Source organism: Anguilla anguilla, chromosome 13, assembly GCF_013347855.1.
Source record: "Anguilla anguilla isolate fAngAng1 chromosome 13, fAngAng1.pri, whole genome shotgun sequence".
NCBI classification, from domain to species: domain Eukaryota; kingdom Metazoa; phylum Chordata; class Actinopteri; order Anguilliformes; family Anguillidae; genus Anguilla; species Anguilla anguilla.
Window position 1 is genome coordinate 14742421 of NC_049213.1, and position 72089 is coordinate 14814509.

The 72089-nt window shown below is 42.5% G+C and overlaps 3 protein-coding genes across 3 annotated transcripts in view; all 3 read right to left on the minus strand.

The window, feature by feature from the left end:
• Positions 1-1081, minus strand: part of LOC118211415 (regulation of nuclear pre-mRNA domain-containing protein 1B-like) — a 7153-nt gene extending 6072 nt beyond the window's left edge. The window contains exon 1 of the mRNA XM_035388609.1: positions 1-1081. This exon is cut by the window's left edge and continues 26 nt beyond it. Coding sequence (XP_035244500.1) covers positions 1-125 — 125 coding nt within the window. The 5' untranslated portion in view covers positions 126-1081.
• Positions 1082-1197: 116 nt separating this feature from the next.
• LOC118211414 (general transcription factor II-I repeat domain-containing protein 2-like) lies at positions 1198-4035 on the minus strand. The gene is made up of 2 exons (XM_035388608.1): positions 1959-4035; positions 1198-1834 (listed from the first exon to the last, which is right to left on the minus strand). Coding segments are annotated over exons 1-2 (1860 nt in total). The 5' UTR covers positions 3818-4035; the 3' UTR covers positions 1198-1833.
• Positions 4036-17115: 13080 nt separating this feature from the next.
• vstm2l (V-set and transmembrane domain containing 2 like) lies at positions 17116-56856 on the minus strand. The gene is made up of 4 exons (XM_035387080.1): positions 56470-56856; positions 25680-25849; positions 24352-24396; positions 17116-18301 (listed from the first exon to the last, which is right to left on the minus strand). Exons 1-4 carry the CDS (start codon positions 56585-56587, stop codon positions 17999-18001), a joined length of 636 nt encoding a protein of 211 aa, XP_035242971.1. The 5' UTR covers positions 56588-56856; the 3' UTR covers positions 17116-17998.
• Positions 56857-72089: the final 15233 nt, after the last annotated feature.

Genomic DNA, 72089 nt, shown 5'->3' on the forward strand with positions numbered 1-72089 from the left:
TGCACAATAGGAGAAGAATGTTTTCGATGATGAATAATCCACAGCGACAGCGTCTGGACGCTTTGCTGAGAGTTGCTAAGTTCAGACAACTTTTTCTCCAGAGCAGATTCAGAAAAAGACGACATTCTGTCTGCTACCTTTCTAACTCAGTTTACGCAACCTCGGCTGACGTTAACTTGGGTCTCTGTAACTGACTCCGCATGAATAAAGTGGTCTACGGATAAATAAGTCAGAGGACGTTCCAGTTCAACAAGCCGACCACATACATGCTTAACTTGACAAACAGATCGCTATCTCTCACTTACATAGTTTTAGCACCGTCAACCTAGCTGCCTTGTTGTTATCGTTAACAAGACTGCCAATGACTAGTTACCCCACACACTTAAATTACAAACTTGCAGATTTAAAATAAATATTAGCTAGCGCTAGCTAGCTTACCTAGCTAGCAAACAAACAAATCCAAGGATCGCCACTCACTGGCCAGTGCCAACGACCATTTCGCTTTGCTAATGCTAACTTGCTTTGGTTTAGGTGGTTAACAAATTGCTGACTGTGGCAGATAACCGTGTGAAAGTTGGCTAGCTAATGCTAGCTAGCTGGTTACTAAGGCAGCAACAGAAAGCGAGCTTATTAAAATAAACCAAAATTGACAACGTTAGTTACCTCCCGTTAACAAGATCGTATTAACTAGATAGCATTAACAAACTAATCACTAGTCACAACAGAGCAATAGTGTACGAATCTACCGAACAAGATCACGAACTAGTTTAGACTAACTATGCAATGCAGGTAACTTAGCTAGCTAGCTAGCTAACGTGACACTACTATGGACCCCACTAATCCAAGTTAGCTAGCTAGCTATATGAGTTCGCTTACCAACTTGATTAATGTTAGCTAACGTTAATACATACAAAGTCGTCATAAGCAAAATTAAGGAAATAATAATTAATAAATTCCTCCCATTCGTTAACAGGTTGTTGATGCCTAAAACTTAAATTAAAGCTGGCTACAACTTCATGGTACTTTCGTGCTGCAGTTAGCAGCTTTTGCTAGCTGGCTAGTGACGAGTACCACCTGAAAAACGTCACGATGTGGTCGTGTGACCTTTTACCCGGAGTTCAACACGAATCAGATGAGAGAACGTTGAATACGCTCAGAGACGACCCAGCAACCGGAGTCGACGTCTGTATCCTCTAGAGCAGGGGTGTCAAACTCATTTTTACCGAGGGCCACATCAGCATAATGGTTGCCCTCAAAGGGCCAGATGTAACTGTAAGACAGTATAAATGTAACTAAATGTCACCAAATATAATGTAAAATAAATGTAACTACTCCGTAATATATTGTTAAATAACTTTCTGTATTTATTACTTAAAGTTACAAATATTACATATGCATTTGCATAGATGTAAAAAAAAGTGTTTGCTTGTTGCTCTGTTACTATAACATAAATCCAATGATCAAACTATTCACAGAAAAATATTAAAACACAAGTTAAGACATTAACTTTCTTCAAAAAATTTTTGTCACAGTCGAGAGGGTCAGAATAACGTACAACCAACTATAGTGAGCTGCTAAGAACATGTGTGACAGATGTAGCATTTTACAAAAACAAATGGCTGCACACAGCCTTGCAGGAGTAAACATTTGTCTGCATAAACCTGTAAACAACAAATACATTACTACACAAAAAGCAGTATATGTAATAAACTCAAAATAATAAAATAGGGTTGTCTCAGTTCACAACTAGGAGTTGAAAATGATGAGGATATGCTCCCTGTCCTTGAACACACCAAGTGGATCCCCTCCACCATCCTCATCCATTGATCATGTTCTGAAAACAACAAACACAAAACAAAATGCAAGAACAATCACTAAATTGCACTCAGTTTAACTATTCTTATTTTTGGTTGAAATACATTTTATCATATTTTAATTAGGTTTTTAAAAATACTTACCAATGTGTTTTCTGGCCAGATGTCTGACACCGTTTTCCTTTGGCCAGTGTGTCAATGTCTGGTTTTAGCTCTTGTGCTGTGGCAATCCGTAAAACAGCGTGGAGGTTGTCATCAGTGATGCGTGATCTGTGCTTGGTTTTGTTCAGATTCATTATTGAAAACATCTGTTCGCACAGATAGGTGCTCCCAAACATAGACAGAACACGGGCAGCATGAAGTCGAAGCTGTGGCATCACACCAGGGGGCAGTAGACGGTAAAAGTCCTCAATTGCAGCATCCTGGAACTTTGCTCTCAGGCCACTGTCGCTTTGAAGCTCGATTAACTCCAGCTGAAGGTGATGGGGTGCACTGCTGACGTCGGTGGTGAAAGGACTGGCAAAGATGGCAAAGCCCGAGTGCTGTGCTTTGAAGTCAGAGAAGCGCCGATCAAACTCATTCATTAACCGGCTCAGTTTGGTAGCCAACCGGGCACATGAAAAAGCATCGGGAACTGAGGCTGAGATGCTCTGACAAACAGAAAAGTGGGCAAGATTGTCCTGTTCCACTTGCCACTTCCATAGGTCAAGTTTACGCTGGAAACATGTGATCATGTCGGACATCTGCGTGATGACTTGTTTGCGTCCCTGCAGCTTCTGATTCAGTTGGGCGAGATGCTCAGTTATGTCACATAACATAGCAAAATCACACAGCCAGTTTGGATCTGACAGTTCGGACAAGGGTTTTCCTTTACTCTGCATGAAAAGAGCAATATCTTCCCTAAGCTCAAAAAATCGTTTGAGGATTTTGCTCCTACTCAGCCACCTCACTTCTGTATGGTACGGCACGTCTCCGTACTCCGAGCCCATCTCCTGCAAGAACAGCTGGAACTGGCGGTGATTCAGGCCACGCGCCCGAATGAAGTTCACTGTTTTCATGACCGTGGTCATTATATCATCCATCCCCAGCACCTTTCCACACAAAGCTTCTTGATGGATAATGCAATGATACGTTATCAGAGGCGTGTGACAGTTACTTTTTTGCATTTTCTCCTTCATTAGTCCAACCAAGCCCGCTTTTCCTCCACACATTGCAGGCGCACCATCTGTAGTTAATCCCACCAACTTTTCCCAGGGCAATCCAGTTTTACTTACGGACTTCTCCACCGCATCATAAATGTCCCGTCCCGTTGTGGTCCCATGCATGGCAGCTACATCCAAGAGCTCCTCGGTGACAGAGAGGTCCGACTTCACGCCTCTAATAAAAATGGATAGCTGTGCCATATCCGTGTTGTCTGTACTTTCATCAACCGCTAATGAAAAAGCGGTGTAACTGCGTGACTCTTCGGCCAGCTGTGTTGACAGGTTTGCTGCTAGCTCCTTGACTCGGTCCGCAATGGTGTTTCTTGACAAACTGACATTTTTAAAAGTCTGTATCTGGTCGGGGCACACCTGCTCACACACCTTCAGCATGCACTGCTTCAAAAACGCACCCTCTGAAAAAGACTTTGAAGCGCGGGCGATTTCTTCAGCCACCATAAAGCTAGCTTTCACTGCTGCATCGTTTTTGGTTGTGGCTTTGGTGAACAAATTCTGCTGCGATCGCAGTTTGCCTTTTAGTTCTTTGACAATTTGTTGTTTTTCATGAAGGCTAACTTTGGCATACTTGGCTCCGTGTTTGGTGTCAAAGTGTCGACGTAGATTGTACTCTTTGACGACCGACACCGCCTCATAACACAAAAGACATACCGGTTTTTCTCCTTGAAGCACAAACATGTATTCGCCTTCCCATCTTTCTTGAAACTGCCTTCCATCTGCATCAATCTTTCTCTTCCTGGACATTTCGGGGTCAATTGCGGATATTCTCAATTTCACTTGTAGCATTAATTGAACACCTGCGATCTAGTGGCGGGATGCCGTCACTTCGCGGGTAACAATCACCATGCATTGTGGGAAATGTAGTTTATGGTCAATGCACGCTTTAAAGCAGCATAGACCTATTTTAAGACAGATTTTAAAACCAATTAAGCACTCGCGGGCCACATAAAATGCCGTGGCGGGCCACATCTGGCCCGCGGGCCTTGAGTTTGACACATGTGCTCTAGAGTTAGACAACTAGATATGGTTTTCTCCCCATCCATTTCATTAAAAAAATTTAACTACAAGTATGTATATTTATGGTCACATTTGGGCTAAGTTTTGCAATCAAAACATCTTTCTAATTTTAAGAAGCAATGACGTTTTTGAATTTTTTAAATTTTATTTTATTTTACGGATTCTTTGAAATCAAGGGAATTCATTTTTAATGTTGATTCGTGATCGTAATTTTTTTTTCTTCTGGAAAGTCACATGCTGCAAATAATTATGTGCAATTCTGTTCACCAAAGTGTCCGAAAATGCAGACTTAAGGGAAGGGTGCACTGGGCGCATCAAGGGCGGTGTCAAGATCACAAACGACGGAAAATTACATATGGGGGACAACACCAAACCCTCCCTCATTCAAGTGAGAATGTGCATTGGCATGTGCGAGGGCTCAAGGGTAGACTTGGGGACAGGGGGCTCTATATTTGGACAGGCTATTACATCATTACCCACACATCACACTGTCTCTACACTGGTATCATCTGAACTGAATGGTTTGCTCCTCAGTCCCTACCAAGTGCTAAATGACAAGAGTTAACTTGCAATTCATAAATGTTATAGAATTACATGACCTAGGGCAGCTGGATGGCGCATTCGGTTAAAGGCACCATGGATGGATGAGTCTCACGGCCTGGGATCAAATCCGGACAGTGTCAATGCTGGCTGTGGACATGCATCTAGCGATTGCATCAGGGTATGGGAGGGTTCAGTTGGTCTGCGTTCATTTCTATTGAGCAACCCCTCCTGGTCCATCGGGTGCTTGTGGACTAAGTGCTAAAGCCTCATATGAAAGGTCTTTCTCCGACTCCGCTCTGTGCAAGCTTAGCTGTACTCTGCGGTGTGAAAATGAGCAGCTGGTGATACCACCTGTTTCAGGGGAGAACCATGGGTGTTTATATTCTCCAAAACCTAAGGTTGCAGATGTCTTGGCCATTCCAAATTGGGGAAGGAATTGGACATGCTCAGTCCCACGTTGGGTACGAAGTCTCTATATAAAAAAGATGACCTGATAGCTAGCCTGTTTTACCAACATAAAATCAAGAGAAATCATAAGGATACACAATTTCAAGGGAAGTGCTACGCATTAAGGGAAGCATTTCCTGCTTTTTGACTACTGACAGCTTAAAAGGTATATCAACGGGAGTGCACTGCAGAAAGTGTGTTCTCTCTTCAATGATCTGTGTTCTTAAGACCCCTGGCTATTGCCTGGTTGAATGGGAGAATGGAAAACAAGTGACTCTGGTTAGGCTACAACATAAAAAAATAAATCCTTCATTTGAGTTTAAAAAAAAATACTTCCAGATATTTTCCCCACAGGACTAAATTAATATCAAGCAGCAGTTAAAATGTCTACAGCGAGGTAAATATTGATTGAGAAACCCATCCTTATCGCCCCCCGAGAGCAGTGGTTGTTATTTAGCTCTATCGATCGCTGTTTGTGTCAGCAAGAAGCCATGAGCAATCAGCCGCTGATTAGAAACCTGTAGTAGTCAAGGTTTTTGTTCTTCCAGCCAGCCAGTTCATTGCCAGATGCTGGAGGGTGCTCACAATGGGGGCGTGGGATAGGACCTCCTGGAGGATTCAGGGGAGACTGGGACATTGTGTCTTTGTCACTCTCCACTTGGGCCACTCTCGCAGTCCAGTCTTTGAGTATAAAGGCATACTAAGACATATCAAGGTGCAGAATTTCTTACACTTACCTTCATGTCATTTCAGGCACATTTTATTTTATTTACCGTTACTTACTGTAACCAGGAGTGTCAACCAATTTGACACAGTGACATTTGTGGTGACAACCCAGGGACGTTTGTTGAGAATATGAGGAGTCATGTCTCCGATCAGATGCAGAGGGGTGGTTGGGTAACCAGATGTTGACAGTAGTGCAAAATTCCCATAAAGCAGTCTGGGAAGTTCAAGGAGAATCTTAACAATCACACTGAGCCAGGACCTCAGTTTATTATCTCATCTGAACAATGGTAGCTTCTACACCAAAGTGCTCCATCAGTGCAGTCGAGTTTTTAATTTGTCCCAGAGAGAGGAGTTTTCCCAGGAGGTCTTCCATCCAAATACTAACAAAGCCCAGCCTTGCTTAGCTTGGGCAGTTTGATATAAGAAGGCTACGAGGTGGTTTGGTAGCTGGCAAATGAAAAACGGAAGTTTTTAGAAAGAGGCCAAGGGGGATTTGGGGGTAACTAAGATTCTGCCCAAGTAACTGCTGCTCTGCATGTCGAAGGGACTGAGGGCTCTTTTTAAGCATTTTCTCTGTGAGGTTAGTTGCTGGCACAAAGTGAGTATAGAGCCTTCTGGGACCTGTAGTTCTGCGCTTTGCTTCTTTGCTATCTTTTCTTTCCCATTTTCACACCATGAGGTGGAATTCAGCAAAGATAAAAGCCAAGCAATAAGGGCTATTATCTGTATATGTGCAGACATGCCTTACACTGCAGCATACTAGTGCTTTTTTCTATTTTCAGTTTTAGATTGTCAGCATGGGTGGTTTTGCAAACATGAATGGCCAGCATAAGATTTAATATATATTAGCTGTTTCCATTAATTTGCTGTATTTCTTTAGGCAAAGCGTAGTGAATTGACTTTTTGAGCTGCATTTTTCCTGTAGAGCCATTTTCTTCAGTGAGGAGAACTACAAGGTATGTATCATGGTATAAATGCAATGGCTCCCCAAAGGAGGACACTTGAAACTGTGGAATTGCTGGTAGTTGGTCTGGGTGGTTATAAAATGGAGGAGAATGGGAATGTATAATATGTGAGTGAAAATGTAATTAGTTTCAGTTTACTGCTGGCATTTTTGCACCAAGTATTTATATTGATAAGGCATAATTTCTTAGGCTGCTTCAAGTTGCATACCTTGTTCAAGTGACTGGTCCATCCCTAACTGAAGTATTTTGCATGTTGAAAATGCTAAGCTTGCACAGTACTAATGCCGAAATGAACCAGAGATGCCAATGCATTGCAGAGATGTATGATGTCTGGATTTGATAGTTACTGTGAGCTAGTATAATGGACTCACCAGATTCCATCCTGAAATATCAAAAAGAATTTAAGTATTTGGGACTTAACGTTACTGGAAAATATGGACATTGGCATGAAAGAGATCATATTTCATTAGTGGTGCTAATGATCTTGTTTCCAATCAAAGTTCCAATGCTTAATGATTGCAAACAGGGAAGACGGTCTGATTAGACCAAAATTTAACTTTTTGACCACTCACACCACCAGTAGGTTTGCCAGAAGAAGGGCACTTATGTTGAATAGTACGTCAAACCCAGGGTGAAATATGGTAGTGGATATTAAATTAGTTATTTATGGTTGAAGGTTAGGTTTATACACAGAAAGGTATTTGCCATGTTCCCATTTGGAGAGTGAGATTACATTATATTATAATCATTTAGCAGATGCTCTTATCCAGAGTGATTTACACAACTTTTACAAAGCATTTACACTGCATCCATTTATAGAGCTGGATATATACTGAAGCAATACTTATGCCAGGATGTTGTTCTCAAGCAGGATGTACCATTATTTTATTCCCACAGAGGATATGTACCATGATCTATCTATCTTTATAAATCATTGTTGGTGTTGTTGTTGTTGTTGTTGTTTATAAACCTGATTTAACATGATTATGTTACCACAAAATGTGTTATGTTACCTACAAAAATGGCATGTTTGTAATACTGTCACTGACAGCATTATCCATTGCAATTCTTCACAAACTGGATATTTCCCATGATCCTCTTAAGACACAGAATATTTACCACGATTAACCATGATTCTATTTCCAGGAAGGTAATTTTCCCACATTAGCATCCCATATTGTATCCCAACGGATATGTAAGATAATGCTACTCTCAGAGAAGACATTTACCATGGTCATCATGATTTACTATGATTCCGTTTTCTGGATGGATCTTAATTAGGATATTTACGAGTCTCATTTCCAAACAATATATTTATCACGTTTCTATTCCTGAGCAGCAATGCAGGCTGGAAGGACAGGGGTTGGGGGCTGGATTAGGATGGGAGAAATGGGGTTTGGGTTAGGATTAGCATTGAGGCAGCATAGTCTAGGGATTGAGGGCTGGATCAGAATGTACAAACATAATATGCACAACCAGAATAGCAGGGAAATAGAGCTTTTCAATTCATTCACAAACCACCTCTCAAATGATATCACACACATACAATATTCAAAGTAATGCGCAGTGAATTCACCTCCTGAGTAGTTACTATGTACTGGGGAAAGAAGTGTGATGGTTGCTTCTCTGTCGTGTATTAAAGGGAATATACAGTGTTCAGTTAGTCAGCAGAAGCATGATACTGAAACAGCATTGATCATTAATGATAACTTTTGTTCAGTGCTTGTATTTATTAGAGCCACAGTTTGACTTCATAACTTGAAAAAGGGATGAAATCAGATCTGTTGGCACCTTCCAGTTTGGGTTGTTGGATTACAATAGTTCAGAGAAGCAAGGAAGTGGGTGGTGCCAGCAGAACAACTTGATCACTCCCTGATTGCCTTTATATCTCAATAGATGTAGATGTATTAGACCTCAAGGATCTTCATTATGATAGGTGGGAAAATCCACCAATCCAGTGTAAACACTCTCCAGATAGTTTAGAATAGGTGAACTGGCAGGTGCATAGATCTTTCTGTTCTGTAAAATACCAAACAAAGTCAGAAGTGTACAACGTCACCGAAGAAGCATTTGGACAAAAGAAGAAAAGAAAAGAAGCTATTTCACAAATTCAATTAATTGTTGTCACAAAACTTAATTTCATATTAACAAAACATACCTATACATACCTATGTACAGCAGTAGTTCATAGCCATGGTATTGTTTCTCTACGTTTTCCCTAAGCAGCCAGCAACTTCTCCAAAAACCTATCTTATGGACTTTGTTTCTTTTCTTGTCATATTTTAAATATCCTACAACTATTGAATGCTTTGAACGTGCACAAAATATGTTTCTGTATAGATGTGTATTGCCTCGCTATTCCACAGTGGCATAATAGCAAAAGATAGAAATGATAATCAGTCACTAATGGACGTCTCTGGCCAGCTCACTCTTTTAACAGTGCAGAGGTCTGGGTGTTTCCCGCTTAGCTAGAGTGGGGTCTGAGGTTATCACAGGTAGTGTGATGTTTATGGGGTTTTAAACTCCTCTCACAAGGGCACACACTTTTGTTATTTTGTGCGAGTGTTTGGAACACTATGACATAACACACAGGTACTTTTCTTCCTTAACTACAGGATCATAAAGGTGTCTCTACAGAATAAGATTTGTGGAGAGTGGGAATTGGAAAGAGAAAGAGGATATTTAGTGACAAGCATACAGGGAACAAACGGTGAATTCAATTGGATAAACGTCTTGGGGAGGGTTGATTTTTTTAGTTTGCATGGTACCTTGTTTTTGGTGAAATCTGCCTCACGGGTATTAATGTGATGAAAAAGGAGAGATACTTTGCTATCCACTCGGCAGACATCGTTTCAACAAATCCCTTTTTGTTGAAGTAGGAGTTTCAAAGACATCAAACTTCACTTAACCTTCTGTTTTGTTAGAAAGATCGTTCACAGTGCCTACAATTGCCCATATCTTTTGTGTGTATACTTTAGTTATGTTAAATAAAGAAACAATTAAAAAAATTTTAAATTTATTTTTATATCAAAAGAGGGAAATGCTAGGACCTGAGTCATAGGGCAGCCTCCAACAACTAGTGTGAGTCTGCCTGCTTCCCTGTTTTGACTATTAAAGTTATTTAACTCTAATTTTCATTTTTATTATGTTACATACTTGCATACCTGATGATGCTTATAATACACCTGACTTCATGACCTTACCGTCGCATGTCTGTGATGAGAAAAGCTCTGTTCGTATAAACATAATTGAGAAGCCTTGCACCTTTCACTCACTCAAAGAGAAAATGGTGAAGCTCAGAAAAAATGTAAAAGGTACATAATAGCCAACACCCAGACCAAACTGACTTTAATCTGAATGTGCTCAGTTCCAAAAAAAATGAGCATGTGGGAAGTCAGAGCTACAGTTGACACACACACACACACACCACACACACTGGCTGTTGTAAAATACTTTACAGAAAACACCATCCAGTTCCTAAAAATTTAATTAACATCAACGTTTTGACAATAAATACCTCATTCAGTCAAATGATGCCTTCGGGTAGTACAATATTTACAAATTGCTTAATAAAGATATTGACCTGATTTTCCCCAAAATAAACGCGCTTCTTTAATATGTAAATTCTTTACTCACTAATCCACAATTAGTTATGGATGATTCAATAAGCAGCAAAGCTCCTCTGAATATTTATAAGCGAATGCTGTAACTGCCTTCATTTGCTATATGCTATACTAAGAATAGCCACTAGGTGGCAAAAAAGGATCCTTCTAAAAAAATTCCCTGTCTGCATCGGGCAGTGTTTGCGCATTTAAATCTTCTTGCCTTCCCCCGAATAGACACATCACTGCTGTGTTTGTCAGGGGTGATCAAGTTGCCAGGCAGAAGCTATTATTAAAGCCATTTTTCACATGTAGATGCCTTGCGGGACCTCTAGTGTATTTGGCTGTTTTTAGCACCAGACAGAGAAATGAGCAGCTTCTGCAGTGGAAGAGACACCAATATATTGTAATTGAATTGGCTGATATTATACAAAAAATAGTCTAATGCAATGGGCGATAACTACTGGATCTAGCACTGGAATGCAATTACTGTACCATCAACACCGCAAACCTCAGAACGCAATAAGTACTTGATAGTCTTTAGTCACAGAGCTACAGAGAATTTCTCCCTTGATGTTTTCCTGGGCTCGAATTAAGAAGCAGTCTCGGGACAGTTTTTTTTTTTTGTTTTGTTTTGTTGTTGTTGCTATTGTTTTTTGTCATTATTTTTTCCACCACCCACAAAAGTCTCCCAAAGGATGTTGCAGCGAGAACATGTGCGGCGGCTAGATTATGAGTTTTGAAAAAACGCAAGAGGGAAATGCACATGGTCATTTTGCCACAAGCAAATTTAAAATTGAATTCAGCTGTGGTGTTAGTCGGCACGGCATTAGTCTGTTGTTTGCTTAGCCAATATCAAAGCTGCTTCAGAGTCTGTTGTAATGTTTTCTGGGTATTACATTACTTTACATTCATTTAGCAGATGTTCCTATGCAGAACAACTTACAATGCTGGAGGACATACATGCATTCGGATGTATATGAACAGTAGTGCCAGAGTACAGCAAGTATGGATGCAACATCACTAAAGCAATAATGAGAGTTAACTATGCTTAAACAAGAATCTAAAATGCACATTATAAATACTTTAAATTATTTTACATCCAAGGCAAGCCCTGAGAAGAAAATCATCCATTCATACATCCATCCATTATCTATACCTGCTTATCTCGGGCAGGGTCGTGGGGGGTGCTGAAGCCTATCCCAGCGTGCATTGGGTGAGAGACAGAAATACACCCTGGAGAAGCCGCCAATCTACCGCAGGGCACACACACCATTCACTCACACACTCATACCCATGGGCAACTTAGTCTAAACTAAATAAATAACTTACAACCAGTCTGACTCCGAATATGGCCAATGATTCTGCTGTCCTGATCATACTGGGAAGTTTTTTCCACCACTGGGGGGCCAGCACAGTCAGGAATCATGACTGGGAGAAGCGTTTTGCCTGAAAGGTTTAGCCAGCCACCTTGAGTTTGCGGAAGGGATTTGATTGACTGGAGGTACGGTGGAGCTGTGCCATGCCCTTTAGGCTAGCGCTAAGGTTTTACACTCTGCGCGAGCTGTAACGAGTAACCAGCGAGGAGAGATGAGGAAGGCTACGGCATGGGCACGCTCGTGTTCCGTACTAGCCGCAGGGGTGTAGGGGTGAAGGCAGGGGGACCGGCGATAAGGGAATTGAAATAGCCCAGGCGTGAGAATACCCGGGCCTGGACCGGGGGCTGTGCAGAGAAGGTTGTGAGGAACTGTGTATGATTTACACTGCTAATTTATCTTGAGGATTTACTGGTTGAATCGTGTTCCTTGGTTTTCACTATTATCTATCGCTCTTCAAACATTCTCAGTCCTGCACTTGGAAAAAGCACCCTGCTGTGGACATGTAATGGATAAAGTAGACCAGTCTGAATGAGAAATTGGCTTTCCCCCTTTACTTCTTTTTTTGGAGCCATTTCAAATGGGAATCAAATATCATTTAGAGCATATTTCAATTGAGCTCTCATGGGATGGGCCGCTCAGTTATATAGATTGCTGGTTAACAACCCAATATATTTGTCTTCGAGAGAAAAAACACCTCATTAGCTAGGTGGAAAGCTCGATTTCTTTTGGTGTTTATATTCAGTACACAGAACAGTATTACCCAAGCAGCATCCCCTAATAGTGCCCTTTTGATATAATGAATGTCTTAAAGTTTCAAAACTTTAAGTTATACAGTAACAAGTATTACTGCATTTATCAGATACCTGAGAAAACAGATGAGGCATTGAAATAAACTGACAAAATGATGCCATTACACTGAAAATGGACTCCTAGCCCAGGGCTAGGATAAGAAAATTCAGAATACATCTGTGAGAACAGAGCTAACATTTCTGCTTATTCATTCATTGTTTAAAAATTGTTTTGCCACACATTCTTATTTAAAAAAAGCATACAATACAATGATGTATGTATTGATAGATTTGGTATATATATTGTGCCAAACAATAGCATGGTTAACACAAGTCCACATACACTTGTCCAGAATTACTACAGACACAAAGCACAGATTATTCTCATAGAGAATTGTCACCAGGCAGCCTATGTTTCTCTATGATTTTCTGTTACTTGGCAGGTATCAAATGTTTACACTAAAAGTGAACATTTTAGTGGCCAGAACTTTTAATGTTGAACTCTGAATGTGAACTCATATGACTTTTTGGATGTTTCCAAAAAAATACAAATAAAAAATAACAAATGATAAGAGTAAGAAATTGCGATGCTGTGCCCCGGGGGGTTACTGAGAGCTGTGCTTAAGATCAAAGATGAGGCACAGTGTAGATGGTTTGCAGATGCATGCATACATATGAGCCTCTATGTGTGTGCGTATGAAGGTGAACTGAATATTTCACATCAGGTGGAACAGCAATGGCCAGCAGCACCAATATCCCTCCATGTATATACCATCTCCCATTAAACCATCGCCTCTTTCTGGTCATACTCTCATGTAATTATGTCCTCATAACCTTTTCTGCAGTGCTGTTGTCTTCAAACTCCTGGAACAGGCTGGCTGTTTGAAGAGAAACCAGGAACAAGGTAGGTTCAAACAGGCCCGTTATGCTGCCCGCTTAGAAGAGCAACAGCGTACATTTACCGCTGAGGAAAACAAGTTGCAGGTTCCAATCCCAGTTTGGGTATAGCTTCTGGACCGTTCTGCCCTAGATATGGTTAGCTATTCAAATAAAAAATATTAATGTATTAACTACCTGTAATGTATCAAGAGCATTTTAAGTGCACCCGTGTCAGAACTGATGTCAGTGGCACTGTTACAGGGATTCAGCTGTTGAGCTGGATGCATACCTGTTAGGGAACTGGTCTTTCATCTGAAAAGGTCTTGCGTTTAAATTAAGTGGGTTCTTGCCATTGCCCCCTGGAGCAAACTGTACTTAACAATGATTGCTTGGATAGCTGAATACCTGGGTCATGCTTTATACATAAATGGATAGTGTATAAAGAGTAAACCCTGAAGGTTGATCTGTCCTGTAAGCACATAAGTAATGTAATGTGGTAGGAGAAGTGAACTGGACAGGCATTGCTGCTCATAAAGGACATGATGTCGCAGCTGCCTGCCAGGGTGAAGGGGATGATGGACAAAGCGTACTGAAGTAAAACAGCCCTCATTTTCTAAAGCCGCGTCCAGAACCGGAGACGTGTCTCAATTAGGTATTCTGAGGTACCCAGAGCGGCATGAAACAACAATTTTTTTTTTTTTTTTTGAATATGTAAAATAATTATCTCGTTGACCGGCGCTGCAGTGTTTGAAGATAATGCTCCAGGAGAGCGGCTATGCGCAGCGTTGCAATTAAAAGCGTTTCACTTGAAGTCCTCACCTGGAGGCGAAACAGAAACGATGTGAAGTGACGGTCCCCACTGGGTGGTGAAGACACATTTTGTCCCTCTCCACTCCATTGTCTGTCGGCCATTTTGACTTATAAGTACTCTACAGATTGATATGAAAACAATGTGATTGCAACAACAACGGACAAAATGGCTCCATATCTCATTGGGTCCCGAAACGTTTTTTAAATGGAAATGGGTGTCGGTCATACGCAAATACTGTGAAACCTGCCTTGGTGGTTACCTGCACATGACAGTCATTTTTATTCCTCCCATAAGCGACTGCCTTCACTGTAATTCTTCACAGACGGGTTTGACTGAAATGCAGTCCAGCATGCACCACAGCATTTCCTCCTATGACTTAAGATTGACCTCGGTTCATACTGTGATATAATTTGCAATACACTGAATGTCTGATTCAGTCTTGCATCCAGTTCAACTTGAATATTTGAGTTCATTCTCTGTAATCAGGGGTGAGTGCTTTCTGAAGAAACAGGTAATCACTGGAAAGATTTGTTGTCTATTTTTTCTCAAATTGCACATAGAGTATTAATCTCATGGGGGGAAATGGATGTGTGTGTGTGTGTGTGTGTGTGTGTGTGTGAGTGTGAGGGAGTGAGTGTCATTGTGCTTTCAGGGGAGTTGCATAATTTCAGTCATGGTCACCCTACTCACCTCTAATTTCACTTTTTAGATTGGGGATGTGAAACCTGTTCCGAGCTGCCTCAATGTCCAGGTCCTCAGGCCCATTGAATTGAAATGGCAAAGCCAATTTCAAAACCTTATTTCTGTCTTTCAAGCTATATTCAGTACTTTCTTACAGTATTTCTCTGTGGATCACATTGTGACAGGCTATTTGAAGCCATCCGCATATCAACCTTGTGTCCTCTGGGATAGCCAGGGCAGGTGGATCTTGGGGACTAATTATAGTAGTGCTCATACTTGGCCTACAGTCTGTTCCTGAATCTGCTTCATCTTTGGGAAAGGAACTACAATAAGATAAACCCCTTAAATGGGAGCTTTGTTCTGTCATCTTCCCTATCCAGGGTATAAAAAAAAAAACTATATACAGTATGTACACGCACACACACACACACCGATTTTGGAGGGGTTCACATTTGCCTCCTTTCATGATTGTACAGTGAATGCTGCAAGGCTTTTGACTTGACACAGAAGCACAGATGAGTTGCATTACCCTGCTCTCTGACTGACTGCATGACTCTCTCGCGATCATGGCCAACTGGCGTCGTACACCGAGCAGATTTTCCGAAGCAACTTTCTGATCCCTTGTCGTCTGCTCAATCTGTGGCGGCTTTTAATTCAGATAAATAAAGCAACCTGAAATTCATTAATAAACATACACTCAGTGCACTGATGTTATCAGCTGTTTTTAAATCAAACTAGTTAAAAGCAAGACATATGTCAAACTAACATACACTATGTGACCAAAAGTATCTGTATGCCCTTGGTCAGGGGCTGTTTTTCATGGTTTGGGCTAGGCCCCTTAGTTCCATTGAAGGCAAATCATAATGCTACAGCATACAATCACATTCTAGATGATTCTGTGCTTTCCCAATAGTTTGGGGAAGCCCCTTTACTTTCAGCATGACAATGCCCCTGGGCACACAGTGAGGTCCATACAGAAATGGTTTTGTCAAGAACGGTATGTTAGAACTTGACTAGCCAGAACAGTGCCCTCACCTCTACCCTATTCATATTCACTTCTCTTATGTTGCAATTGATATTTACTCCCTCATCATGTCATAATTCTAAACCTTTGTTAAATAAATATGTTTATTCTCTTTTTTTGTGATAGCTCTGAGTATGCTGCTAGACCATTGCTTGATCGCAATAGATAGGTAACCATTCATAAACAGCATTTACCGAGGGCAGCTAGCCCCAAAACAGAGCTATAAGCCTTATAGTTACCTAACAAATCGTATTACTAGCCAGCTAGTTAGCTAATAAATTAATAATATATGGAGCTGCACTAACAGTAAAAAAAACTGGCTAGCTTTATACGTCAGTACATGAACTAATTTGCAAAAAACATTTAAGTTCATGTTAGCTGTCATAGTTTGCTGACTTTAGTTAGACAATTTAGGGAATGGATGAGAGAATCACTAATCTCTTTACCTGAGCACTAATAATGAGGCAACAGTGCAAGAATAACATGATGGCAGCAATGTGGAATTTTATTTACATTTGGGATAGTCAGTAATTGATTAGCTTGTCAAGCACTCTGTATTGAAGTAGCACGTTAGCCAAGTTGTACAGGTGTTGCCTGCATCAGAAAACACAATTATACTCCCCTGCCACTCCAGCTTACAAATGATTTGTGCATATGTTCTGATTACATGATCACAGTCAACACCAGAAAGCACGGTTAGAGACAAGAGAGCCTATTTGGTGCGTTTCACATTTACGGTAATTTATTCAAGCCACATCAAGCTATCGGTTTAAGCAGCTGCATATTACAATGATGCACATAGTCACTGCCGTTGATGTAAATGTGCTTTCCATCAACAGCTTAGTGCACCGCCATAAAAATCTATTTTGCATATCTTTTAGCGGCTAGATTTTATGCGACAGAATTATGATTGATGTTGTGTTCACCTATGACAACGGCTGTTCAACTTTATATTCAGTGCATGTACTCATGAATCCTCATCAGTAACCCCCCCCCTCTCCTTTTTGGGTTGTTTTAAGGGCAAGTGCAAAATCTAAAATATGAAGCTCTAAAATGCTTTATGAACCTTATAAATGATTCTTTCACATATCCCAAGGTTTACCCAAGTGGTGGGTGCTAAAATTGGTGGAGATTCACAGGAGTGTCCCCCTTCATTATAAAAAAAAAATTAAATAAAAAAAACCTGAGATACTGATTCCACAGAAACAAGTCAAGTGACAGGTTTGGGTTCATATACAATTAATTTAATGTGATGAGACATGTGTATAGGGTGAGACCAACATTCTAGAAGTTATTTAAAAAGGTACAATATTTTTTTACATTGATCTCTTACAAAACATCAAAGCAAAATATAGATAACATAAAAAGAACCGTTCAAACATACCTGTCACAAAGCTTAATAAATGTTGTCCATAAGAAAGCATAAAACATTAAAATACTGTAGCTTTTTTTGTTTAAAGTTTTATATGTTTTTTTTTTAGTCAAAGACCAATGAAATATGTGGCACTTGAAAGCACATCTCACTCAGCAGACACTGAACAACCCTTTTTTATCCAACGCGCTGTACAAAATATTGTCCCGTTAAGTGTCGCCCTGGCGACAGAGCCATAAAAACATGGACAAAGCGGAAAACGACTCGCTCAGCAGCAATGAGAAATACACGGGAGTCAGAAATCACCATGACGATTCCCGCCTGACTTCTCACAAGCAAAATGATTCATTAAATCAAAACAACCGAAATCCAAGGGGAAAAAATCAACTAATTCAATCACCATTTGGATTCATTACAGGATTCAATCAACACTGTCCTCACCGAGTCACAAATAAATACAAGTGTTCACTTTTTTACTTCACCAGGAGTTTGGAGAGTTCATCGATCGCCGAAATCAGCATGATGAACACTTGCATTTGTTTGTTAAGTCAATGGTCAAAGTTAAGGACAGATGTTGTATAAAACCAGGCCTTAATGTGTCCTGCCTTGCCATGGATATGTGAATAACATTCAGAGAAACATAACATGCACTCCTCGTTTTCTTATGATTTTAGACAATGTACAGAGAGGGAGGGGGGCGTGTCCCCCGGCTGCCTAGTGACTGGGGGCGGAGTTACAGCACGCAGCTGTCAGCGCAGTCATTGCCACTGTCAACAGAGCGCTTCTTCAGTTCCCTGCCTCCTTTGTGGTGGGCGTGTCCCGGAGGGTGTTTTGGGTGCTCTGATTGGGCGTCCTGGGGGTGGCGCAGGGCGGCGTCCTGCTCCGGCTCCACCTGCAGGTAGGCGCGGACCCTGTGGTGACGGGCCTTGCTGTCGCTGAAGTCGATGACCCGGCACTCGTACGTGCCCTCGTCCGACGGCTTCACGCTGGACAGCCGCAGCTTGTGAGAGATGTTACTCCCCGCCACTTTCACCACCTGCGGACATACGCGGCACGAACAGCAATCAAATTGCACAGTCATTTTAACATGGGATCAAATGGCACTGCAAGAATGATTGCCTCAAGATAAAATCAGCCATTGTGCTCTAGTGGTAAATAAAAAAATGGAGCTTATACTAGGGTAATAGCGTATACCTAGGCATGGAAGGGTGTTAGGGCAGAAATCGTATTTTCTAGTTAGTGGAAATTACATTTTTACATCAAAAACATTCTTTTTTTCTTGTTTTGTCCTCAAGCATTAGCTCCTGTGGGAATACTCTGGGGACAGCCTGCATGCATTTTGAGAGCGTGTTCACGCAGTGCAGTCTACGACCTGGGAAAAACATTGAAAATGTCGACTTAGAATGAGCCTGGAGTGCCATATTATTTATGCTGCCTTGCTGAGAGAACACTAGCGTTACGGTATCCCTAGCTCTGTGAATCCCACAATGCTTTGCAGCACGCTCTGTGGTAAAAATAGGACACCCCTCAGACTTCCTGGAGCCTAAAGCCTGCCGCGGACTCAGTCTAGCCTGTCAGTACCGCTGGCGGAAGCAACCCACCACTGAGACTCAGAGAAACGCTCGCGCATCGAGAGCCTTCTCAAGGTTGCCACGGCATCCACGCAATGCCACCGCGTCGTTGGGAAGGCTTTCTGCCAGAGAGGCGGATTGAGGTAAAGGAGGGGAGGTTTGGGGGGGTGGGGGGGAGCAGAGGAACATGCAGCAAACGAAGCATCGCCTCAGAGACGCTGTCCTCTCTAACGGTGCAGAACCATACGGCTGTGGGCTTCCTACAGGGGCACCGAAACCAGACAGAATCTTGTTTCGCTTGTACCTCGCTCATCTTTCATTCTAGCAAAATCTCCACCCGTATCGCAATGTCGCTTTGTGTGTTCAACATCTCAATACCTGGGATTCCTTTCAGCTAAGATACAATAAATGTTTGGCCCATGACTATTTCTGACTAGTTCGATGTGTTCCCAACACCAGACAACAGTGACACAATGTTTGCCAAAAGGGCACAAGATTATGGAAAGCTCCTCATCAACAAATCATACACCTCTCTTCTCTTCAGTTTAAATCTGTTTAAAAACATACTTTCATTATTTTGCTTTTCATTCTTTGTAATTTAGTTAACATTTCAGTTTCATGTTCATTTTATTATAGCTCATTATTGAATATCCATTTATATATATTTTTAATCTGTTAACCTCTTCTCTACTTTTAATTATTGTTACACCTCTGTCTCATTCCACATTTGATGTTTGTACATTTTGTTAGGTGTACGTCTTGTTGGGCAACTTTGTGTTTCATGTCAGGTCCCCCTTGCAAAGGAGATTTCAATCTCAATGGGGTTTTCCTGGTTAAATAATGGTTAAATAAAAAAATAAAAATATATATTTTTAAATGTCCTTGTAATTTTATTGTAGCTTTTCATATTTTGAAGCTTCTGCTATCATGCCTACAAATGTTATTGAAATAAATTATTTTAAGCAGACCAAGTCAACCAGCTCCTCATTATTAATTATTATTATTATTATTATTATTATTATCATCATCTACTTCCATTTCAGAACTGAAGTGCTACTGCAGCTACAATACACTGGTGCATCATCATTAGCTTGCTAAGCCAATATTGTCCTGATCCAAAATAGCTTAAATGCGCTAACCACACAGGGGGCTTTCATTCCTGTGATGTGCCAGCATCTGAATTCTGTTCTCTTAATCACTCTCCTCCTACACAGGTGTGCTTGGATCTCCTGTTGTTCTGTAACTCCTTACTGACTGTCGGCAAATGACCAAATGCTGCAGCCTCTGAGTGAATAATAAAACTGAATGCATAAACATTTCGCTCGATGTACTTCAAAACCACCATTTCGGACGGACCTTTATAGGAAGTGCTACTGAATCAGTGCAGTACTTTCAACCTGGCAAATACCCGAGTCAGTTATTTATCCACGGTAAGTGAAAAAGGGCACGGTTCTCAAATCCGATGAACGGAAGGCTGATCTTTATGAAACTTACGGCAGCAGCAGAGCGTCAGCACGAAATAAATCACATACTCAACCCTGAATACGGTGGAGTCCGTCTGAACCCTGATGTGAGAACTGAGTGGCTTTAAGCACCCCCCCTTCTCTGTCTTTATCTTCTGAGGGGGCAAACAGAAATCCATATTCACAATAATGTGTCCGATTAAATGAAGCCAGGGTTTCCCCAAATCAGTCAGTCAGCCAATCAGTAGGGGATCTGACGTCCCAGCTTCCGGAGGCCAAGCCAGGGAACAGTCCATTGCATTGCTAATCAAGTCTCTCTGCTGGAATAGCTTTCCATCGCTCACTCCCAGTCGCTATTCTATAATTAATGGCATCAGCAGTGACTCTTTCTTGTAGTTATCGTACGCTGCCTGAAATCATCCAGGCAGCAGGCATGGCTGAAAGACCAATGTTTGAGACTTGAGTATTATTAGGACAACCCTAAAATCTTGCACCATGCTACATTGTATGTCTGCTTATAAAATTCTCAGTAAAGCATTGCAAACATTCAAATACTGGATGAGTTAAAACACTTGATATGTTTACATTGTGTTACAAGGCTCACACGGTTAAACAATGGACATGTTTATTTAACCAATTCAATTTAAATAACTTTGCTGAAGAGTGCTGCGGTCATGTCCAAGTCAGAATCTGAAAATGTTGTTTTGTATTTCAATTTTGCCGTTGCAAAGATTACAAAAGTACTACATAATGTGGGTGGTATATAAAGCTACATGTAAACGTAGCATACATTTTCACGTACGCTTTATGGTGTACAGTTCCAGTAAAGTGTTTTTCCATTATGACCACCATAAGGAAGATTTCAGGCTACCCGCTCCTCCCTCATCTCTGCATCTCTCCAGCGGAATCAGATGGCAACGAAGCCGTTCAGCCGTTCAAACCAGACACGGAAACGACGCGGGTGACCAGAGACGGAGCAGACAGCCGCCAAGTCTCCCGGTTCGAACGGAAAACATCGATGCGGCGGGTCCGCGCCAAGGTTAATCTCAGCAAACTGCGGCCGGGTGCTCGGAGCTGTAAAACATGAAAAACTTGTCTCTCAGAGAATAAAAGTCCTTGCGCGGTCCGTGTGGACGCGCACTTTGACCCATTCTGCTGTTTGAGTGCTCATCTGTTTTCACACGGTGCCAGAGCGTACTCAAGCACAACTAGCCCGTGCCCTGTCAGTCGAGTGGCATTCTCCGGAGATGCCTTTCTTCTCGACTGCACGCGCATCTTATTTACCGTTTTCTATATGGAATCTCGCGGGAAAGCCAACGTGCGTTGTGAGGCGATTCGGGCTTTACCGGTGACATCTCTCTCACTAGAACTCAAGTCGGTCCTGGTTGGAGACAATGACCTTACACGAGATTACCATTTGAGCGTAAGCACAGCATTAATTGGATGATGAGAGACGTGATTTCAATGTGGCGTCATTAGCTACATCAGTAGCATGGATCCGGTTTACTGTCCCTCGTACGAATGTACGGTACCATGCACTCCTCTAGTCTTTCGCCAACACCGTTTGTTGACTTCCACAGAAGCACACTTCTGAAGTTTATGCATACATCTGCATCTCCCTCTCTGTAAATGCAGCTATTTATTAAAGCGCTCTCGCACCGCCCTGATAGCACCATTCATTACAGTGCTACTTCAGAATCAAAATGGCTGTCAAACCAATATTCATACCCACCCACCCCTTTCCTTTTTGAAATGGATCTCCAAGTGAGGTACTGAAACCCTGAAACCAAATGCGCTTCCTTTGCACTATTTATGAGAGTTATTTATGTACCTGGGAGTGAAGAAAAACATCAAGCATGAGAAGAAGGGCTAGACGTGCCAGTTTAACCTGACTGCTATGTATAATTTAAGGGTTCATTATTCATGTCAAACACTCTTTCAGGGTGACCTAAAATATGAATACAACATGAGACTGACTAAGGGGTAGAAAGGCTGACTATATATAGGAGTATAACCTAGTTAGCTAGCTGCATTAAAGGTATTCAACCTCCAGCCATGTACAAGAGATTATAACTTGAACACCAAATTGCACATAAATATATTGCCATTTACTACCTGCAAATTGAGATACACGTTTCCCATGCAGTTACGTGCCTACATCTTTGCAAAGAGCATGCTGATATGATGAGCACACGTGAACAGTTAAGTACAGGCAATTTAGACAATGTCAGCTAGCCTGCTAGGTAATAAATTCATTTTCCCCTGAATTCATGTGTTGAACCAAAGCAATGATAAATCTGCAATAATGGAAATAAAAGTTTATCAATCATTGACAGTCAACCGTTCATCTGAAAGTGTATTTTTTTTAGCTTTTTATCGTGCTCAGGTGTGATGTAGGCCTAACTGGGTTAAGCAGAAACATGTCAGCTTCCCAGTAAGCCAATGCTTGCTTTTTTTGTTGTTTTTTTTAATGCACACACTTTCATGCACACATTACACTTCACACAGAAATGCCAAGATGTCCTACCTACGCAATATGTAGTTTTTGAGATAAACAAGGACAGGACTCAGCAATATAAAGCCAGATTATGGGGGCATTTCTGGGTAAAATGTAACATATACGAGAATGTGTGTACACAAAAAAACCAAAGCGCGTTGTGAAACTGGGACAGTTTCTGTTTAGCCCAAAGGGGATTATGTGACACTTGAACATTATACTGGGTAGTTTTTTTCCCCTCTAAGTTTGCACATGCCGCCCCCTCCCCCCCCTCCTCTCTGCCCCCGCCCCTCCCCTCCCCAGAGGGGAGGCTGCAAGAGAGACTAGAGAGAAAGTGAAAACATTCGGTAAAAGTAGTGAGTAGACCTAGGCAGTTCACACTGGAAGTAGGAGGCAGCAGTAGAAATATTAGTAGGCCATTCCAACAGTTCCTACAAATTTCCACCGGAAAGAAGAAAACCGACAAAATTGGAACGGTTCGAAAGTTCTCGCATGCGTTTCCTATATAATTGTATTTACAGCAAATGTGATTTCTTTAGTGCAGGAGTCTCATTTTTCTCATTTCCTTTCAATCAGTAGCCAATTTAGACCCTGGAAACAAGAGGTGTGCAGACTCTTTAACCAATCAATTACTTCAATTAAGCGCTTAAGAGCAGGCCGACACAGCGGCCCTCCGGGACTCAAGTTCACAGTCGCCACTTGAGTGCATTATTTCCTTGTCATTCAGTGTTTTTCAAAGTTTTCCTCATGAAACTGGAAATAATCAGAAATGGAAAGTGTACATTCAGCCTTGACCTTTTGGACAGTGGGAGCTGGGAGCATGGTACTAACAGAGAAGGAGCTATACAGCACTACCGCAGATATGCCTCAGCACCTGGCAGGCAGACAGCATAATTCTGTGAAGAAGATGCCTTGGCCGGCTATTGGTTTTTGCATTTCATTAAGAGGAAGGGCATCGCTGTCACCCCGTGTCAGATTTGGGCTAGAAAAACAAGGAAGCTTTTTAACTACGCCCTTCCACTCGGATTCTAGTTGTCAGGCACAATGCACGGTCCTGGGCTTTTACCCCTGGGGTGATATTTATAAGACGGCTGAGGGCGAGAAAAATCTATCTTGCGTAAACGGTCATGACAATAAAGGCAGTAAGAAAAAAGGTTTTAGTTCTTAAGAAAACTCCTAACTTATTTGTAGGCATTGAAGGGTTTACCCGCACTATCACAACACAAGACAGAGACCCAGGAGATAAGATAGATAGAAAGACTGCAGGCCCGGGCCACTGGAAAACGAAGAACGATTTAGAGCTGAACAAAGCTGTCAAGGTTCTTTAAAAGGCTCCATTTTGATTGGGTAGGAATTGTGTTTTTATTTCCTTTAGTGGTTGCTGGATAATGGTCAAATGTTAAATATTTTATGAAGGGGGAAGGTGTTTTCACACATGGGTAGTTATTCAAGGGGACCTCCATTTGAAAAGGTCTGATAACCCTGATACTTGAACATGCTTTGAAATCTACAGTTTACAACTGTCATTTTGAAAGAACAATTTAAGCTAACTCACACTTATTTTGGTAGCATCCTTTGACATCTCTTCCTGGGGCAACACCTGTATTGAGAAAGAAAGTCAAAATGGGATGAAAATAAAGGCAAGTCATAAAATAAGAACATTCAACAGCTTCCAGAAGTTAACTATGATGTCATGGTTCTGCTTGATACCGACTGTATCCTTTGGCATTTTCATTAGAGAACTCAAATCTGGATAGAACGTGATATTTACTCACAGTTACGACATTTACTTTGCTTGAGTGACTGGAATGGAGAGAAGAGTGTACTGGGGAGGTCAACGAATAGAAACGATTCTGTTTAACAGTGACAGCAATTATTTTAAACAAGTTCATTTAAGCAGATGGAAGCCAGACCGGATCTTTTTGGGTCATAACACAGTAGTTACATTTAAAGCTATTTTAAGGAGGTAGTGTGAGCCATCTGGGAAGACTATTCTGTTGGATAGTAGCATGAATTATGCAGGAAGAGGATTTTTTTTTTTATTGAAGTTGCTTTAATGAATCCCTCCCCCCTTCCAATTAACGTGACTGACAGAACAGCAGGAAATCAGAAATCTTCCTTTGGAGAAACTCCTCGGGTTTATTTAGCAGCAAATCTTTCATTCTTTCTACTGTGCATGCCTTCCATTGACAAGAACCGGTAGCATTTCAACTTTTGACAGCGGCTGAACAGACAGCTAGCTACCTGCTGTGCTTCACCATTTAGCTTAAAGCAGACTGTTCCCCAGTCTTCTCGAAAGCAAAAACAAGATCCTTAATTACTCTGGTTTCACATTCCAATAATCCACCCATCCATTATCTATACCCGCTTATCCTGAGCAGGGTCGCAGGGGGTGCTGGAGCCTATCCCAGTGTGCATTGGGGGAGAGGCAGGAATACACCCTGGACAGGCCGCCAATCCATTGCAGGGCACAAACACATTGCAATAATGACTGTTTCATAATATTCTTGAATGATAAGGCAGTTATCTTGTATTTGCAGAAGAAAACATGCCATTAAAACACACGCAAGCATTTTTAATGAAGGACCAAGTGTATATTCTATCAATAATTTACTGTTATTCCTGAGGAGTAGGATTATGAAACAGGCTGTATAGAGAGAGCTGCTGCTGTAGTCTGTGCTGCACCATTAAATGCGTCTCTTTCTTTCAGACACAAAGTGTGCCCGCACACTTACGCACACATATGGCCGCATACAAACACACACAAGAATGCATAATACATATGCATGTACTGCTGAGATTCTCTTGGGCTCGCTCCAGGTGCGTGATCTTTTTTTCTCCCCCTGACCCATAGCCCTACCCCTCACTCTTGCTGTCGGTCACCTGATTGGTCATCCAGCCCTGCTTGTCTGTCCATTCTTTGTGGTTCCTGATGTACCACCACTGGATCTCCAGAGAGTAGGAGGGAGAGCCCGCCCCACGGAACGAGCAGGCCATCTCCACGTCCCGCCCACTCTGCGTTGTGATGTCATGGGGGACTTCTGTAAAGAGTGCTGTCGGGGAAAAGGATAAAGGCGATAATGCAGTGAGACGTGCTGTATCGTGAGCTCACACACAAAAAGTCATGTAGTCAGTTTTCATTATGTCGCTAGCTTGGAATCATTTTATTCTTCTGTGAAACTGAATGCTCCAAACAAGTACAGTAAGAGATAGATTAGCACATGAACTTAATCTTTTGAGTTCTCAAAACAGCATCATGTTCTTAAATTTCGTGAGACTCAGGGAAACTGTCAATGGGCATTTTATTATAGCAGACATTATGTGCACTCCAAAGAAAATAATGGACGAGGCTTGAATAATTTAAAAGAAATAAATGAATAAATGTAACTGCTTATCTCTCCCATTGACTTATTTAAACAAATCAACTTATGTACAACTTTCTTTGAGAATATACTGTACAGTATATGCCAAAAGTATTAGACCACCTGTAGTTAAAAAAAAAAAAAAAAACTTGAGGTAGAAAAGAATTCAGTTAATATATGCACATTTATTGAATAACAAACCAAAGCACAAACACTTTTTTCAGTTTCTACCTAAAATAACACCAAAAGATTACTTTTACTTAAAAATCATCTTAGACATGACTTTCCTTGACATAGCCTCCTTTGGCTTTAATTGCAAAGGGTGGGAGGGAGGTGGAGTGGTAGGTAAATTAACTGAAATCTTGTCAACAACAACAACAATAATAATAATAATGATGATGATGATGATGAATCTACTCCTAGTTTAATTCAGAATTTTGGCATTGATTTTCCACCATACCCTTCTCATAATCAAATAATTCATAGTCATCCAAACCAGATGTGTCTGGCTCAAAAGCAAAGTACGCATCACTGTTCACAATTATTTCCAAGCCAGGACAAATACATTTTTGTTTCCGCTTCAACAGCCCATGTTCTCCCTCACCATGATCCGGCTTTCAGAAAGACCCACTGTGAATATCCAGTTTAAGAGCTGAATTCAATTTAAATTGTATTTGTCTCGCGCTTTTTGCAAAGGGCACTGTCACAAAGCAGCTTTACAAAATATCCAGACCTGAACCTGAATTTAATCGACATTTGTTTTCAACTTTTATTCCACAAACACAGTTTGGAGAGCAAGTTTTTGATAAATTCACAAGCTGACATTGTGTTTGGGAAGTAAAAAAAAAAAAAACAGCAATGGCATTAAACTGATTTAGGGTCAAATGTAAAGATGCATATTGATTAAATCCAGGCCTATATATCTGGATTTCTGTACTTAAATGCACTATACTATTCTCACAGGAGGCCTTTTCCTGTGGAACCAGAGGAACACATCCTGTGTTAGCAGATCCGGTGAAAGAAGGTAACTGCTCGGCTGGCCCATCTCCATGCATAACACGGGCTGCAATCCCACACGGTTCTAAACTACCTCTGCAGAAGAAGACATCAGCTTCTCTGATCCCAGCACATCCGACCATTAACCGCATCCAAATCCTCTTAACTGCTCCTTTAAACAGATTTTAATTTGCAGCTAATCCCCTTTATGAACACGCAACCACAGAGGGAGGCTCTAAATAATAATAATTAAAAAACAAAACAAAAAAAAAAAAACTTTAATGACATTTAAAATGGCCGGGGAACTGACTGCCATCTACAAAGCACAGAAATGTGTGGATATTAGTATGGTGAGTATTTGTTTGATTGTCAATATAAAGCATTTGTCATTGCGCATCACATTTCAATGACATCGCAATGACTTGTGGCTTGGAGCAATAAAATAAATTTCAGGTAATTTCAAAACAGCTTTTATAGCAACATTAGACCCCTAGGGATTGCCCATTATTATTTAAGAATTAATGTCATACTGCCAAAACTATGAAACAAGTATCAGAAAGTCATTGTAGGTTTAATTAAGCCAATTCCTATGGTAAAAAAGTTACCTTATTTTGAAATCTATGACAAATGATTCACTGACAGAATACTCTCATTTCACTTAATGTTTTCTTTTTGTCTAGCCTACATTTCAGTCTTTCAGGCCACGTTTCTGTGAACTTCACAGCATGACTCTATATTTCAGAAGTTTCTGTTCAGTGCTAAAGGGTACATTTTTTTTTCTAGACACCCACCAACAGCTTTGTTCAGGCATCCATTTTACATTTCCGTGACATGGCAGACAGACAGCTATTCCATGGGGGTGGGGGTGGAGTACAGCTCGCAGACACAGAGCCTGGGAAACTGAGAGGCATCTGACTGCAGCCTGCCGGTGAGTGGGGCTCGATGTCAAGCCCCGCCCTTTCACATCCTGCCCCCTATTGTCCAACCCGGAGCTCAGAAAGACAAAATTTCTCATCGCCAGGTGCACGCGGCAAGGGGCGGTGTCGGATGTCAAACCCCACCCATCAACATCCAACCCCGCCCTCCCACATCCTGCAGTGAGATGTTATTGGGAAAACTCGCCATCCGCACTAGCCAGAGCTCAGCAAGTCTTCCAACCACTCCTGTAATTTCAACAGCCTGACAACCTCCCAAAAGCAGTTTTCAATTGCTCCATCCTGGGGGAATAGATTTTTCACAGAACTATTTACAGAACAGCTTGTGAATAAGGTGATTCACCTTATTGTGTACGAGTGTGTAAACAAAGCTTATGCCTTATTAAAATATACACGGTAATCTGTAATATTCTCAGTATACAGTATGCCGATGGTATGCAGTCACAGGCCTGTGCATAGTAATACATTTTTATGCATCTGAATAATACCGTTTATATGCCAAATAGTCAGATCACTGAGAGCATGTACACACAGCACCACAGTTAGCCCTTAGGCCACAAATTAGTCACCCCATTTTATGTGACAGGGACACTGTGTACATGAAAAGGAAAAAAATTATTTGTTTTCTTTCTCTCAGGAATGATTAGCTCAGCTGTATTGTCATGCTAAATCCATGTGTTGTTATCACCGTTCCCTGTAGTAAATTAACAAGAATAGCACCATTGGCATGCAAAATTGGTTTATAAATGGAACTATACAAAAATAAAGGTTAACTGATTGGATTGATTAGCAGCTGATTATTCATGCAGCTAGCCTTCTCTAAATTATCTAGATAATCATGTACATTCATCAACTGCTTTTTATTGTCCTTGCTGTAATGTAAGTAGAGGCACAACAGAGTTGCAGCGGTGAGGGGTCAAGGTGATAATGTGATGGCGTGTGGAATGGGTGCATACATAAGCCATTCATATAAGGCAAGGTTGATGTCAGTCTTAACGGTTCCGAACAATCATTTTCGCCCCCCGTGAAAGTGTTTCTTTCTTGCAAGGAGGGCCGTCTTTCAACACGACTTTGCCCCTGTCCACAGAGCACAGCCAGGCGCCTGGTTGTTTGAGGAGCGCGGCTCTAATATTAGCCATATTTCACATCTCCCCGTCACTGCAGCCGAACCAAATCGTGCATTTATGGGATATTCTGGAGGACACGCGAGACAGTCTCCCTCTTCCAGCAGCAAAGCGCGAGTCAATTAACGTTATCATGGAAGAGTGTCATTGCAGCATCCGTCCTGCAGAATTTGAAATGCTGGTAAACCCTATACCAGGGAGCATGAAACCCAATGGCCATAGACAACTGGTGTGTAATGCCCTATTTAGTGACTTTACTTTGGTGTTTTATTAGGCTAATAATAATACTTTATCTGCAACACCTACAATACCTGGATAAATGACAGACAGCAAGTATCTTCAAAGCAGAAGTTACCACACAGGTGAGGCTAACTCGTTAACTAAGCGAACTATAAGATTCGCTGCCTATATTTATAACCATTTTGTCTGCAAGGAGACCTCAGTGACTTTGAAAGAGAGGTGACAGCTGGTGCGTGTTTACAGGAAGGTTCTGTCACCAAGACAACGCAAGTTACTGATGTTTCACGAGCAGAGCCATATAAGGGGGTGTCAACACAGAGCGCATCATCAGGAAAGGGCAGCTGTGGGTGGAAGGTCAGGATGGCAAAGCCTGCGCATGAATTCAAAATGCAAGGCAAAGCAGGGCAGGCTACATTTTACCCAGCGCCAAGAGCAGTTTCATCATAATGGCACATTAATGGCATCCGTTTGCATTTTACACACATATACAGTGGCCTTAAATTATTCACATCTTTAAAAGAAGGGGGGGGGACCTGTATATAATTATACAAACTAAGCTTTATTTCAATGCTCAGAACTGGGGAAACAGTCTACTTTTAGGATTCAATGGAATCAACCAAAGACAAATTTTTCACTCGAAGTGTCAAATACTGACAACACTGTTTTCAATATACTGCATTTTCCCTACGCAAGGATAACTACTGGACTTCCACACTGAATCTTTCAGGTGCTTTAGCTGTGTTGGTGGACTGCACTCAAATTTTTGATCTGATTTCATCTGATTTACCACCACACTGTTTGGAATGAACTGGGATGTTCGCTCAGGGTCAGTTAGCCTTGCACTAAAAAGGATAAATTGGATGTGAGCTGCCCACAAAAGGTTTTGGAAGGTTTATCATTCCAGAATATACAAATACAAGCAAGCCTATGTACAAACAGCAATAAGGAGACCTGTAAGTAGCAACAGCAGTTGGTGAGCTAAAACTGTTGGAGCAGAAAACTTGTCCTTAAAACTGATTTGACTCGACCTGTTTTCACTCATTTTCCTTAATTTGTGAATTAATCGCTGTATTGATAATCACCATCTGATGTAGCCAGCTCTCCTCAATTAGGTCATTTATCGAGTAAAACAAATATGATTGTATTGCAAAACGTGCATATTTTGTATCAACATTTCTGGAGACATGCAGACCTCTTCCTTCTCCGCATTCACACTCAGATTTTTTTTGAATTTATCATTGAGTCACCCTAACACAATGTGAAAATGCTGTGTTACCTGCCAGTTAGTCAGATTGTTGGCAAGCTTCTTAATCAAGGAAAGTGAATGAAAACAGGCTGAGACCAATGACCAGTTTAAACAAAAGTTGTCCACCCCACCAATTTTCAGCATACTGCTACTAAGAAGGCCTGCTTAAAAGACTTAACTCCCTGAAAATTAAAAAGAAAAGGTCTTCCATGTTTAATAGCCTCTCTTTCGGTCCTAAAGTTTCAAAGAAATAAACTGTTAAAAAAAAAAAAAGCCTCACCATCAGTATTAGAACAAAATAAACAGAAACCAGGGTGCATGGAGAACCCAGTACACACAACCAAATCAGACCTCTTACAGCCCAGCTTATATGAGGCCAAAGGCAGGTGCAAGCAATCAGACCATCAGCAGCTCATCAAGGGGGCCCAGCAGAGAGGCAGGACAGTGCCACAGAGTCAGCAGAAGGGGGCCGAATATTCACCACCTCGAAACAGATTCAAGATGGCTATTTAAAAACGGAAAATATGGGGCCAGTTCACCATTTTCCGGCAGAAGCATGCTTAGGATACTTAACTCGTTGAAAGATCCATTTTTGGCAATGCTTGAGCTTCCTAGCAGAGGAAAAACATACAAGAAACACTCTGATGAACTGATAGAGAAACACATTATTTGCGTCCTATGCTTTAAATGTCAAAAGGTCTTTTTCTTAGTGTGAGGTTCACAAAATTAAAAAGAACTGTTTATATTTAACATATTTTGACTTGCTGTAACCAGCACCTCATACAACATGCCAGTCATGAAACCATTAACAGCTATGCGAATGCTGTCTAAATGCCCTTGTTTGAAGTATGCAGCTCCTTTTATCAGGTTTACTGAACACCAGAGTCAACTTTAAGTAGACTGAAATGAATAAATATCATACATAACCCACGTCCCTTTTACCGTGCTACGGAACACTGTATTTATTGTACAGTGTGTCATGCTTCACTCCACTGTAACCACAGGCTTCACCCTTCTTTTGATTTGACGGCTTCCCATCTCCAGCTTAATTGGCGTAGTCAATTGTCTAACCGCTTCTGTGCGTGCTGCATACAAAATGTACTCCGTGGAAATGTGGCAAGCCTCGGGTCGGGGCTTGTTGTGAATTGATTGGAACCCATTTTATTTCTCATTTCTGAAATCTAATTTCCATACCCTCTATTGATTTTATATTATCTGGTGGCAAATGGCGAAAGATTCATAATTCACATCTTGAATACACTCATCTGATATTTATTCCCAATCATTACATAAAACAGTTTTTTGTACTGCTGAGTTGTGAAGTTCTGTAACGTGTTTAACTTGATAGAAGTGCGTGGATATTTGTTTGATGGGCATTCCAGCCTTGCAGCCTTCTCAAACAATGCCTGTGTTATTTCCACGGAAAGAAATTTGCACGGCATTTAGAAAAACAGACCAGAAACAAAGGTGTTTTGGCGAGAGAATGAGCACACAGCATTTGCATTTTTTCATATCTTATACCAGGGGTGTCACATTTCAGTCCTGGAGGACCTCGGCGTCTACAGGTATTTGTTTCCTTTCAATCAGCCTCTAATTAAGGCCTTGAGAACAAGGAGTGTGGACTCTTTAGCCAATTGTTCATTTAAATGAATTCGCTTGTGAAACACACCGATAACCAGCAGACGCTGTGGCCCTCCAGGACTGGAGTTTGATAACTCTGCCTTATACGTTTGATAACGAAAACAGCCTTGGAGCTTGCATAAATATCCTAACAAAAAAAAAAAAAACAATCACAGAAAGTGCAATTGTTGAAACTATATGTACATATTGTATTTGGGGACTTTAAGATATTAAGCTGAAAATTCTCCATTCTCTTAAGTTTCTCTGAGCGGCTGGCCAAAGCAGTCTCTGTTACAAGAATATCAGCAATGAAAGGTACAAATTTGATAGAGGTATGTCATAAAAACATACAACTCTACCCTTTCTCATTTTTGAAATACAATCGGGGGGGGGGGGGGGGGGGGGGGGTTATTTGAATTTGGTGAAGCCTCCTCCCAACCTCATATACTAGGTGAAGGGGGGCAGTAACTGGGATCAGGGAGATTTGGAGTAGCCGTTATAAACAGTATTAGCTTGCGAGCTAGCTAGTAAATTGGAACACAGACGGTACCTAGAGTATTCCATGACATCACTCTCAATAAACGACCACCATATTGTATGGATGGAGGATCACATTAGCAGGGTAGACTGGAGTGATTTTGGAGGACAGCAGCATCGATCGCTGAAAAATATCAGCTAAATCCAATAGATACATCAACACTGGCTAACTAAAATATCAACTCTCCTACAGAATGTCAACAGTGTGAACCATACATTTCTCCTAGTCTGGATTAATATCCCCTCATCCCCATTCTTTCTCACCAGCAGTATTCTATAAACACATCGGTTCCTGCTGGATAATTTTATGACAACCAAATATTGCACAAGTCGTGGCCATGTCTGCAATAGCTTGCTTTGGATCAACTGAATAAATTGTAGTTACTCAAATCATAGTAATGTTAAACCCTTGAGGTCTGCCACACTTCAGTGAAGCTACATTTTCCTTAAAATAAAATAAAAGTAAGACTTCGGCATGCAAGTAGACACCTTGATCACGATAAACCTAGGCTAACATTGCCGTTGTCTCCTCAAAAACCACTTTCAGTGAGTGAGCGCCTGGGTCTGCAGGTAACAATCAATCATTAGCCTGCTGCCGTTCTCAGATCCAGTTGAAAAAGAAAGCAGTATAAATTACATGGCTATTGAGGTAAACGGAGGGAAGCTTTGACCAAAGTCTTCTGCTCAATCTAACTAATCCTTTTTGCGAGTGCCAGCCGACGCGAGGCTCTGAACTTCAGAGGGGAGGAGCGGGAGAGGGAAAGACGCTGCTTCTTCCATCTCGTCTCTGCGCCGGCAGCGTTCTCCTTGTGTGGAGCGCAGCGTGCAGCGTTGCTTTTGCTCTGAGCCCCTGGGAGCCGTGGGCTGGTGCTGCTCCTACTCTTCTTCAGCACGCTGGGCTCTGAAGCAGGAGGGCTGGCGGGGGGAAGGGGGGGGGGGGGGTGAGGGGGTGGATTACAGCATAGAGGCAGAGCCTGGTAGACCTGCGTTAGTCGAGGGTGCTACAGGGACCGAGGACGAACATTTCCGAGGCAACCGCTCCAGCTGACATCATTTGAGTGGCGGCGGGAAGGCGGGCCGCGCCTTATCAGGGACGCGCAGCGGTCGAACGCCGTCGGAACGGCGCAATAAATAAAGCTTTTGTCTGCGTCCTTTTCAGCACGCCTTCCTCCTGTTTGCTTTCCCTGCCCCTCCGCAAACTCAGAGCCAGAGCCAGAGCCAGAGCCAGAGCCGGCTACTGGCATAAACACTCCCTGCAGTCTTTTAGGGCCACGGCCATCCCTGGGCCCCACAATTCAACCTAAGTGGCGGGTGTGATTTATTCTGGAGCACTTTGGGGACACAACCGCATTAATTCTTGTTTTAGGCCACTAAAACCCTGGGGCCTGGGGTTCTGCACAGACAGCCTCCATAAACTGCGGTGGGAATTTTCCTGCATTTGATTTTGGTTTGAAAAAGCTGGAATCTGTTTTTTAAAACACCATTCCGGCCAGACGCAGCTCCTGTGTGGATATAAAGCAGTGGGCCATGCAGGCAGTGGACGGAAAACCGGGAACGCCAAAGTCAAGTGACTGAACAGATTGTCGAAGCGCCGCCGTTAGTCGCAAACCCGCACTTGTCCTAGGTCAAAATTTGTATTTTGGTCAGTTTGCAGTTGCTCACCTGTTTTGCCTTGTGCTTCAAATTACTGCACAGACACCATGATTCTGGAGTGTTGCTTTTCTTTATATTTACATGTCGGCATCGCCGCAGACACTCCTACTCATGAAACATTAGCATGTTCATCTGATTTGGTCACTGAAGCTCTCAGTGAACACACCAAAATGACCGCCCCTCTTTCAAAGTCACAGAGATTACCTCTTGCAGGCATGCTAACTACAATAATAGGCAACCTGGCTGGTCTAGCAATTCTATGCATGACCCTGTGAATGCTGTTATTTGCTTAATGAGCCACACCTGCACGGCAGCCTCCCTTGCATATACTTCTTTTCCCTCAATTTCCCCAGTTGTTTCACTATTTTTACTTCTAGGTTTTCCAGTTAAAGTTATTACCTACTTACTGCAATTATGCACTTATTGCACTTAATGCTGGTTAATACACACTGTTTCCCTATCCTAACGACAGCTACGGCTGTATCCCAGATTCCCGCAGTGCTGTCTGAAGAAGACTGAGGTTGAAACGTGCTGTGTGTACCTTCGAGCAGGCATAAGCGCAGCGAACATGTTCTGTGGTTTCTGAGATTCCGCGAGCACACTTTAAGCTTTACCTTCTTAGCTCATACACTCAAATATGAATGCGGTCAGTCTAATCCTGGCTAGAGTTCCTCCATCTTCTTTGCTGTTAATCACAGAAGGCACAGAAAGGCTTTTTTGAGTGGTAGCGGTTTCGGTACAAGCCCTCTCCACTGCCGTAGCGGCTGGCTAGCCTGGCTGGTGCCAGTGAACGGCTTTCACTGCAGCACAGTGACAGGAAGCACCGTCATCTCCAGAATTATGCTCATTCCCACCAACAGCAATTACCTGAGAGACAGTCGTTTATGGCCACAATCATCCCTGGGCAATGCAATTCAAAATTGTGATTTATTTTGGAGCACTTTGGGCCAACGACATCATTCTTGTTTTTGGGGGCTGCTCAGCTGCCCGGGGTTCACGGCGCTTAGAGGGAAGTCCGAGCGCTTTCTTTCCGCCTTCCCCCTCGTTATCTCCCCAATCTTCAAACATCTGCTTCACCGTCACCGAACTCACTGTAGGCGGTTAGCGTTCCTCACTCAGTTACCAACGCTAATGACCGCAGGGCAGGCTCTCCCTTGTGGGTGGGCCGCGGGGGACAGGGTCGAGCAGGACAGGCGAGCGGACGCTGGGCCTCGTTCCCGTTCACCGCGCCCATCTCAAGGCCAGACCAGAAATAAAATAAAGTTCCTGGCTCAGCAAAACCCGACGATTCAGAATGAGAGAGCACTGGGGGAAGGGGCTGAAGATTTAAACACGAGATTCCAGAAGGGGGGGGGGGGGGGGGGCTGGTGCTTCACGCTGCAAAGAAATATTTCCCTCCGCTCTCCTTCTCTCTCTCTTTCCTTTCCTACCCTCTTCCTTTCTGATACAAAATTTAAGAACTTGTTCAGCTCTGCCCCTTTCATCTTTCCCCAGCTCTCTCTCCCCACCCCTCCCTCCCTCCCTCCCTCATCCACAGGAGATGATTGCAGTATCTGCAATATCTCTCTTTCTCTCCGTGGAGCACTGATTGACAGTCCTGACTGCTCTCTCTCTCTCTTTCCGGGAGCAGGATCCCTGTTTTCTTTGCTCTCCGCCCCTCAGTCACACACTCACGATTTCACGGGCTCCCCCACAGGCTCCGGCAGATGTTCAGAGCGCAGGGGAGCTAAACCTCACCCACGGTGGGGGAGTGCGAGTACAAGCTGCCTGATCCGGTCAGACCAGGGGGCTCATGGCACCTCCCGACTGCTCCGCTCTCCCAGGTCCTCCTATGCGCCTCCTATAGCACCTCCTGACTGACTATTCCACCCCCCAAGGTTATATTTTAAACTTTAGCAGACACTCTTATCCAGCTTACATTCTTTGACATACAGTCCATTTGTACAGCTGGATAGTAAATGAAGCACTTTAGGTTACCTTTCTCAAAGGTACTCTGGTAGTAGTGCTTACAACCTCAGACTTACTGTACAAGCCCAGTTCCCTAACCATTGTGCTACTGTGCTGTACCATTCTAATATAATACATCCTGACTACTGCACTCTCTCATGGCTCTAACATTGCACATTGGGGATCTAATCAAGGTAAAAAGAGGTGCTTAACTAAAAATAAAAATAATATAATTGCATATATTATTCAGCTGAGCAGATGCTAAGAGACAGAGTGGCTTATAGAGATGACATTTTTCATACAGCTTCATATCTGTACACTATAACCATACAGCTTCATATCTGTACACTATAACCGTACAGCTTCATATCTGTACACTATAACCGTACAGCTTCATATCTGTATTCTATAACCTTACAGCTTCATAGCTGTACACTGTAACATTATGGCTTCATTATGAGAACATGCAGGGGGGTGGTAAAAGTGACAATAATTAAAGATGACCAAGAAAGCAAAAAAAATAATTTCAAAGAAATATGACATGAGGGGATGATATTAAGAAATAAAACTTTATTGCTACTAGGGCCCCTAGGCCCAGTCTTTCCATCTTGATTCTTCTTGTTCAAAAAAGAAGCCCAAAGTAATGGATTTTGGCACAGCCGTGGTCCCTGAAAACTCAACTCAGAACAAATTAAGGGGTTATTCTAAAAAATAAAGACAAATCATTACATTGCATTTAGCAGCTGATCTTATCCAGAGTGACGTCCACAGCATTTACATTACACCCGTTTATATAGCTGGATATATACTGAAGCAATGCAGGTTAAGTACCTTGCTCAAGGGTACAATGGCAGTGTCCAACTCTGGAATCGAACATGTGACCTTTAGGTTACCATACTAGTTCCTTATCCATTACACTACTCTGCCGCCCCATCACCCAAGCTTAGGACACAAACTTTCCAACATTGCCAGTCAGACAAACTGAACTTGTCCAAACTTGTCATAGAAATAACAGAGGTGAGTGATCCACGATCAGCTCTCCACTGTTCAATTACACAGCGAATGGCTGGGTGCAGGAGGCTAATTAACCCAAGCTACACCCAGTTACTCCTCCAGAGATCAGACCGCCCACCTCCAGAGGAAAAGCCATTCTGCGGCTGATCTGGGATCAGCAGCAGGAGAGCGAATACCCCCTGAAGCGCAGTACAGTAATTCCCTCTCCTAAACTGGGGTGCTTAAAAAAGGAAACAGAGAAAAGAAAATGGAACACTAAATTGAAAACATATTTAACGCAGAGCCTTCAAACAGCCTTCCCGCTTATCATTTTAATTAGCGCTTCTTATATAACAGTTCTTTTTCCTCTGTGTTGTGCTGTTTTTGAAAAGAGTCTATTTCAGATTTGATAGCTTGAGTAGAAAGCATTTCACCGTGTGAGGTGGCTGCAAAATTCAGTTCCAAAAATGGTCTTTATCGGTTTTTCATTGTAAAAGGATGTACCTGAACTAAACATATACTATATAAACTTTAGGAGGTAAAATTCGTTTCCAAAATAAAATAAGCACTTTTTTGTGGGTTACACAAAACCAAGTGAAGAAATTAAGATGATATCAAATCAGTCAGTTTACATCAGGCAGCAATGTAAAGTTATACTCATTTCATGATTGCTCTGAAGGATATCAATATTATGCCCATTGGGTTCTGTACTATTCTGATTTACATTCAGCCTTCAGGCATTTAGAATAAAACACGTTTCAAGTAAATGGCTGAAATTACTAATTAAACATATGGCAGACATGCAGTTAGTGTAGCGCTGAATTAATGTACTGCAACAACTTTAACCTGTGAATATACTGTCAGCATACTTATGATTTCCCTAATTTTACCTTTTGGATGGTCGACTACACGCAAACATGCACAAACACACATGCACACACACGCACGCACGCGCACACACTTTTCTCAGACAGCATTACTCATGAGGAAAGCTGTCCGATACTTACCTATGGGAATTCAACTTTTTTCCAACTTCATTCAAGGGTTGATGACGAAAAATGAATGGACCAATAAATTCTGTACTGAAGGCCATATTGTGCGTTGCAGGCCATCAAGAAAGCAATACAAATATGACCTCAATATCCCAGAAAATGTATGGTGCCCCAAGATGAACCACTTCAATTCAAAATCAAACCTTCGCCATTACAACTGTTATTTTTCATAGCAATCGGTTGTCCTGTGCAAGTTCTACAGTGCAGCAAGCCAAAGAAAATCCTGCATATATGCTCTACATGCCTTTAATCTCTTCTGTAATGTTCAGACAAAGACCTTAAATGACTTAGCACAGTCTTCCATCAAAAAATAATTCTGGGGTAAATACAGGGGAACATATTAATGTCACACAAACATAAGGGTTGACGTCGTAACAACAAAAATCTTCCCCTGTAGGAGCACAAGCAGCAGCAGTACAAGCAGAGAGCATAAGGACTGCCTTAAGTCTGTAACATTTCTCTTAAGGAATAAATGAGAAAGGCTCATATAACAGCAGTAAAGAAGGCCAGGCGGTCAGAATAGAGGCGTGTCTCTTTATCCAGCCACTGTGATTGTCATTTAAATTTCATTGCCTCGGCACAGATTCATTTTAAAGAAAAAGCATTTCACTGGCAAATATATAACAAAGAAAACAGAATGTTGAACACTGCATATTATAAACACCCTGCAGTTTGTTGGCCGAGAAAATATTGGTTATACTTACAATTACCTGGAGTAAATTATCGGCCAGGAGCATTATCAGCCAGGTGTTAATGAGAATAGACAGAAGCTCAGCATAGTCATGCACTTTCATCTGCGGTAAAGTGGGACACGCCCCACTCTGATCCACTGCAACTGCTGTAGACTCTTCAGAGAAATGATAGAAGCAATTTTCCAGTGTTAATCAGACAGCCTGGATCTCTCTTGGGCAGTCTCGCCTTGTGATGTTACATGAGTGATGTAATGTCTGTTCCCACAATGCCTGATCAGTTCTCACGGACTGATTTCTATGCCAAGGCACACAGAATGTTCTCTAGTGTGTAGGAGGAAAGGCCTAATAGGAAAATTCACCAATAAAATCTGAATATATACCTACAGCTGAGACATTCCGCAGCTTAAAAAGTGCACAAAGTGCTAAGTGTCTGAACAGAAGACTGGAAGCTGCTTAAACTGATACAATTAAAGCTGAAATAACTGAATTTACTTTCCTCATGAAATGGAGGTATTGAAATACTGTTGTAGTAATGCTGGCTGCAAGCTAAAAAGCCTTTCCCGCTACACAGTCGCATGTGGCAGATCCAAGAAATCATATAAATAGAAATTCTTTGTTTACCTGCCACCCTCCTTTATAAGTCAGAGGCAGGAAATACATGTGGAATGATTTCCATTAAATCAGTGTTAAATTCTTTTTTTTTTTTAAACCAGCGGTGTGCCAACTTTCTCTGCTCTGCCAGAACGGATCAGCACTAAAGGAGTGTTTTATAGACTGCCCGTACGATCTGTACCAAATGCCCTGCCACACATAATTACCACACAGTTTCTGAAACAAACTTTATTTAAATTGCAAATGGTTGGATCCCATCGCAGTGATGCTTTAAACAAATGCGCTCAAAATATTACTTATTTATTTTTTTTAAAGCGCAGAGCATTAATGTCGTTACAATAAAATCACAGTGCAATGAAGATCCAATCAAAGTTGCTTATTAATGGGCCCATAACTGTTATGCTGCACATTAAAAGTACAGTTCATGGAATGGTTTTAAAGTGATAAAGTTAACAATGCTTTTACAGTGAAAATAAATAAAAAGGGGGTGGGAGGGGGTGATGTATTAAGTTCTGGTAAAACAAAATGAGGTTCAGATACAATGGGGAACGAGACTGAGTGAGTGAGAGAGAGAGACAGACAGACCCACACACACACAGATATTCTGCCCACCAATTACATTTTGGTGGGCTGTAACACACATAAATGGGTTTAACACACCAGTAGATCTCCTTTGATAGTTTAAGCACGCTTGTAAAGATTCTCGGTCCGCGGCTCGCACTCCGTTATAACTGCCGTCATTCTGACTCAAGGAAAAAAAAAAAACCACCTCTTTATTTCGCACTCACGACCACTCTGTAAATCAATACTGTAATAAAGCAGCGTAATGATCTCTTTCGAATTAAAATTAGGTTAAACCTTTCCCTTCGGTTTCAGAGAGCGCTTTTTTTCCTTTCACCAGAAAGCGAGAACTCGAAAAAGGCATTATGTTTCTTGGGTCCCAGCGGGTGTGGAGACGGAGCCGTAAATGTGGCCTATATGAAGCCATCTATCACCTTCCGTTTGCAGCCCCGAGCGCAAAAGCAGACACCGACATTAATTCACAGCCAACCTCCCGCTGTGTCCGTTCCGTTTAAGGGCACATCTCGCGCGTTGATTGTAACCGGGAGATACGCGCTGTTTGTAAGCCAAGTGACAGTGTTATTTAAAGCTGGAGAAATAAGGGATGGGGGTGGGGGGCGGGTTCAGTAAAATGCCACAGCCGGACAAATCTGGAGTAAACGCAAGCATGGGAGTGGGCTGTGTTTGCCGCAGAAACTCCCGAAGGACGAGCAGGCCAAGAACAGTAGCTACGTACGTGACTAACATTGAAAGGATACAGCGCTATTAGGCTCTTTGCTAGCTAAGGTAAATTTCACAGCGGTTTCATTTGTTTATCTTTTCTAATCAAATCACCCTGCGTATATCATAAACACTGGCACTGCAGGTACGTGGACAGAAAAAAAAGCAGAGGCAAAGTTAAAACTGACAGGAGAAATACAGACATCAGATAACTAAAATGGAACTGGTATTCCAGTGCAACAGCAGGGATCTGTGTAATTACATGTAATTGCTTGTCGCTTTTGATCTTCACTTTATTTTAATATATGCTTGGATAATCTCCTAAAAGCCCACCTTTCAACTAGGTAGAGCAGCCAAGTAGCTTAATAAACTATAAGCCATCTGTTAAGCTACTCAGCTGCAAACATGATCATCCAGATGTCCAGTCAGCTTTGTAGAAATCTAAATTTTGACACCAGGGTGTTAATTTGCTTGTTTTATTGATGCACCCCACACAGCATATTCTGAAATATACGTGATATTGAAGCCAGGAAAAAATCCCTTGGAGTGACGAACTGTTGAGGGAGATATCTAATGAACGTAATGCAAGCAGGCAGCATCGACTCAAGCCAACGAAGTTGCCAAACTGCCACTTAAACTTATTATCAGGGCATTTGCATCACTCAGTACAGCAGACACATGTGCACAGGCGTGTATGCAGACACACACACACCTATGAATAAAATAGTCATATGCGTTTAAAATTCAAACACAACTGCTGTTCTGAATTGCCCAATGGGTAAGAAAATTTATTTCATTCAGGTTTTTAAGCAGATTTTGGTCTGACCGATCATGGTCTCATTGTACCCCTTGTGCAGTAGCTACAGAAGTGAGCTAACACAGAGGAGAGGTGTATCTGTAACTGTGTTGTGCCAACACATTTTAGCCATCCATGTATCCATCCATCCATTTTCTTAAACCGCTTATTCCTGGTCAGGGTCATGGGGGCACTGTGGAGCCTATCCCAGGATGCAGGTGTACGCCCTGGACAGATCACCAATCTATCAAAGGGCCCACACAGCATTCACTCACAAATTTGAACCTACGGGCAATTTAGAGTCTCAAGTTAGCCTACTCTTTGTCTTTTGACTGATGGAGGAAAATGTAGTAGGCTACCTGTAAGAAACCCAGATGGGGAGAATATGCAAACTCAACACAGAAAGGCCCTCAGTCGAGATTCAAACGTGGCACCTTCTTGCTGTGAAAGGTAAGTGGCTGAGTTGGTTTGAATCACTGCTTCCAGTTCGAGCCCCACCTACACAGGATCATGATGTCATAAGCAGTAACTGTACATTGGTTAAGTAGCAAATCACATCCCCAGAAGACTGGTGGAACCATTTCAATTCAGTTTGTCAACCTGATTAGGCTCATAGTACCCAGACGATGGGGGATGTGCCTGACAAGGTTATGCAGGATGAATTCCTCCTCCAAAGCTTCAGGGAGGGAGTGCTGATATTTAACTTGCTAATATGCAAACTGTAAAACAGGAAAGAAAGCAAAAAGATGACAGACATTTTAATTTCTAAAATAAACATATATATTCTACAGTAGAGATGGGGTTTTTTTTCCCCTTTAGGACTATTTAAAAAAAAAAAAAAAAACCCTTTCTTGCTACGTGCTTTCTTGCTATCTAATTAACTATTGATTAGCGAGATTTGTGTGACTTCCCACAACTTAGACAATATACCTTGACCGGGGAAGTTATGGAAGTTAATTCTAGTTTATTGATCGCCTCTGTTCAAGGTTCTTGGCTCTAACACTTGTAAGGTCTATAAAATGAGCTGGCATTGCTCCACACTGTAAAAGCGTTCCATATTTTGGTGCTTTAAAACCCATACATCATCCACATCCTGCAGCTTGATTGCTTAGGTTTCTCTGTTGTATCACTGTCATTTCTGAATTTTTGTGTGGCACTGGCAGCTATTAATATCTGCAGATATTAACTTGGTGTTCAGCCATTTCTTAACAGAAAATGGCTGTGCACCAAGCAGTTTAGTTGAGATCTCAACATAAACCACATCAGATTTTTCAGCAAACTTGCACATCCACTGCAAGATTTTAGTTTTGCAGTTACGGACATCTGGAGTTAACCTTTATTTGTAATAACATCAATGATTTTAAAAACAGTATTTAATACACAGGAGCTCTTTGAACAGAAAAAAAACATTTTAAAAAATAATAATTTTAATTAAGATATTTTGCATTTTGTTCACATTTAAGCTACTGTTAAAAGAGAAAGTCTATGTTAACCAGAGTGTATGCAGTAGCCAGTGTCATAGGACGAAATCCCTGCATGTGGTACACTGGAATATGATGATGCCAATCTAACAAGCACCAAGTCTCTTCCGTTGGCCTCGATTGCTTTTTTGCGCTAGTCGGAGTGGTGCATGGACATGGTAAATATTGCATTTTGATTACATCCAGCACCCTGACAGGGCAGTAAAACACATTAGGGACTCTGAGTAATACTGAAGAGGGGAAGGGGGGGGGGGGGGGGGGGTGTAGACAGCTCATTGTGGCAGAGCTTCCTATTAGTTCCAAGGCTTAGGGAGCTCTTCAGGCCCACGGACAGCGACGGCTTCATCTACAGGCACACATAAGTGAGGCTTGTTCAGCCCGGCTTTGTTCATCGCCTTTCTCTTTATTCGCCGGTCTGACTCGCGGGGGCTGAGCAAGATTAAAATGGAGTGACTGAGTGCTAGAACAGGAGCACTCTCTGATGTCTGATCCTCCTATCAGCAGTCAGACTCCAAAACAGACACTTAAATGGGCTGTTGGCATAACCTGGAAGAAGATGAGTTGGAATTTGAAGTTTGCTGCCAATGCAAATCATCCCTGTCTGCATAAAAAGCATTTATAATACCAACCATGGAAAGATCAGCATAGCGATCGACACCCTGGTCATTTTAAATATCAGTTTTTGCATCACATTACAGACATTTAACAGACGCTCTTATCCACAGCGACTTACATAGCATTTACATGGCATTCATTTATACAGCTGGATATATACTGAAGCGAGGCAGGTTAAGTACCTTGCTTCGGGATTCAAACCTGTGACCTTTACGTTACAAGACCAGTTCCATTATACTACACTGCCGTCTAGTTTTGCAGTAAGGCATAGGTTAGCCCCTACTGCAGAGCTCCCTATAGAACATATGATATGTCTAGGGGTCTGCATCCTGACAGGGCCCTTCGATTATGTTGTGATCAGTCCGGGTATCGGGGCTATTTTTAGCTCTGTGACGTAGGGTCAGATCAGGGTTTGGACCACTGTTAACTAGGGGCATGACTTCATTTTATTTTATATTTATCTTTCTTTTGAAAGAATCAGGAAACTCAGCACCTTATTACTGGTGTATCCTCTCAATACATTTGCACTGAGATGCATACAGTTACATAGTTACATACGTCTGCTCTGTACTACCCATGGCGCTAGGCTTTTCCATGTCTTGCTCTCTTATATCGGCCACAGTATTTGCTTTTGCAGTCCGCTCTGTGGCTGCTTTCGCAACTTCATATTTGAAAGCACATCTTGGCTACAGTTTGGATAGGGCGTCGGTTTAAATTGAAATGTCCTTGCTGGCGGAAGCGATGCTCTCCTCTGTTCTCGGATTGCAAACACCACCTACACTAGCAGCTTTCCTGTGGGAAAACACTGTATTATATTGTATGGCGCTGCATTGTCTTGTTATTTCAGCAATCGATCTATCTAGGTCCAGGCTAAAAAAACTGGCGAGAGTTCGTACGGCTTACCCGGGCTTGGGCCTCATTTCTACCCTGATCATTTCTAGCAGACCTATAATAGTGCATGCTTGCTCTATGACCTTGATCTTTATACCTTTGAAGAGTAGGATTTTTGGAATGTTTTTTCAGTGTTCTAGAACTCCAGTGCTTTCAGTTGCCAGTAGTGATTGCTACGTCAGCATTAGATTGTTCAGTTAAGAACATTATAATCACATATTTGTGATCTTACACCTTGAAGGGTTACAGGGTTTCAATTACATTCCCTAGAAATAGTCGCTCGGCAACTCATTCTTGACAGCTTTGATCTTCCTGCGCAACTTCTTCTCAGACCTGTGCATCAGAGCCGTTGAGATGTCCTTTGACAGCATCATGATGAGAGGCAGCATTAATAACCCTTCCATGCTCCATTAAAAAGAATAACAGTTAGAAAAAGTGTCACAATTCATAAGCCGCGATGCTGCAAGATGGTCTCTGTCGACCTTGCAGATTAGCATTTGGGTTGTGAGCTGCTTGGGTTGGCACGCAGCACTAAACTGAAGTCTTACTTCTGAAGAGCTGTAAAACTGCCCTTTCTTTCTTCTGAAACTTCCTGTTTCTACTTCTTCATTCCTTATGACTTTTCCGCATTAATTAGGAAAAACTTTCCCCTAAATTCATATGATGTTCTGGGGAAAGTTTCACTTCTTTAGAAATACTTTTCTCAGTTTCTGCCACATTTCATTTATGCACACACCCTCATTCTGATTTAATTATTGCACACACATTCTGATTTAATTATTTCACACACCCTCATTCTGATTTAATTCTTGCACACACTCATTTGATTTCATTCTTGCACCCATCCTCATTCTGATTTCATTCTTGCATGCACACATTCTGATTTCATTATTGCACATTTGTCGGTGCATGTGCAGGCACGCAGCAAGAAACGGTCGCCAACGCAAAGTGCGGCCAACCGGAAATTCAGGAACTCTCCAGCACAGGACATTATGTATGGTCATCGGGGCATGTTGCACTGCCACCAGGGTCCAGGAAAATCACTCGGAAATCAATTTAGGGGCAAGAAGACTTGGGAGCACGCGCTACCTACAGATACCAGCTCCAGGCAACAGCAGCCGCAGCACCTTTTCCCTGACGATAGACAAAAAGAAGAAAAATCCACGCAGCAGAACATTGTCTGGAATAATAGCTGACCTTGGCTGTGTGAACAGCTGTTCAGCCTGGAGGAGCCATTCCAAAGCAGGCCTCTATTTAGACTATCCGTAACCCTTCCCTGCCTACTACATGTACTGGCATCGCAAAGCCTGATAAAATGTATCAGTTCAACCAATTCTTAGAGGTAGGCACCCTCTACCACAGTGGTTCTCAAACCTGTGTATGCTGGTTTTCCTTCCAGCCAATCGCTTGCTCAGTTCAGATTATTGAACACGTGCTTAAATTATTTCATGTGTCATGTGGCTTAGGAGGGTAAATAATCCTTGAAACACAAAAAGCTTCAGAAAAATTAACATCTTGTTAAACGTCTGATCGCAATTGTGGTTGGAACAAAAAACCATCATACACAGAGGTCCCCCAGGGCTGAGTTTGGGAACCACTGGTCAATACCGCAGCATAGTCATTTTAGAGGGCTTTGACATGCCAAGGTTTTTAAACCCCTGTCATTAGTGAAGCGCAATCACATTGAGACCATGTGTGTACCAAACCAAGGGTGATGGTATGCTATGGTACCTATGGATATACCTTTGTAATGTGCATCACATAACTTGTAACCAGGGAATATATTTCTAGAGTACACTGCTTATTATATTTTTGACCAAGAGCCACATGCTGTAGCAAACAGCAGGACTACCCTGCTGCTCATTTCGAGCAAGTGGGCGGAACCAAGAGGGGGCGAGAGGTGATTTCAGTGGACCGAGGGAATCCAATATCCCATCTGGACCAATAAGACAACAGGTGTTCCAGCGCTGCGATGGGGACCCTGTGCCGCAGGAGACGTCTACCTTTCAGACCAGACATTAAAACCAGTGCACCCCTTGATGATCCAATGAGACTTACTGAAGAATGTATGGATGCTGAACGCAGATGTTTCCTGTGACCTGGTAACCAATCAGCGTCTCGCTGATCATCCCCCGGTTTACAAACTCCCTGCTCTGACAGATGTGGGGTGAGTACTCTTTTGCGGGATAGCAGATGTGCATCTTCTCGGTGGCTGGTCCACTGGTGGGACATGACAAAAATGAACATGTGTGGTAAGGGAAATAAATGAAATTAATTTAATAAAACCAACATTAGAACGAGCGGAGCACAAAAATAGCAAAGCCCTGTGTAAGATAAGCACTTTTTTGGCAGCTCAGTAAGACAACAGTCCCTTCCAGCTGGTTCATAATTAATTTTCTTAACCCCTCAAAAGCAGTGGAACAATATCAATTTTACTGACTAGATTGCTGAATATATGCCAATTATTTTGTCAAAAAATTTGATCTGGTAATGAAGGTACAGACACCAGATTTCTAGAAATAGGCCTACAAAGAACAAAAGAATCCCTCGCAAAGACGATGACACACAATATTCACTGATATCTTTAATGTGCGGAAAGTGCTCAGCAGCTACGCTTAGCCATTTCGCGGGGGTTGGTGAGAGGAAGGAAATGAAAAGACAAGTATTGCGCTGGGAAGGAGCCTCATTAAAAAAGAAAGGAGGCAGGATGAAATACTATAAGGCAGGGGGAAATAAGTCGTCTGGGGAGTGGAGCTCCCAGCCATTCCGGCTCAAAAAATGAGACGAGCGCACTCAGCGGCCTCGTTCCGTCTCCTCGCAGCCGCTCGCTCCGAAGGGAGTTGCGGCTAGGAAGCGCCGCGGCGCCGTAATTAGCACGGGCCGTAGCAGCGTCGTTAGAATGCATGTCACTTTGGCACGGGGGCGTGGGTGGAGCGCACCAATTGTACACCCGGTCGGTTCTCGGCATGGCGGCGAGCTGGTGGTGATAAGCAGTTGCCGAGGAGTGAAAGTTTGCGACAGAACCTCGTCATCTTCTCCCGCCGTCGCGCCGGGCCTAGCTACCAGCCATGGAGGAGGCGGCTTATGATGTGTATTATTGTGTGTGTGTTCTTTCACTTTCACATTATTGCCACTGATTTATAGAGGTCAATGCTGCACAGTGCGATACACAGTTTTACGACATTCGCCGTTCAGAAATCAACAGTCACGCAGGAAAAGGTCGCAGAGCGAAGATGTCATCCAGCAGTAATGAATGTGACTGGTGACACCAGACACCACGGCCTACGCTTTAAAAGTAATTTGATTCATACAATGAACATATATTTAAGTTCATGTAGGAGTTTCCTATGCGCTGCGAATACTGCGTTCGACGATGACGTAGAAAAGAGCGAGCTGGGCAGTTTAAAATAACCGCTCGGCTCCGCCCACGAGACTCGCGGTTTCAGAGATTCACGATTCACCCTCGGGAAACAGGGGCTCGCGGCTGGACCTTCAGGCTTTTCCGAAGGCGGAGGGGAGAGTAATGGAAGAGGAGTCGCTCGATAAGAGGCGGAGCGGGCGTTTCGGCGTCGGGGCGAACGCGGCCTCGGAGAGTGCGTTTTTCGCGGCCCCTGGGACGGGCGGCGCCGAGGCTATTTTCTCTCCCCCTCGCGCGGCGGGAGACGCGTTCCGCGCCGACGGGAGCGTGCGGCCATTTGCACGCCGGGAACCGCGGCGGAGAGCCGGTGAGCCGCGGGCGGCAGCAGTTCTCTCTCTCTCTCTCCCTGACAGGCCGACCCCCGGAGATGGAGCTTAGCGCCACGCTCACCTGGGCCTGATGTATGCCCGTGAGGTGCCTTTCTGTCATTTTGGGCTGCGTGCGGGGGGAGGGGGGAGGGGCCGTGGATGATCAAATGGAACATGGGCCTGGATTCAATCAATATTTGTCTGTAACACTGACTCACAAATAAATTTGAAAGCTTGTCACCCCTCCAAAAAATATATATTCTATAGCATCTGAAAAGGGACATTACACTTGACATACAAGACTGGTGCTTGAAAGGTTTTGCTGGTATCGACCAGCATTGAGCTGACTGGTAATCCACCGCCTTTTCATATTTCGCCTCTCCCCCAGACCTGTTTTCCACCTTTGGTGTTATTGATCTACCCGAACATGGCATTGCCAACATCTGTAGATGAATAAAATGGAGATTTCAGCTTTCAGCGTTTTTTTATAACAATTCTACCATTTCCAGGGCTTATTACAGTGTTTCTTATGTCCCTTCTTTGGCACGGCAATGCTTTTTAAAAACCTTTCTGTTTGTCATCTTTCACACTGAATGATGAAATAGGCAGACTCAAGTGGATGTCCTCTCTCTTTGTACTCTAGATGCATGTGATCACTATTGTTTCAACATTATAGCCTATATACATATAGTTACTGCTTTTAAGTGGACAACAGATACAGTTCCAAAGAACTGTAAATGCACATTGATCAAGAATCCAGCTGTTCATGCTGGATTTGAGCTGTTTAGGATTTCTGCGCAATTTCCCAGGAGCAAAAAAAAACAAATTTCATTCAAACCGCTCCTCAAAGCCGAAGGACGTTTAATCCAAACGACGTCTGCGTGGTATCTTTAGGTGACCCTCCTTTGAAGAATACTGACATGACAACCAAACCCAAGTTTTAGTTGGTTTAGTTTTTTTTTTTTAAAGAGGGTCTTAAAAGAGATGCGGGGTATAAGAACCTTCAGGCACCGCCGCCGTTTGAAGGGCTAAGTCTCCAGTCTTCCTTCGTATCGATGGCGCTTCCCGACCGCGGCTCGCTGCCAGCAGTCACGCGCTCCGATCCGTTCCCAGAGAAGCAGCTGCGGCTGGAATGTGTCTTAGGCGAGATAAGCCTTCCCAGAATAAATAAATAAATAAATAAAAACGAATGAATAAAAAAAATCCCTCTGGCTCACTGCAGGCGTTGCCGAGGATTCTTCAACTGCCTCTCCGGCGACGAAGGACGTGCAATTCCCGCCCGTGCGGAATTCGTTTCCGATGTCCCGGTTTCCTGTCCGCGCGGACGAATCGGCATCGCGGGGACCGTTTCGGGGTCGTCCACCGCCGTTCCGAAGGCTTCTCGGCTGTCTCTTTCGGCAGCCGTCACCGCGGCGGGCCTGAGGCCCGGGCTCACACCGCACAAGGAACGGAGAGACCGGCGAAAACTCGCCCCGAGCGAACTCGTCCTCAGCCGCCAGAAATCCGTTTATAGGCGAACAAAGCGAACCTCTTCGGGAAAGCCGTCCTCACTGACTGCCGGTCAAGCCGTGACTTTGAAAGACGCTTTTGAAAGTCTTAAAGCCTTTTTTTCCCCCATTCTTTTCCAAAGGGCCTGTCCTCTGGCCGCTCAAAGGGCCCAAGACACCTGATCCCTCCGTTAAAGAGCTCCAGTTTTCCTTTCACCCGGAAAATCCACCGGGCAGCCTTGGCCCCGCTACGATCAGCAGCTGAAACAGCTCGAGCTTTTCACCAGACCAGCGCTCATCCAGGAGGACCCCGGATGGAACGCACCTGGCATCGTACTAGAGCACTAGAGCACGCGTGCAGGTATGTTCATCGGTTGGTACCGGGTGGCAGGCATTCACAATTGGTTCCCAGCACAGTTTAATGCTCCCAAGTGAAATTCAGTGTCCGCATCACAAAGAAAAGGTTCAGATCTAGTTGGCCATCGCAAGGCCGTTGAGCAGACATAGTTTAGACCGCTGCAGCTGCCATCTTAGGCCAGGTGTACGGAGCACAGCCCTTTCAGTGCACCGAAGCAGTCCTTTCCTACTGTCGTCATTTTTACATGTTGCATTTAATCAATTCAGCCATAAAACAAATTAGTCATTTAATCAATCTACCTATCATGTATTTACAAATAAAATTGTACTTTGTAGTAAAAAAGCACTATTCAAAGTAGTGTGTGTGTGTGTGTGTGTGTGTATGCATGAGTATGTGTACTGGTGTTGTATATATGAAAAAATATGACTTTTTGTACATAAAGGGAACCTGGAGAACAATTTATGATGTGACCTTTATGTGTCGCCTTTGATAAACGCAGTCTACATCTAGCTTGCTACGATTGCTAGCACAGCCAACGCCTCCCGACTGGGACTGGGCTATGCTTGGAGCAGCATTTGCTAAATTTGTCAGCAGCTATTCCTAGTTAAACTCCCACCCTGGCTTCCTCAATCTGGTCACCAATCCATCCCCAGTTCATTTAGCTTCATACCCCCCTTCAGACTAAGATAATATTCACTGAACATTCTGGTTCAAAATGGCTGCCATGTGTAACTCTTGGATATCTTGGGTCACTCACCTGTTGAAGTGAGCTTCCTTTGCTTCACAGCACTTTCAGATAATTAGAAGGAAGGCCCTATGCAGTCTGTTACCCATTGCTGTCATTTCCGTTCGATGCTCACATGAGCACATACTTTGAAGCTTATTTCTGCGTGGTGCAATCCACCCTATATGTGATCTGTACATGGTACAATACACCCTACATGAGAACTGCACATGGTACAATCTACTCAAAATGTGATCTGTACAACCCACTCTACACGTTATCTGTACAATCCACCCTACACATAATCTGTACAACCCACCCAACATGTAATCTATGCAATCCACACTACATGAAAATCCCAAATCCACGGGGCAAGGGAAAGAGAGTTCCCGCACAGTGCTCTCGCCCAGCGTGTGCTCTAGATGAAGGCGCAGCAAGCTTTCGGCAAACAGGCAGGCCTCTCTGCAATCCAGCTGCGCACACACGAGTCTTCCCCGAGCTCCCCCCCCCCCCAAATCCCCACCCCCCTCCCCTACCCGAGAAAGGGCTGTCACACAACTTACGCCAACACGGTTTCGGTGACCGAGGGGCATAGCCGCTGCCTTGCGAAGCCGAAAGAACCGCTCTCTTTCACAAACAAAAAATTAAATAAACAGAGTTGCACTCCATGCCTAGTAAATGAGCTCCCCGTCATTACACCAACTTCCTTTTCTCCCCCAGGGGTGGGACTCGCACTGGAGAAGGAACTAGCTTTAACTCCTTTTTAATTAAATTCCCCTCCCTTCTTCATAAACGCTAATTCATTTGTTTTTTTTTTCTCAAAATCCAAGCAAATCCATGTCGATCTGGTTTACATTGTGTTAACTCGTTTTTCTACTGAAGTGAGGGCCAATGCTAATGTTTAAGGCAGTGGGAGAGCTGAAAGTGCTTCTGATGCTTTCTGTCCAATGGAGAAAGGGATACTTTATGTTAGTTATCATGCAACTGAGAAAGTGCCTGTCATCCACAGAAAGCTGCTTTTTTTATCATTCTAGAGCTGCTTCCTCAACTCGCCAACTGTTTGTTGTGCTCGCTGTAACAAAATTCATACACTTGTGTTGACAACCTCCCCGTGAAAGAAGTACATTACATGGAGGCAATCATCTGGCAGAGACTTAAGCGCTTTTGATAGCAGCTACGCACCTTCTGTCATTCGGGGGACTTGGTGATCACCGGTTAAGCATCAATATCAGTGAGAAATTGAAGCCAGATCATTGGACAGGGGAAGCATCAGATTGGTTTTAAGAATACGCTTAACTTGCAAATCAATCTAAGCCTTTTTTCCCCCCTCAATGTGAACTTTTCTGACTGACAGGCCTAATAAAAGGCTCATAGAATTGCCAATGGAAATACTGTATAACAATGGATAAGAATACATTTTTGATAAAGGTATCCCAATGAAACTGACATGTTTATTTCTTGTTGCTGCACAGATGTTTGCTGTTAAATGAAGTGCTGTACAAAATACAAATTGGGTTAATGTAAAACAAGGTATCAATTATACAGTATCAGTTATGCAACTCATTACGTGCCAACAATTCTCATACATAGAATACATTTAGCCTATTATGGTCTGCATGTGAAACATGTTCAGTAAATTATTCAGATTTTAGGCTACACAGCATACTTACCGATTAAGTAATTTACGCCTTCTCCACAAATGCAAAGTATAGAAAGTACACTTTGCGTCATAAGGCGTTCTGTCAGGGCCAGCATAAGCAATGGCCTGGGCTCAATCCACACTTGTCTTTAAATGTAGACTTGTGCCCATGCTCTGTGTTTTTCTTCAATAACACAGTTTGGTGACTTGAGTCATCACAAAAATAAATGAGCCGAACGCTTTCAATTAAAAAAAGTAAATCTTGCATTTAATTGCGCAGAGTTAAGGGTGTGAATGTTAACTGTATCCAGCGTGCCCCGCGACAGACGTTCATGGACGTGTGCGTATCAGTCGCAAACGCAGAATGGACGGGGGGGCATGTGGGGGGGGGGGACTAGCATGTGCACTGGCCGTTTCTGTGCATGATAGCCCTGGGACACGTGGAGGGTGTACGTGTGGTTTGGACTGGACAAGCCGAGGATTCTTCAGACAAAGGGGAACAAAGATACAGAGAGTGAGAACTGAATCAAACAACTTTCCGTTCCTGTCTGCTTTAAAATGCCTTTACTGTCTTGTTTGTGGATTTTAACGGATCAAGTGCAGATTAAGGAAGGCAATCAGCATGCGCTGCAACCATTCAAGGTCATAGGTGGGGACCCCGCCCCCCTCCTCACCCACCTCCACCCCGTCCAACAGGTAACTCAGGCTTTCAAGAAGAGGTCAATGGCTCAATGAAAGAGATGCAATTTTAACCCTTTTATAGGTCTATTCATTTGAATTGTTTTGGGACTGGCTATATTTATAATAAGAAAGGGAAATCATAAATATCGCAGCTTCAGCTTCAAGCTTGGCTTGAGCAAGACAATTTATTGTAAAAGAAATGTTGTGGCGCTGGTGCTGGGGAACTTCACTGGTTCACAGAACTCATTATTCAAGTTGTCATTTTCTGAAATGCATTTCTGGACGTGTGCCTCCGCTTATAAAATATAAAAGTAAACATTACTTAAAATTTTGTTTTCATTTATGCCTCATGTGCATTACCAGTACAAGACTCATTCAGGAAAAATAAATCAACTACTAAGCATAATAAAATGAATACGGCTGCTCAAGTGTGTCGAAAGGGCACGTCTTCATGAAAACTGGCAGAATAACCTTTACATTTACCGAAATACAAACACCTTACCGCACATAAATTTACAAGGGGAGATAAAATATGCAAGATTAAAATCAAGCAATGGAAAACATCAATCAATGTTGAATTAATAGCCTGATCAAACCAAATGGATTGAGGTACACAATGGGACGCAAGGGCCAAGATTAGTGATAATGACTAATACTACAATTATTTTGGTTCTGCAAACAAAGACTACACATGTTTTTGCACCATTGCATGAGTCACCCTTTTTAAGCCCAGTTTGCTTTCTAAGCATCTTACTTTACTAATTTAAATAACCTGGCAATATTCTCCAATGCCCAATATTAAACGTTCATCACAGTCTTTTCACAAAGTATTTTGGCAAATTAGGTCTAAATACAAAGCCTGCTGCAAAGCTTATCAGCAAACAAATCATTTTTTAAATGTTACTTTTCCAACAAATTAGATGTTATACCAAAAACACCACAGTTCATCTGAAGCCCACCATCGAAACACTACATTACTAACGTGCTTATAGGAATGTATGCTACACTAGCCTGCTGCTACAGTACCTCTACATCCTCCTGCTGCTTTTATACAGTACATACAGCCACTTACAGGGCCTGATCCCCTCTTATAACACTGAACATTATACCATGCCCTCCCCCGCTCCCCCAATCTATCGCACATAGCTAATCGGTCAGACCCGTTATGGCAATAACAGTCAGCTGCAAAGCATGACTTAAGGAACTCAAAATGGCTAAATTGATGTATACCCTCCCCCACTAATTTACAATGACAGCATTGATTTATCACTCCCGCGGTTGAAGGTTGATTGATTTTTTTTCTCCTTTGCCTTGTGTCGGCAGTTAATTGGCAAAGACCTGGAGAAACTGTTATACAAACAGCGCGAGCGTCTACATCGCCGAATACTGCACATGAACTCTGACAACCGTTGGAATGCGGCACGCGATAAAAATCAACAACCCTACCAAATTAACAACCCCAGTACCTCGAGTTTCAAATTAAAGTTATTAATTAAACAATCATTTCGCAGGATGTTGAAACAACGTTTAGTAGAGTATGTTTGCTTCAGGACCTTCGAGTGAATGTGTGTCTGTTCATTTGATCTTGCTATCTAATAGTTTCATCAACCATGTTTTTAAAAAGCTTCTATTTTTTTAATCTTGTAAGATATATCAGACTTCTGCGTGGAGATAAAGCATTTATATAGCAGATAATAATGAAACTCCATTCTGGTAAAACTTCTATGTAAGTCAATGCCAAGGTGTGGCAAAAAGCTTTTTCAGTTGCCTCTAAAAAAGAGCAGACAGCAGATATTCTCATTGAGTTTATGTAACTCAGAGGCTGCAGGTTCAAATCCCATGCACAGGCATTACCACCATACCCTTGAGATAACCCTAATTATCACTAAATGCCAGTCCACCTGTATAAATGGATTATATGCAAATATATGAACTGTGCGAGTCATTATGGATGGGAAAGGGTCTCTATGTTAAGATGTACATGTAAATTCCCAACTAAGGTTCCCCTTCAAAACGTTAGCAACATTAATTAGCGAGTAACCTTATCCAGATTTTCCACCTGGACCACAGCTTGGGCACAACTGTTTGATTTGCAAGAGAATTTTAAAAGCATCCGGTTTACTTTTCTTAACAACAAACTGCATCACAGAGGAAAACCTGAACCTACTCAGACATGCAGTTCAGTCAACATGTAATTAAACCACACATAATTAGTGTCATAGCGTCTGTTTCAATGATCTCCTATCCAGTGTACAATACTGAAGTTAAGGCGGGCTGTAGGCTACTTTGAGACTTTGAGACGTTATGTGATTCATCCATTAAAACTATTCTGCCTGACTGAATAACGGGAAAAATGCAATAATAATGCAATGCATGTTAATTGCTACCTTCGATAGTCTAAGAAGAACAGAATTTTGATGAGCCCAGTAGCTTCCTCCAAAAACAGTGTGGCAGATAAGGTACAGGACAGAAAACCCACGCACGCCGCGAAAACGACATTCCAGTATGCTCATATCTCGGAGACATTCTATTATGACCGAAGACATTTGACGGGTGCGCAACACTCCAGCAGCGCGCCAGTGGCAGCAATATTGCTAACAACGTTATATTCCAATGAAAGAAACTAAACCACGAGATGTACAGTATGAGATGTAAACCACTTCTCGTTTATTATAATCCTGATTTGCTATTTAAAAACAGGGAAGCGATTAGCGACTAACGAGCTTTAGTAGTTCGGAGAGGATTCAGTTAGATGCTGATGCCCTTTCCGCCCTGACAGCCCACTTTTCCACGGAACAATTTCAAATCAGGGTAAAACATCTCGAAAACATTAGTCATAAAGCAACCCCGCCCTACATCCACATTCACCTCATGCTGTCATTCAAAATGTGGATCTCACCGCTGATTAACCTTTGCGCAATTACTTTTTTTATAATAATTTTTTCCTCATTTTTTCATGCCAGCGTCAGGAAGCATTTTACGTACCGTTTCCAGAGATATGGTTCTCTACCTCAGCGTGTCCACCTTGTCTGGACGAGGCGCTAAGTTGGATGTAGAGTCCTGCGTAATGTAAAATCCCTACTATCACTCCAAAGGTTCCCATCGCTTTTGTGTGTGCTTCCAGTATTTTTTGCCAGTCTCACATTAGGCGGAGGGAATCGGGGGGCGGAAATCCAGTCAGGTCCTGGGGGACTATCCTCCCTTTAAAATAAAATCACCCCAGGCCAGGGAGAAAAGTGCCTTTTGTGGCGCTCAGTGCTGCAGCTCACCACCTTTCAGCAACGACTGCTTCCCCTCACGACAGATTGCTCGATTCTGAGTGCCTCCGAACTGCGGCGGAGGGAGATTGGTTCTGAGAGCGAAAAGGAGAGTGCCCAGTCTTACATCGAGGGTGTCAATTAGGCGGAGGGATCTGTATTGGTGATTTATTCATTAAACTTTTACAAGTCCATAATTCTTAAAGCTATACAGAGAGTATTTGTCATGCAGCGTTAAAATATATCACGTCGATGAAAATGGACATCTTTGTAAGATCAAGGATCGATACCGAGTTATCAGAAGATGATTTAAAATGAACGACATTGTTCTTTCAATTACTAACAAATGAAGATACTATTTGAAGCATATCAGCGGGGAGGGGAGGGGAGGGGGGTTGCTGTTATGGGGCTTTCGTTTATCCCAATAATTACAATAGTTCCGCAAAGTCAAAAAGTGCTGTCTATCGTTGTGATTTACATACAAGATATTGTTGAACCTTCGAGGGAACCTTAAAGTTAAATCCTCATTGAACACCTAAATGTGTTCGCATCAACATAGATCCTTTTTACAATTAGAATATATATCACTGTGTATTAGTTCAAAAACGAAGTGTAAACAAATAAATGAATGAACAAAGGAAAACAGCACAGAACCGAAGGCAGAATTTAGATTGGTAGGTTTAACATTTACGACGTCTATGCAGAAAAATGTTACACAGTGACTTTGACTGGTACTGGCACTAGATGGCTGTAATGGGTTTTAAGAAGAAATTGCGAATGCATGTCTGAAAGTAAAGGGGAAATTGCTTCCTCGCCCTTGCTATATGAAAACAGTAGCCTACTGTACCCACATTGGGAATTGCTTCTGAAACACATCGTATAGATTTTCTCAGTTATTCTGTAGAGCGACACGGGTGCTTCTTTAAAGATTAACCCATCAAAAGTGGGCGACAGTTTAATGGGTGCTTCTGTTGCAGTTAGAGAATTGCAGCACTGTTTGACAGAACAGCTCCCATTTAAAATAACATGGTGTGGAATGCTTTGCTAGTAATATAACAGACTTATCTTACACATTCAGAACAATGCATGTCATTTTACGTCACCGTTAAATAGAATAGAATTAAATACATGATGCCGCCGAGGTTAGCAGAAATTGCACCAGATCGACACTGCATTGTGGAGTTTAAAATTGCGTTTGCTCTGGCCTTGCATTGTAAATGCTGTAAATGTGTGGCTCTGTAAAAGAAAAAGAAAAAAGAAAGAAAAAACGTGACAGAGAGCGCGCTGAGATTACTAAAGCCATCACTTCTAACAGGCTGATGCTGGATCTTTTCCCCCACTGCAATCATTTCCCTGATTAATGCAATTTAGCCAATTACCTTACAGATGTTTATCTGGAAATAATTGTAATATTAGTCGCGTCTTTGAAACTAATGAATATTCATATGGTGATATTGAAAATGTCTCTGTTGCCTGGTGGAGCGAGAAGGCCGGCAGCAAAAAGACATTATATGGGTAATTATCTTAATTATTACCAGAGGCACTCTGATTTGACAAACTAGCAGTGTCATTTACAATGGAAGTTGTCTCAGACCTTGGATTTTAGTATATCTAATCAAATTGATATTCAAACTTGACCATACACATTCTATTTGCAGAAACTGCAGAAAAATATCTTCTAGAAACTGAAGGCACATTTTACTTGTAGCAGAAATATTGGAATGTACAAGCTGATTGGTTTTAGCCTGTTTTAGCTTGCATTATGTTATAGGCAGTTGTGCTGAATAACTGCCTCCAATTGGAGCTTTAGCTGCATGAGATCATGATTTGTAAGAACCAACAGACCATTGTTTTGTGAGGAAAACACCCCAGGAAGTGGGTGGACCCATGTCACATCAGAGCCAATAACAAGTGAGGCAAATTTGGATCTAATGTGGCCACCCACATAATAGGTCAATTCCCCTTATGCCAGGGACCCTCAATTGGTCCTGGAAACCAGGCAGATCTGCATCTCAAAATCAGCAACCACTTCAAATCAAACAAACTAGATTAGGTAAATTAACTGTAATTGCCTGCTTTTTATCAAGAGTAGTTTTACAAAATACTCATAGACAATAGGTAATCTGAGTCAACATAAAACCACAACATTGAAAAAACCAACATCTTTTCAAAACAGTATTTATGACAAGATTTTAAAAAATGTAATTGCCCCAAAGGGATTTTTGTGAATATTCTGGCACAGCTATTCACAAAACACAACTGTATAAGTTCAACAAAATTTCCCATTATCGCTGTTATAATTCTAAAATTACACTGGGACATTAAAGGCCACTATACACTAAAATGTCCAAAATCCCTGTGGTAATCATTACACAATGTTTAATAAATTTAACAGCTAAAGAAGGTACCCAGTCAATCTGAGGTCCAGTACCATAAATCCTTGCAGTAATAATTATAACCTCCACAAATCCCTGTTGTAATAATTCCACAATGTTTGAGAAATAAAAACACATCCATCTGCTGTCAAAGGGTGAAAATACCACACAAACAAATTGCACATGGCAAACGTTGGGGAAGCAAGTCTTCCCATTTTACAAATATGCAGGTCAGTCAGGAGACGAAGATCGATCGAGCTAGATTGATGAGCAGCCAGGTCGGGAAAGGCCTGACTTCTCCCTGTGACGCTCAGTGCATCTCAGAAGAGAATGTTTCAGGTTTGTTTACTCAGGTAAGCTATTTCTGGCCTGTGCCAAACGAACAGAACCGGGCCACAGATTGACACAGCCCCTCTTCAGTTTAATGCGTGTTCTCTCTGTGGGAGCTCAATTGCACATGCCTGCCTAAACTGTAAACTTAAGCATCAAGAACAGGCATTTACACGCAAGTATGGTTTTGTGGCTTGTTAAGAGAGAAGATCTCTGTTGCAAGTTTAAGCTTTTAGGAAGCACCACTTCTAAATGAGGGAGAGGTTTGGGGTGAAGAATATAAGGCTTCCCTGAGCAAAGATTGTCTAAACTAAGCATAATGGTCATTGCTGGCGTTCCTTTTTATATTTTCAGCATTTAGCAGATGCTCTTGTCCAGAAATCCGTTGATACACCTGAATATTTTACAGAAGCAGTTCAGATTATGTGCCTTGCTCAAGGGAGCAATGGTGACACCTCAGGTGAAAATTGAACCCACAACCTTTGAGTTACAAGCCCAGTTCTCTGACTGTTGTACTACACTTCTGTCCAGTCTACTCCTTAATGTATATGTATATTCATTAATAAGCATGACCACAGACTTATGGTTATACTGAACATAACATGCATCAAATATGTTTGTTTCAGCTTTAGTGGTAGAGACAAAACATCCAGTGTGGTAGAGGCAAAAGATCCAGTATGAAATATATAGAGCTGACCATTGCTGATTGTAAAATATGCACATTGAATCAGTCATAATCCAGGTGAGCAATGTAACAAGCTGTAGAAGTTAAAGGCAACATGAATATTGTGGTGCAAGTGGTGATATAGGGGATGGTAATGGGGGGGGGGGGGGGGGGCATCTGCAGACATCTTTTCAAATTGAAGTAATTATTCTAGAATTATAATTCAAACAGAACTGATGGCAGTACAGCATTACACAGATGCAGTATTCATCTAAAATGCTGTAATCTTTCTCACATCAAGAACGCATTATAGCACAAAATTTAGTCATGTAAATCATAGCGAGCTGCAAGTTGTTCACCCTTGAACAAAATGAACATTGGCAGTTTTTTTTTTCCTCTCTCCCCATCAACAATCTTATAATCAGGATAATGCAGAAACCCGGAGGTTGGGTTTGCTTCGTGCTATCAGTTTCCCGCCGTTTGCGGCCCGTGCTCCCGCCGTGATCTTTGTTTATCCTTCTTTATAACCGAGGACTGGCGCTGTGCAAATTTCAGCTTCGTCAATAATTAAATTCACGGCAGCAGACGAGAAAAAAAAAAAAAAAAAAGAAATAAATAAGCAAATAAAATACAATGCTCGCTTGATCTAATCACTAAGAGACAATTATTCCACGTCCTTTCTGCTGTGAAATTGCTCTTCAACTGCTGGAGTCATAATCAGCGATTAGGGGAGCGAGTGACACGCTCCCTAACAAACTGTGCCAAGGAAATTAGCGACCGGGGCCTGCTAGCTGTTATTAGCGGCATTAGAGGAGAGAGCGCAGCCCCCCTCGCAGCAGATGTTAGTCCACACACGGGCTGCCCCCCACGGGAATGCCCCAGTCACCGGTGAGCTGGATTGCCGCACCGATAACTCACCTCCCCCCACCACCACCAGCCCCCCCTCACCGACAGGCATCACGGCAGAAATGACGCCCTTGAATTTCAATATTGGCGCTGGCTGGCAGCTCCTCTCCCATTTGCATTTTGAGTTTGACAGCACGGCTGAGGGCGCACGCGGCGCACCGGCGCCACGGTAACCAGCGGTGCCGTTCATCACCGTCGCGGCTCCAAGCTGTTCACGCGCGGTTTCGCGAGGTGCTTTTCGGGAGGCTAATTCCGGGAAGCGTATTTCACGTGAAAATGAATCGCCCTGACGGTGTTTTTTTTCCCCCTGAAATTATGCCGCTCGTAATATCCGATTGCCTGATGCTCTGAAAAACTGCATCGCTCTGCCGGAGGTATCTCCAACTGCTGGAGGCTGGAGGTACTGAGTCAACTCCAATTCTGAAAGAAAACAGAATCACCCCCTCCGGGAGTCTACTCCTGCAACTGCAAATTGTCTAACTATATTTATTTTAATACAGTGGGTTACTGAAAAGTTATTCAAACAACTTGTGAGACCAGGGTTAGGGGAAGGTTCAGAGAAGACTACTTAACTGGCTGCAGTTGAATACTGTGCCGTGAAAATGTATTTGCCCCTTCCTGATTTCCTCTACCATTGCCTATTTGCCACACTCAGGTCAGATCTTTCAACAAAATGCAACATAAGACAAAGGAAAACTGAGTAAACTTAATTTATTTAATGGGGTGGCATGGTGGTGCAGTGAGTAGCACAGTCGTCTCACAGCAAAAGGCCTGGGCCTTTCTGTGTGGACGTACCCGTGTCCGGTGTGGGCCTCCTCTAGGCACCCCGGTTTCCTCCCATGTTAGGCTAATTAAAGACTCTAAATTGGCATAGGTATGAGTGAATGGTCTGTGTGTGCCCTGCAATGGACTGGCGACCTGTCCTGGGTGTATTCCTGCCTCTCACCCAATGCATGCTGGGATAGGCTCCAGCACCCCCTGCGACCCTGCCCAGGAATAAGCGGGTATAGATGATGGATGGATTTATTAAATGAAAAAAGTAATCAAACACTCATATCACTGATGTGAAAAAGTAATTGCCCCCATTGCACCCTTAGTTACTCTATAAAACAATTTAAATGAATTGATAATTAGATTCAGCTGATTGAACAGAGCCAGGCTTGATTATAGTTAGCGCTGTTAAATCTAAAACTCGCTCATATTGAATCTTATCATCAAAGTGAAGTAGTTACCACAAAGTTTCTGCAAGCACACTGCCGCAATAAAAGTAAATTCCAGAAGAGATTACAAAAAAGTTGTTGAAATATATCAGTCAAGAAAGAGTTACAATGGCAAAGGCTCTGGGACTCCACTGAACCACAGTGGGAGCCATTGTCTCCAAATGGATAACACTCGCTTGAAACAGTGGTGAAACTTCCCAGGAGTGGATGGCCTGCCAGTATTTCTCCAAGGGTAGCTAACTCATTTAGGAAGTCAGACAAGATCCCAGAAGAACATAAAAACAACTGCAGGCCTCCCTGGCCTCAGCTAAGGTCAGTGTTCATGACTCCACAATAAGAAAGACAGAGCAAAAATGGGATTCATGGAAGATTAGTGAGGCAGAAACCTCCGCTAACCATGAGAAATGTGATTTATTGTCTCACATTTGCAAAAGAAAACATCACACCAAGAGTCAAACATGGTGGTGGTACCATGAATTGTACAGGGATTCTTTGCTGCCTCAGGGCTTGGATGACTTGCCATTTTTGAAGGCGCCATGAATTCTGCTCTGTATCACAAAATTCTTAAGGAGAAAGTCCAGTCATCTGTCTGTGCACTGCCGCTGAAGTGAAACTGGGTAATGCAAAAAAACAATGATCCAAAATACAAAAGCAAGTCCACATCTTAACGGCTGGAAAGAAACAAAATGAAAGTTTCGGAGTGGCCTAGTCAAAGTCCTGGCTTGAACCCGATAGGGATGCTGTGGCAGGTCCTAAAACTAGCAGTTAATGCTCAAATACCTACAAACTTTCCTGAATAAAGCAGTTCTGCAAAGAGAGGTGGGATCCAATTCCTCCACAGTGATGTGAGAGACTAATATCAAATTATAGGAAGCATTTTGTTGTGGTTATTGGTGCAAATGGTTGTGCAACCAGTAATCAGGTTTAAGGGGGCAATTACATTTTCCATTAAATAAATGAAATGATGGAAAAAAAGAAAAAAAAAAAACATTTTCGCAGGAATGTACTTTAAAAAAAGCATGCCTCAATCCTTCCTTCCTGATCCCTGTCACTCCTTGTGTCCTGGAAGGGGTTAACCGATGGTCAAGACAGTTAATTGTTTACGAAACAAAGGGAGAACATGCGATCCCTCTTTGTTGCCACCTTTGGTGAAGCATAGAATGATGCATCCTTTTTTGGAAGCAATTTGGGACAGGCGCGACTGAAAGACTCACAACTGTTCGTTTCCAACAAGAAACTGAAAACATAGCAGAAAAAAGTTGCTGTTTAAGTAAAATTATGGAGGAAAGGAATGCTTTCAGAAAATAAAAGCATACATATATATACTACCCTCTGGCCTGACAGCACTCATGTAAGGAAGTGACAATCCGTATATAAATACACAAATATATAGCTTACTAGTACAGAGAACAGACGAATCAGAGCACTGTTGCATCCTGCCATTTATCTCTAAGTGTATGAGGCACATAATGCAAGAACCCTCAGAGGCATTAGTTCCCGCTCCATTTAGTTAGACCTTTCTCACTAGCATAAAAGCTCAAGGGCTGCTTGGCCGCTCGTCCTTGGCATTTGTTCCCGTCTCTCCATTAGTATGCCATGAGAGAGATCACTCAAAACATTGCATTAACGCCACAACAGGAGCTGAGGTCTGACTCAGGACCGAACAGTCAGCGTTCAGGCGTGCATTTATTTCTGTGTGTACGCAGGAAGTACAGAATGTTCCAGAGTACCTGAATTTAAAAAGGGTTATTTGGTCCTCTCTCAGTCTGAGGAACTGTAAAAATCACTGACAGTGACAGAAGGGCGTAGTGTTACTTCATTTGGAACAGTTTTCACCCAAACTTATTAAAGAAGGGAAGAAAAAAAACAGTCACAGCATGCACTCATGAGAGAGTGACGAGACCCAAAAATTAAGAAGCCATCATTATGAAGATGCGGAGGTGAAGACCAACAGGAACGTAACTGAGAAGCTACTAAACCCGGCTATTCGGTTGTAGTTTACACCACCTGTAAACTCAACTTCCTCCTTCCAGTTCCCCCTCCCAAGAGCCCACCCTTCCCCCTCCAAACCCCTCGGCTCCGGACTGCAGAGGTGCAAGTTAATCTGAAGCGGACGCGGGCGGGCGGGCATCTGCATCTGGAGGAGGCCGTGACATCCGTTTTGCTCCCCGACTCTGTGTGCTAAGCGATGGAGACAGCCCGTTGGGCCGGAAACTCCATCACGCTAAGTCTGGCACTCGCGGCTAATGGGGAAAAAGTGGAGAGACGGAGCTTCGGCAAGCGTTTCGTCTAAAAGGGGCGCCGTGACGCCGGAGGGAGACGTGACGGTCGACCCCCAGAGGAAGATTTCGGAGCAAGTCCGAGCTGGCAGGCATGCGTTGCTTCTGCCAAATTTAGAGACCGAAGATAGCCGATATTGATTCTCTCTGCCGTATTGCAGACATTTTGTTCTGCCTGTGTTCCAATGACAAACCAAGGTTGTTCAGTTTAAGTGGTTTTTAATGTTCTCTATTTAGCAGTGAGATAAACACCTTCATGTATGCTTTAAACTACTAATGGAGACCGTTCACTTGTGCCTGTTTTGACCATGTATTTAATGGTGAATCTATCAGAACGTAAATGTACAGCTCTTCAGTAATGTACTAGCCCTGGTCCTTTACTCTCATTTTTCCCCTGGTCATGTTTATTTCATGTGAAAACTGTGGTAAATGCCAATCACATGGTAGATAGTGATGCAGTTAAGCCATTATAAACCAATAACCCATTACGTGTCAAGTCATAATGTGATTGTTTTCCATTCAGAGTATTTTGACATTTTATTATCAAATATTTTGAAAACTGCACAATGAATAAGGTTTCTTCCCTACTCTTTTGATTATGCCATGGCATTATTCAGTATGTATGTAGCAAGGAATGCATTGCGCTTTAGATTAACAGATGAAGACTTAAGGCAGAGGTATCAGTGTACCCAGATTTTAACAGCCTTAAGGAAAAAAAGCCAATCATTGAAATACAAACACAAGCAGAGATGCGGTCGTATTTCTTCGTGATAAACCGTGTTGTCACTCAGCCTTGATGGAATCCCTAATAGGAGCATCATATCTGGAGACTTGTACACAGTTTGGGTGATGAGAATTTGCCTCAAAACGAGTTTCCCCCCGCACGTCCGGCATTCCGGCAGTCAGTTTTTTTTATCCATCTTTTCCGTGACGGCTGTGCAGAATGTCCGCGGCCCCTCCCCTCGCAGAAACCGCACCCGGCGCCTCTCAAGCCCATAAATATTAAAATCGCGGTGCGAGATTTACGGAGAACCCAGCAACACCAGCTCTGTCCCCATGGGGTAAAAGCTCAGCTAGCCACGATGAATTCACACGCGTGTGCAGCCGCACCCATGCTTTGATGGGGTTTTTTTTTTTTACAGTCTAGATCCGTGCCCCGATCCAAAGGGATTTAATTCCAGCCGTTCCCCTTTGCTCTGATGGCAGAAGGACTTAAACATGTAAACCGCAGGGGTATTACTTCTAAAGGCAGGGGCCATTTGTGAGTCAAATGTGGGGAGAGAGCACTAGAGCTTTGCACAGGTGCCAATCTCCAAAGGATTACACTTTAAATCTCATTCTATGCTTCTGGGCTAGTAGAAATAAAAATGGAAGAAACCAAAATAGCAAAAGAAATAGTTTTTTTTTAAAAATACATAACTTTTTATGCAAACTAGGCACTAATGTTCCCCCCACATAAACTGCACCATAGTGAATCGCAGTGGGGCAAACCTGGAGAGAAATTGTAAAGAGTCAAATAATCCATTACAGGCATTAATCCCTCAGAGCAATTGAATCTCTGGAACTTTGCTGAATTGTGAATTCTGTCTGACCACACCCCTGGCTGATCCCACCCCTGTCTGACCACACCCCTGGCTGATCCCACCAATGGTCTGAATGAGTTTTACCACAAGCCCTGTCATGTCCGCCCAGGGTCATGGAGGATTTAATTGCGTTGTAAACTGATTAATGTGGTTTTGCCCAGTTAAAATGATAATAGCAACCCGTAGAGTGTGGTGGGCTCTTGCTGAATACACATTTGCAATGATACTCTTATCTCATGAAATAGAAATTGTGTTTGGGCTCCTGTTCACATATGGAAATAAGCAGTTGTAATCCAATTTTGAATTTGGCAACACGGCCTTCAGTTTCCATTTCGAACGGTTCACAAAACAAAAACAAATCTGATCAGTTTGATTGAGGTCAATTATTTCCTGGTGCTTATTCATCAAACCCAGGATTCACAATGTGCACATTCTAATAAATGCAATATGATACAGTCCAGTGAACAATGAAACAGGATACTGGCACATTAGCATCCCTTTATAACATTAAATAGCAGATGTCTGCCGTGTCTCTTCTAGACTGATGTCAGAGAATAATCAAGGTGACCCTCGCTGAATGAATCCATTTGCAGGGCTATTGATTTTGCATAGGCTGTACAATCAAGGAGGAGCACCAGAAAGCAGAGTCCAGTGTCTGAATGGCAACAGGACACATGTGTTGCATTTTAACACTGATAAACAAGCACGTCAGTCACACGAAATTGCATCAACGTCGGTGTGATGACTAATCTGATCTGATTGTCGTATTATGCTCTCTCAGATTGGAAACAATGAGAAAGTATCCTAAAGACTTCATGTAATGCGAAACAGCTGCACCACAGAATTAAATGACACCGCAGTAGAATAAATAATAATAATGCACGGGTGCCCTCTGTAACGTAAATGATGCACTGATTAAGTGAAGAATACACCTGAAGAAACCCTAATTTGTGATGCGCTGGATATTATATTTAACCTCAAGGTTATTGTTGCGAATGAGTAATGCATCAACAAATCACCCCTGTGACAAGTGCGTAAAACAAGGAACTAAATATAGCTTCAAGGTGATTGAATGTGCAGCCTACACCAGGTAGGAGAAGATCTGCGTTTTTAAGCGCAGTATAAATAATATTTATACCACACAGTCCATTTTCTGCATTATAAACCGCCATTCTGAGATTCATGCCACATTCCCAGGCCTCACGGTGATAAAACATTAGCCTACGATTTACAGAAAGAAAGAAAGAAAGAAAAAACTTCCCTGTCCATCTCTGTTGGCTATCGTCTAAGTCTGTAAAAGATTTTGCTTTTTTGGCACAGCAGATCCTGATGTCACATGGGCTCTTAGCAACAAGGGGTTAATTGGATTTCCGTTCTTAAAAGATCTGTTAAATTCAGTGTCCCAAGATGCCTCTCACCTTCTGCCCCGGCAGGTTGGGACGCCCCGCCTGTCATCTGGCTGACCGGGCAGAGAGGAGGCGGCGGTGAACCTCTGCCGCCATTTTATGGTTCGCCGGGCAACGGCTTCCCGCTCCCATGGAAACAAGCTCTCCGGTGGTATTGCAGTCGAAAAAAGATAGGGGTTAATAACGCCAAGATCTTACGTGCCACGCTGAAGAGAAAATGTGTACGTCTGGTATAACACATCTCCATTCTTTTCTGTGTCTGTGAGGAATCGACGGAAGACGACGATGGATGACACGATGTGGGCTGCGTGGGGAATTTTGGCCAGATGATTTACCGCATCTCTAAAATGTCATTGAGTGTTGATTTGGCCTACAAACTCATTTACATCTTTGCAGGACAATCACCTTGCATAAAGTCATTTGTTCTGAGCATTAAAGCGATCACTGTTCCTGTGATAGGGGAGTGATTAGATTGCTGTGGGTGGATCAAAATGGATGGCCCTGCAAAGCATGAAGAGTTTTGTCCCTGCCTGGCTTCGCTCAGGGCACTTGTGCATCGAGATCAGAATGTACCCTTTTAATTACACCGTATTTTGTTGGAAACTCTGAATTCCTACAGCTGTGCACTGTAATAGGGCAGGTGCGTTTTCTAGCACACGTTTTTAAATGTGTGCCATTCTGCAGGATATCTGTTTGTGCGCTCTCTTCCGAACGTGTTCCGCTAGCTATCGCTTGTTTTTGGTTCACGGTCACTGAGTTCTGCTGGTGCCCGTCGGAGAGCAGACACCCTGAATGACTGGGTCAGCTGCTCTGCAGGCGGAGGCCACAGAAACCTTACAGTTGGGGTTGGGTGACCGACCAATTAAAGTCCACCCTACAGAGCTCACAGCCACAGCACTGGTATGGTTTTGAAAAACTATAACTGGTGCAAAACATGGCACGCAAGAACTCAGACACTTAATGTAGTAATAGGATTTTGTGGCATAATGAATTCATAACATATCCAGTTTGAGCCATTTATAATGTTTCACGATGCCAGCTGTGGATGTTTCATTTTTTTTGGTATTTAGCAGTTGCTCTTATCCACAGCAGCTTGCATAGCTTGCATTTTACACATGCAATCTATTTCTACAGCTGGATATTTACTGAAGCAATTCCTGTTTAGTACCTTGCTCTAAGGTATTACAGGCTCAGGGGTACTTGCCTGTAGGTGCCCTGAAGGAATCAAAACTATAACCTCAGAATTATAAGCCCAGTTCCCTAAACATTATGCTACACTGCACTTTAATAAGGCTTGTGCAATTTACAATGGCTGCCTCTAGTTCGTTTTCAGAAAATTAGAACATCGGGTGATTTGGTCTCTTAAATTAGAATCATTTTAACTGCCATTGTAACTTCTACATGCTGGTATAATACAGCAGCTTTCACAATCCCATTAGGATGGCAAGAGTCACAATGCACTCTCACAGAAAGGAAGAGAATTTGGTTCCAGTGGTTCATTGATGTATTCGCACTCATTGGAGGCCCATCACCTGGCAGGGGTGTGAGGGAACGGTGTGCTCGATTACCTCGCATTCCCTCCTTAATAACCTCAGAACCGGCACACTCCCATGCCCCCGAACTACACGCTCCCTTGCCAAGGCCGTTTAATACACCGGGTGTCAGGCAGCCCGCGTTAATATGCATTCTGGTGGTCAACTAAGAATCGAGGAAGTTTAGGAACAGAAAAAATATTATAAGAGCTGTGCGAATCTATTTCAGCTGTGAAGACGCTCGCCGCCTGCACAAATGGCCGCGAGCGAGGCGCCACGGGGACGGCGCTCTCTCAAGCGCTCGGTTTTTCGGGGGCCGACTCGGTTTGAGCACAGCTGCCGCCGGTTGCCGAAGACGGCTTTTTAATTCACCGGCAATATTTACCACACCTCCTACCTCTGTTGGACTCAACCATTACCCAGCCACCCGGTGCGAAGGCAAAAGAGAGAGAGAGAGAGAGAGAGAAGACTGTGTCCTTCAGAAACTTCTAGAGTGTATCCCCTCAAGATCATAGTGAAACAAACAAATCTCTCCCAGGGAAGACTAACTGGTCTGTTTTGAACACCTCTTGTCAGAAAACATTTAATGCATGCATTACTCCTCGTTAGAATTTAATCCGCTTCTATACAGACTTCAGGAGTCACGACATCTCTTCCAATTTATTCCTTGTCCCATAAGCAGATTCTGTATCGGTGTGTCTGCAAATGATACATGAATTAGCATTTGCTAGCATTTACTCACTTCAGCTGTGAGACTTCATACCTCCCACTGGCTGACATTTAGGCCCAGATTGATGGAGAAAAAGGGTACAAGTCAAATATGCACTAGTTCAATGTGATCACAGCGGCATACATTTAACCACCAACTGAGTAAGAAATGTTTTAGAACAAAAGTTTGTTACTTAGTCACGTAAAACACAGTTGGTTGCATGGTCAGAGGCGAACACTTCATGCATGAAAACATTACAACGCTGAAATATAATTTAAAATATGAGAGCACAAATTGGTCTCATATTCTGCATAAACAATGTAAAATCCATGTCACTTTTAATTTAAAATGACCCATCTTCTGAAAGACTGAGAATGCATGATTTCTGTCCTTTCTGTGTTCAAATCTCTAATACTAAACCCTTCAATTGCCAAACCTCCAACACCCCCCAGCATCTGCCCCCAAACAAAAAAAAAAAAACTGGGAAGTATTACTGCTGCAAATTGCATTTCCCTGTCCCTTCCAGGTCACATCAAACTCTCAAACAATTACCCATTAGTTGATCTTTATTTAAAATTCCGGCAATGATCCTAAAAGCATTCAACATGGTAAGGAAGGCTAAAAGGTCAAAATGCATTGGTATGAATCTTTCAGCCAGTTTTTAAAATTAGAATTTTGCCAATAAAGATATTAAATGAAGGCTCTGTCTGTGCCAAATACACTTTTTTTGGTGGTCTTCTTTTTTTTGGCAAAACATAGGGAAATTAGTAACTTTTTTTATTAGCTTTAGTTTTCTTACACTTTAATATGCAGGTATAAACTCTGCATATTAATTCAATCTGAAAACATTGCTTAAACTATTATTCAAGTCTGCAAAATCACTGAAGCAGACAATCTGAATCTGTCATCATAAGAGCACAGAACGCTACAGGCATTTATAAGGAAAGATTATTTTTGCTCCTAATTCAATAAACATTTGTCCTGAGAATTGGCCTCGACTCAGTAAACAGTCTACCACTGCCTTTGCTCCCCGCAAACAGTCTGCCAAGTTATTTATTTATTTCACTGAAAATTGCTGGGGGAAAAAAAAAAGAAAAAAAAAAAAAAAAACCTCTTGCCTTTGTGAATCAAAGATAAGGGACAAATATTTATCGAACGAAGGCCAAATATAAGAAATGCTGACCGAACTGAGGTCTGTCAATGTCTGTTATCAGGGGCAGTTTCAGGACAAAGCATGAAAATCTCAAAAAAAGAAAAAAAAAAAAACGCTCCTGAAGGAGCTAACCTGAGGAAACGTTCCAAATATTCTGTCGCAGCCTTCCCTCCCTCGTTCTCAATCATCGCAAATGGGTTATAGCGAGCACATTTCTTTGCATATAATTTTGTAATGAAAAATGTGGCGCGCGCCGGGTGCCAGCTGTGTGTGAACTGGTTCAATGAAAACCGAAATACCGGCGCGCGGAATATTAATCACCGCGACAGGGGGGGCAGGAGGGCGGTGAACCGCGGCGGGACCGTACTTCGCTTCGGTCTGAGTTCCCCTTGCCCCCGGCCACGGTCCAACCTTGCTAATCATCTAGGGACCGGTGCCCTTGCTGACCAGCACCATGGACAATCCCCTATTATGTGGCCTGGCCAGATGGTCAGCCTTGTACTGTTAACAATGGAAGGTGACATAGCTTTCCAGCTAATGTAATCAAAGACACCACTGGGGCAACTCAAGTGCAGGCATGATTCAGTGCTGGATACTCTCTGGACAGTAGGAAAATGACGTGAGCACTGATTGACTGGATGGCCCAACGTCATTATCATGTTCTGCTGAAAGGTTTCAGCTTTCTATTGCTGAAGTTGAAAGGTTCCAATTTTATGAATCTTATCAATATTCATCAGGCAGCATGATTAAGGACAATAATAGTCATTCCCTGGGCACACACATTTGTGGGAATTACCAGTACAGCCCCAGAAACGCCTACCTCCAACTGGAACCACCTAGAATAAGGAAGGGACACTGAAGCTAGGTTTCAGTAGAATATATGTGTTTTGAGATTAAGACCAGCCATGTCCCATACAGGGGACCAAAGTGAATTGCTGGGTCTTAGTAGGATATAGAAAAGGCCTACATTTACACTCACATAATGAGAAATAAAGAAGTTTGCACTGCAATCTATTCATCAACATTGAACTCTTGTCAAAAATGAGCTATAGAAAAGTGCAATTTATCATAATAAAGAAACACATACCATGCATTTCAATTTATTTTCACAGATGGCCCAAACAATGAGAATAATAAAGCTATTTGCAGTCATTTCGTGTTTATATATTGTGGACAGACCAAGGGACAGGG

Excerpts from the sequence above, each read along its gene's own strand:
- LOC118211414 (XM_035388608.1), bottom strand. The coding sequence starts at position 3,817 with ATGCTACAAGTGAAATTGAGAATATCCGCAATTGACCCCGAAATGTCC.
- vstm2l (XM_035387080.1), bottom strand. The coding sequence starts at position 56,587 with ATGGGAACCTTTGGAGTGATAGTAGGGATTTTACATTACGCAGGACTC. Across the intron at positions 24,397-25,679 it reads AGGGCTGGATGACCAATCAG|GTGTTGCCCCAGGAAGAGAT; the intron begins GTGACCGACAGC and ends TTCTCAATACAG. Across the intron at positions 18,302-24,351 it reads AGGATGCTACCAAAATAAGT|GTGGTGAAAGTGGCGGGGAG; the intron begins GTGAGTTAGCTT and ends GTATGTCCGCAG.